Genomic DNA, 61,968 nt, shown 5'->3' with positions numbered 1-61,968 from the left:
GGAGAGTGAGGAGGAGGAGTACGAGGGGGGAGCAGGCAGTGACAGTGGAAAGAGTTATTCCACAAGCCTCTCCAGCGAATCGGAGGACTCACAGAAGGGAGCGCCGGTGGCCAGGGCGAGGGGGGTTCCAGGGGGGAAGCCCCAGGAGGAAGGGGCCAGCAGGGAGTCCCTGAGCAGCAGTTGGAAATCAGGACCAGCTTCCCCACCAGAGCGCAGTGGGGAGGGGGAGTCCCAGGAATCGGGACCAGTGCTCTCACCACCAGCGGGAGGAGAGGAGTCAGGTTTGGTCACGCCCACATCAGGAAGCGGGGAAACGGTCAGGAGGAAGGTTACCGGCTGGGCGCGCGCGCCAAGTTCAAATGTACAGGCGAGCGGCACAGCAGGGAGCCCGGGTAGGGAGCCAGGTCCTAAAGCCCGCCGGAAGGAAGGGGAAGACCAAGGGGGGTCAGCGTCAGAAGAGTCCAGGAAGGAGGAGACCCCAGAGGGCAGAAAGACCCAGCGAAGGAAAGAACAGCGTAGGAGGTGGAGCCGGGCGAGGATCTTAAACTGGTGTGGGAGGAGCAGTGAGTCAGAGGGGACTTAGCCGGTCTAGCGTCGAGACGTGGGTCTGCGCGCCCAGAGCCTTGAAATGGAAACTAAACTTCAATAAAGACTTTGTATATTATATCCACCGGGCGTTGGTCCTCTGTGAGCTGGGATCTAGAGGCAGACCTGACATCATGTCTGAAAAGAGCCACTGTCACGCAGTGCGGATATTACTGAGATGTATGGGCCAATGCTCTGATCTGGTATAAGGGAGCTTCCTACATTTCATGAAGCACAGTACAGTAGTTGACTTGGACCGCTATGTCACAACCTAACCTACCTCACAGGGCAACCGTGAGGGTAAAAAATGGAGGTGAGGCGAGAACTGTGTATATCAGTCAATGTAGACAATATTGAACTAATTGGACTACTGGAGGAAAGGCAGGATACAAACGTCATGAACCACAGGTAAGCGATGGGGTGTCCTCCAGATATTTTGAACTACAACACCTCTCATCACTGGCCATTGACTATGCTGGCTACAGCTGTATTCCACAAACATCTGGCACGCACTACGTTGGCTACAAATGCAATAAACTAATAACCAGTAGTAACTGTGAAACGTGCTTCATTTTACAACTGGAACACAGATCATTCAATTTACATTTCACGGTGATAGATTCAATAAATGGTACAAATTGGAGTACTTTCCCCCAAAGCACATCAAGCCACCACAGTTGCAAATATTTACAATTTACAGGTGTGCACCAGGGAGACCTTTTATCCATCGCTGGTATAGCTGCCTGCGTAGAAAAAAATAACAACGGACAGCAACCCACCCATACAACGACACAGCACGACACACCCAGCAGTGCAGGACCAAAATATATGCTTATTCCGAAGGAAATATACTGCAGGGAAACTAAAACAGCTGACAAATCAGCTGCAACAATGAGGATAGCAGCCAGGTGAAATTTTAAGGGAATGTCTTTACTACTGTTGAGTGATTTAAGCCTTTTTTTTTTTTAAAAAAAAAAAAAGAAGAAGTCTTGTGATAAAGGAGCTACCCTGGTGCTGTCATATGGGTCATTAACCTTGTAGCTTGAGATTTATTATAAATGACACATGCTACAGTGGTCGTGCATCAAGGTCACGTGGCCCAAACTGATGGCACCCTGACAGACCTTTCTCCCTGATCACACCAAAGCCATGCAGGGAAGGACCACAAGAAAGTAATAAGAGAGAGCGTTTTTTTAAAAAAAAAAATGCAGAAGGCTTTACCACTGACATCCCCAATTGAAATGGCTTCTCTGGTATAGAAGGACAGGAAAGATGTCTCTGCTGAAAACAATGGAGAGCCACTGCCGGTCAGAGCAGATGGCACTGAGCAAAATAGACTCAATTGGCTTAATGTAATGGGATAAAGTGAGTTACAGTAACTTGGATATTCTACTAGCTCTTTCTGAAGTCTTCATGGTAACCATTGTGGGGTCTAAATGCTCAGTGAAAGCTGCTGCTGCTGCAGGTAACAACCAAGCGTAACACACTGCAAGTATTAGCTTTATTTTGGCATTCGCTCCCATGTGATTACACTCGTGTGAAGGGGAGAGTGGGGCCATATATGTTGGCCACGTTCTCTCAATCACATCCCTATTGGCCTGGCCCTCCCCTGCAAGGGGAGGTTGGAAGAAGAGGACCTGCTTCCCCCTTCAGACACATACGTCACAGGAAATTCCATTGCACCAAAACAGTCTTTACGGAACACCTAATGATCCAAAATGCTGACCAAGGTTGACCTGAAGTTAACATTAAAGCACAAAACAAACTGGTTGGCCTTGTATAAATATTACGTACAAATGGCAAGAGGAAAGCATCAGGCCTGTGGCATGCTGTTCACACATTCTTGGAACTACTTGAGTAGGTGGCTGCCATTACAAAAGCTGGTATTGTGTGATGCGTTTATTTGGAAGGTTTACTCCTCCTTGCTGATGATGGGTAGCCATTGAGATCTTCTTGTTCTGTGATGTTGTGGTCAGAACTGTCATGGGAATAGTCTTTCATGGTGCTGTAGAAGACAGGAGCGTTGTACTGAGTGGCAATCTCTGTCCTCTTCCCCCCACATTTGCATAGCTTTTTGAAGGCAGCTCTAAACTTTTGAGACATCACATTGTAAATGATGGGGTTGATGGCGCTGTTCAGGTAGATGCAGAGCCTACAGAAGAGGACAAACCAGATGTTCAGGTAAGGAGGGTCCATGAAGGAGTTGACCACCACCAAGGTGCGGTACGGCATCCACAGGAGGGCAAAGAGGATCACCACCACCGCTAGCATCTTCGTCACCTTGGAGGTTGCAAGCAGAAAAACAAAGTGAGTGAGTTTACATCTTTGTCAATAAGATTTGCTTAATAAGCTGTGGTGGAAGGAAGAAGAGAAAATTCACTGCCAAGTCATCTAATAGAAAGTTCAGAATATGGCACAGATTACATTTTAGTTTAGGATGCCTAAACTAACCCTGAACACTCTTAAATGCAGTGGTGCCCCGCAAGACGAACGCCTCGCAAGACAGAAAACCCGCTAGACGAAAGGGTTTTCTGTTTTGGAGGCGCTTTGCTAAACGAATTTCTCTATGGGGTTGCTTCGCAAGACGAAAAAATCTTGCGAGTTCCCGCGGGTTTTTTTTGCTCCCCCCCCTTTCCTAAGCCGCTAAGGCGCTTATCAGCTGTTCCGCTGATAAGCCGCTTAACAGCTGATCGCTAAAAGCCGCTAGACCGCTAATAGCGCTAATCCGCTAAGCTGTCAATGGGCTTGCTTCACAAGACGAAAAAACCGCTAGACAAAGAGAATCACGGAATGGATTCTTTTTGTCTTGTGAGGCACCACTGTGGATGGAAAATTCTAGACTTCTCCAGCCAGTCACCCTAACTGGTGTATTTTCCAAGTGGTGCTAGTTTTTAATGAACTCTTACCAGCTCTGTCTCTTTAGATAGTCCTATAATGAGTCCCAGTTAATTTTTGGTATTGCCTTCTACTTTCTCATTTGCTGTCGCTCTGTTCATTTTCTACTAGTGTTACAAAGTTTATTTCTTTTCTGAAATTTCTTCTTTGACAATTGGAATAAGCAACACATAATCTTTCTTCAGTCACTACAATGGAGGTTCCCAGAGCACTGAGCATTCATCCTGATTTGTCTACGGAGAGATTAGGCAATGATGGCTCCTAAAACCGAACTTTATCCTGATTTGTTTGCTGGGAGGCTGGATGCTGCTGCATCAAGCAACTGTCACCCCACCCTTTCCACTGCACTTCCCTTATCACAAAAAGTTCAATTTGGAGGGAAGTGGGCTTGCTATGCAACAGCTCCAAATCAAATTTATTTCTGCACCCTGAATTTGCTAGTATGTGATTTGATCCTACCTGAAAATAGCAACAATCTGGAAGCTCCCCATAAGATAACTTACTATCAACTGAACAAGGACAGGTAAAATCCATCAGCCCAAACCTATGTAGAGTTAGGGGCATTTAAGCCCACTCATTTTAATGGGCTCAGGTGTGGTTGACTATGTAGCATTGAGCTACATATGCACAATGCCAAGCACTTACCTTGAGACAAGAATCATTAGCATTCAGCACCAGTAAATAGTAAATCAGGATTAAATGAGGAAACAACATGGGGTGGCATTTTGCCCAGGATGATGTTGTGTGAACACTGCTCAAAATTTGCACGCAGGAACAGCACCAAGGCAATGATGAACTGCCACATGGAAGCGTCCACTGTTTCCACAGACGATGGAAGGGAATTTGAACCATCATCCGTCTTGTAAAACACAAGCAGAGCATTTTCCTGAGCACATTTTTCCCTTTAGAGAAGGTTGGGAACTGGGGATGAAGGCCAGCAGAAGTCAACATTCATTTTGGGCAAATGCAATTTTGAAAACTGTTATCTCCCTCCTCTCTGCCCAATAGAACTAGAAAGGGCTCTGGTGGTAGCACTGTAAACAAGGATGCTTGTTTTGCCTTAACTTTGAAGGTGCTGTAATTTCTCTCCTCCAATTTTTCTTTATAGTTTTTGAATGTTTTTCCATTCTATGGAAGCCTTGTAGAATCAAATAGATCTACTGGTGGTTAGTATTAAGCATTCCCAGGCACAAGCATGAATTCCAGATCTGGCCTGACAAAAGAACCTCTCCACCCTTCTTCTTTCTTTAATATACAGTGCGGCTAATGAATACACATATCAAGACTGTAACAGTACCCTGAGAACAATGAAGTGCTGTGAGTTAAGATGTACACTACTGTTCATCTCAGCTGCGCATTCGACTCCCCCTTTCTTCTTAATGCATTCCCCTAGTATTGAAAGCTGATAACCATTGTAATCTTTACAAAGAGCTGTTCAGGGGATGGTTGATTATCCTCCCCCTCAGCATGTAATTCATTGAATTCAAAGGGGCGCACTCCCCCTTTTAGGAAGAAAAAAATGCTATATGCGTGCTGAAAGGACATACACTCTTAAACATAAAAGGGGAGTTAATACATTTGCCAGAAAACCGACTTTTGTGTTGTAACTTGAAACACAATCACTAGGGATTAAGCTCCATTGAACTCAGTGAGATTCACTTCCATGAAAACATGAAAAAGAAGACCAGGCTGCTTGTCTTATTTCAAGCTCATATTCCCTTTCTGTCATGCTTGCTCTGCGGTTTAAGGCTGGAGACAAGGAGCTGCTTAGTGCCCTTCAGGAGACATATGGTAGCTCAAAGATGGTAAGCTTAATAAAGATGTCGCACTTGAGAGCCTGGAGCAAGAAAATGACTTTCTAACAGACCTCTATGGCCAGCTATTATGTAGGCAAGAGAATGAAGGGACAAGGACATTTTCTTTCCACCATGGAGGGCTGCACTGTGAGTCGTAGTTACATTACAGCTAAGAACAAAGCAGACCTGCCATTTGGGAACTGCATGTCAAAACTTCAGTGATGGAGAATTAAGCATGAAAGGATAGAATATAACAGTAGATAGAGAAAAAACATCATTCGGATGCTAGCTCAGTCACAGATCCAACCTGTGGCTGGGTATCATGTCTTAGCTGTGGTGATGTGGCAGCCTCAGATAAGGGGCAGAAAGGCCTCAGGTTTGAATCAACGATTCCTCTGAAAACAAAAATGAGAGGTGTGAGGGAGACTGCTCTTGCCTCACCTGTCAGAAAACAGGGGACAGAAGATTCCTCTCAAGGCATTAGATCCCAACTGACCTAAAATATAACACTTTCTAAGAACAATAACAAATCATGTGCAATATATACAGCCCTCGTTTGCATGTCGCAGTAAGACATAAACAATGGCTTTTCGTAAATGAGCAGATAGCCTCTGCCTTGCTCTTCCCCTAGCATGGTTGGAAGCAACAAGCCATGAAGCTTGGCTTGTTGTGATGTGCAAACACTGGATCATGGTTTGTTTCCCTCATATATGCCATGATCGATAAACCAACAAATGGCTTCATGTTGTTCCAGGGGAGAAACAAACCATGATCTTGCATTCACATGTGACAACAAGCTGGTTGTTCCCACTTGAGCTAGGAGATGAGCAAAGTGGGATATGGGAACACAGGAGATGCCAGGAGTTGAACTTCAGCGTACAACCCATGTGCTCTGCCACTGAGCCACAGTCCTTCTCCTGATCGTGAATAAGCAGAGTGACATGCTAATGTCCATATGCAAATGTGGCTGTAATGCAATTCACCCAAATCCACAGCATTATGTGATTGCATAACATTCAACGAATGCATTTTAAGTTAATGTAGCATGAGCTTACAGGCTAAGATATTGAATGCATGAAATGTCATCTCAGATGTTTGGGATTACCACTGTTGGAGGCTGGGAGACGTAAGATGACTTGCTGGTGAAGATGGTTTCTCAGTTACCAGAAAAGATGCAGGTGACAGTCTGGCTATTGCAAATAACAATGGCAATGATGGTGAAGCTTGGATGCCAAGGATGTTTTGATGGTGAAAGAGAGAGAAAAAGAGAAATAATGAGTGCACACAAACATAATAGAAACAATTAACTGGAGTGAAAAATTGATCACAACTGAGATGAAACCTCATTATAGAACATTAGCAGTCAGCATTTTGAAAAGAGCGCAGTGCTGTTGTGAATATGTAGTCAGGATGAAATCAGGCAAGATAGCATGTGCCATGAGCCAAGAAGTTCTTGGTTCAACTCTGATCTTTGCCAAGAGCTCATTCACTGGAAGATGGAAAGCTACCTTGTACCAAATAAGATCTAGCTCAGTACACCCTACACAGATGAGCTGTGGCTCTCCAGGAAGATTCAGGCAAGTCTTTCTCAGAGATGCTGGAGATGCTGAAAACTGAACTTAGGACTCCCTGAGTGCAAGGCAGATGCTCTGCTGCTGAGTCTTTGTTGCTGTTAAAAGTTGACCCAGGACACCAGCCATATATGGTAGCCCACCAGGGTCTCATTGCGTTGCACAAATGTGAATTCTTGAACTGATAGGATTCTTTAGTTGGGAACTGCCCAGGATGCTGTATGAGACTGGTCATTGGTCGGATCCAGAAGGGCTCTTTTTATGTTCTTAATCCAAACTGAACTCTGATTTTATCATGTGTTTGCTGAGCGGATTTTGTACTATTTTGAAGTAGGGCTAAATCACAAAATTAAGTGCCACCTTCAAATAGCTAAAGGGCTGCCACATGGAAGATGGAGCAGGCTTGATTTCTCCTTCTCTGGAGGGTAGCACATGAACCAATGGCTTCATGTTACAAGAAAGGAGATTCTGACTGAACATCAGAAAGAACTTTCTGTCAGTGAGGGCTGTCAGTAAGACAGTGGAATGGGCTCCCTCAGGAGGTTGTGGACTCTCCTTCCTTGGAGGTTTTTAAACAGAGATTGGATGACCATCTGTCATGTATGATTTTTAAAATCTCTCTCTCTCTCTCTCTCTCTCTCTCTCTCTCTCTCTCTCTCTCTCTTATCCTGGCCACTTCCATGTTGAAATAAAACTAACCCCACAGGTCCCTGGCCTAGAATATGCTTTTGTTATAGTTTGAGGCCCTGCACACACTTCCTGCTAAAAATCACCCCCCCACACACACACCCCTGGCAATTTTGACAGAAAACTAGTTCAGGGTCTACAATGTAGCCTTTAGCTTGGCTCTTCAAAAACACAGGAAGACAGAGAATGAATCAAACCTGCTACCACATGTGAGAATTTGGGGATTCTGTTTCTCAAGCTGCATTCATCAGTGAGAAAGACTCTTTTCTGGCCTTTCAATCCTTTGAAGAAAGTAGGCACACACCCATCAGCCTTCCTTTGAAATAGCTTTGTGGAAAAATAAACACCACACCTCTGAACATCGAGAAAACTTCCTTGTAAATATCTGCAAAGTCTACAACAGTTTCCTCACTGAGCCGGAAACTATTTGCTATTTTGTCATATTGGCAAAACAGAGTTTCATTGGGTTGCTTTCTGCTGACTTGAGAGGTTTTCATTTCTATGTAAATGCCAAGAGGTTGAATTTTGAGCAAAACGACATAGCGATACTGAATGAAATTTGCTGAAAGAGGTAGCAATCATATTGTGCCTTTAGGGCGGACCTTAAAGGCTGTTTGAATAGATTCCTCAACTTTCAATATCCTCATGGAATTCAAAATAGAACAAAATCAGCTCAACCAGCTCGAGTCAGGTAACAGCTTTTAAGAGAGCTGAAAGCAACAAATAATTGTTTTTGCCCCATTACCATCTCTAGTCAAACAGTGTTTCCTTGCCCCCCTATCAAAAACCCTTTTAAAACTTTTAACTTCAGTTTTTGAAAAGAATACAGAAACCTGTTTGCCAGAGGTGACAGAGAAATGAGAACGGACACTAAGAGTGTGCACTTTTGAACCAACTGCCACATGTCTCCACCCTTCATTGGACAACAGCCAGAACTCAGCAGATAGGACAATATTCACTAGGTTCCATTTACAGTGGTGCCCCGCAAGACGAACGCCTCGCAAGACGGAAAACCCACTAGACGAAAGGGTTTTCCGTTTTGGAGGCGCTTCGCAAGACGAATTTCCCTATGGGCTTGCTTCGCAAGACGACAGCCCATAGGGAAATCTCTGGGACAGCGGGGAAGCACAGCTTGTCTTCCCCGCTGTCCTCGGACCTCCTCCGAAGCCTGGCGGTGGGGCGGGGACACCTCCTCCCGCCGCCGGGCTTCGGAAGGATGCCCCGATGCCGGGCGGCGAGGCGGGAATGCCTCCCCCCGCCGCCCGGCATCGGAACGATGTCCCGAAGCCGAGCAGCGGGGCGGGAAAGTCTCCCCCCGCCGCCCGGCATCGGAACGATGTCCCGAAGCCGAGCAGCGGGGCGGGAAAGTCTCCCCCCCGCCGCCCGGCATCGGAACGATGCCCCGATGCCGGGCGGCAAGGCGGGAAAGTCTCCCCCCGCCGCCCGGCATCGGAACGATGTCCCGAAGCCGAGCGGCGGGGCGGGAACACCTCCCCCCGCCGCCCGGCTTCGGGGCGGGAAAGCCTCCCCCCGCCGCCCGGCTTCGGGGCATCGTCCCGATGCCGGGCGGCGGGGCGAGAAAGCCTCCCCGCGCCGCCTGGCATCGGAACGATGTCCCGAAGCCGGGCGGCGGGGCCGCGAAGCCTGGGCGCGCTGGCAACTCTCCGCAAGGAGCGCTCCCGCTGCTTGCGGAGAGGTCCGCGAAGCCTGTCCTGGACCTCTTCTGAAGGCAGGGGGGGGGGCAAAAGTCTTTGTCCCCCCTGCTTGCCTTCCCAGGGGCTTTTAAATCGCCCGGACAGCGGAGAAATCCTCCGCTGTCCCGGGCGATTTTAAAATGCCGCCCGCCAGAAGAGGTCGGGGGAAGGCGGTTTCCATAGGAACGCATTAATTGATTTTCAATGCATTCCTATGGAAAACCGTGCATCGCAAGACGAAAAACTCGCAAGACGAAGAAACTTGCGGAACGAATTAATTTCGTCTTGCGAGGCACCACTGTATAACCCACTAAACGGGGGTAGAAGACTGGTGGGGAACAGTCCAAAAGTGTTTACTGGCTTATCTACCTGAAGTAGCGCCTCCACCCCCATTGTTCAGCCCGGACACTGAGATCCAGCTCCGAGGGCCTTCTAGCAGCTCCCTCATTACGAGGTTACAGGGAACAAGGTAGAGGGCCCTCTTGGCAGTGGCGCCTGCCCTGTGGAACACCCTCCCACCAGATGTCAAGGAAATAAACAACTACAGTCATACCTCATGTTACGTTTGCTTCATGTTACATTCTTTCAGGTTACGTCCCGCAGCGACCCAGAAGTACTGGAAAGGGTTACTTCCGGGTTTTGCCACACGCGCATGAGCAGAAGCACAAAATCATAGAATCATAGAGTTGGAAGAGACCACAAGGGCCATCGAGTCCAACCCCCTGATGTCATGCGCATGCGCAAAAGCAGCAAATCGCAACCCATGCATGCGCAGGCGCGCCGCTGTGGGTTGCACTCTTTTCATGCTGCAAATGGGCCTCTGGAACGGATCCCGTTCGCAACCAGAGGTACCACTGTACCTGACTTTTAGAAGACATCTGAAGGCAGCCCTGTTTAGGGAAGTTTTTAATGTTTGATGTTTTATGTGTTTTTAATATCCTGTTGGAAGCTGCCCAGAGTGACTGGGGAGGGTCGGCTAGATGGGTGGGGTATAAGTAATAAATTATTATTATTATTAAATTATTATTCCCTTCCCCACCAGCTGATGGAGGCTAATGCCAGAATAACTGCCCTGAGACCCCCAGGTATAGGGCGGTATATAAATTCAAACTACAACAAGCAGAGTACCTCCTGCCTGATCTTAACTGGTGGGTAAAGCAATACTGGAGAAGGCACTCCTGCAAAATGGCAGTTTACTCTATTCCTGCGACATAATTAGTACCTGTCTGAGAGAGCACCAAGGGTTGGAACAGATGTGATGGAAGCACTTGCCGTGAAGTGCGCTCCATCCTGTATAAAAGCATTTACCGTATGAGCAAGACCATTCCTGTATAAAGGTAGTACAAGCAATTGAGTATACTCTGTGGGCATGCTTCACCTGTTTGCTAGCTCTGCGTTGTGCATGGGTCAGCTCACAAAGGGGGGATTTTTAATATACAATGAGGCACATCTGAAATCACTATGCATGCAAGCACTTGCCCTGTGGCTGCTGTCATAAGTGCTTAGGGGGAAGTGCTGTGGCTTAGCGGTAGAGCATATGCTTTGGATGCAGAAGGTCCCTTAGGGTCAGACTCTGGCATCTCCAGGGTAGGGCTGGGACAGAGACCTTTCTGAAATCATGGAGACAACGCTGAGCTAGAGGGACCAATGATTTGACTTGGTAAAAGGCATCTCCCTATGTTCTTAGGTTTTGACCATAACGTTGCAAAGAAAGGAAAGCATATAAAACCCAAAAGTCAAACTCTGGATAAGATGAGATGTGGACTGCATAAACATCTACACACACACTGTGAAAATCTGCTGGTATGCACATACCCTAAAATACATTCAGTGCATCTAATCTACATTAGCAAATGCTAATCTACATTAGCAAACACAGCATGGGATTTTTTTCTTCTGTGACCCCCCAGCCCATCAGTGAAATAAATGCCCCTTAAGATCACGACTGAATTCCTTCTAATAAAATGATGTGAAATTTGGAGTACAGCCCGCCGGTGACAGGGGTGCTGTTTTTTTCCCATTTGACTTCAATGTCCTTTAGATTATTCAATTACATCCAGCAGTTCTTCAATTAGAAAAAACAAAGTAGACCAACATTGCCAAAGTACATATATAAGCAGATGCTCCAATCATGGCAAAAGATTAACCTCTAAGGGCAATTTTGCTGATTGCTTGAGGGCAAACTCGGTTTTGCTATCAGATCAGACAGTTTCAGCTCCAACAACTATACCTGTATGGTATATACTAGTGAAAGCCTGTGAAACATGTTATCAGCTGCATCACTTCAAATTTGGATGTTGTGACTATGTGTAGTTCTTGCTAGTTTAGCTGGAGAAGGTGACCTTGCTGTGGATGGCTGCTCCCATACAACCCTAATGGTATAACTCAGGAAAATTTTGTTGAAAAAAATTAAAAGAGGAACGAATATTGCAAATACATGAATACTTACCAGATAGAAGGCAAGATTGGGGATGGGGGGGTGGGGTGGAGAGGGTGTCACAATTATGTTTAGTTGTCTAGTTGTATTTTGTTATACATCTATGAAAACCAATTAAAACTGCTTTTTTAAAGTCAATTTGCATGATGTCTCCCTTTACAGACACAATGGTGACTTTCACACCGTGACTGGGTCCACCTGTCACATTAAACCATAGTTTAAAAACAAACTATGGCTGTGCAAGGGTCCAGGAATCAGATTCCTCTTCATCAAGAGATGCAGCTGAAGATTCCAAACCAAAAGGGGAAAGATACACAAAGCCAGCGCCAGAAGCAAGGCTAACAGAGGAGCCTATGGGCCTCAGATTGTGACGCTGCTCTCCCATACATGGACTCCATTGCAGAAGCTCCAGTGAGCCCAGAGGCTCCTCACTCCATTACAGCAGGAGATTCCCTTTTAATTAAAGCAGCACCTTCCAGTGTGGGCGGGGCTAAACATCAGGATGCAGCTCCTCCTCCTATGATATAGGGCTCAGTTTGAGATTATTTTTGGGTGAAGCAACACCAGAGCTCCATGTTCCCGGAGCCCTGCCCCTGAACCTTCCCTTGCACCTAGAAGGGCCTTGCCTTGTCACACAGCAGGGTAAAGTTTCATGTGGGTGCAAAATGCACTGCTGAATGGATCTCACTATACTCTTCCCCCCTTCCTGTTTGAACCTGGGCATGCGGTGGTTCATCTAGATAGACAAGAATGACAAGCTCAGGTTCAAGTGCCATGACAAGTCAGACTGGCATAACAGTTGTGGGGCAGCCGGGAACAGAGTGGATCAGAGTGGAGCAAAGACTTTTCAGCAGCAAGTTCACATTAAACCATAGCTTCGTTTTAACAACAGCAGCTGAATGTCGTGTGTGAACCAGGCATTCGTGCTCTCAGTGGTATATTATAAGGAAACGCCAGCAAATACAAGGCACGAAGAAGCTTTAATTTTTAGTTAAAGATTGGTGCCATCTGTTCATGACTAGGTCAAGGAAGCAGCTGCTGAATTTGGGGTTAGGGTTCTGTTCATAGCTCTCTGTCTTGCTAGTACAGTAGAAAACCTTGGATGAGTTAGTCTGCAATTGGAGCTTATGCAGTACAGCTTACTGTGGAGTAGACGTCACCTTTGAAGGCTTTGAGTTCTGTTTGATCTCTCCCTAAACTCTCTTGCCTACCAGGCAAGAAAAGATTTGACAGCCACTTTTGGTATTTCAGGGTTGTGGGTAAAACAGAACCTTCAAACATTCTTACAAACTGGTTCTTCTGGCAGATTTCCAATAAATTTCAGTGAGGCAGTCAAACATGGGAATGGAAGAGGGGCAGACTAATGAAATAAAACTGATGCATTGGATCTGAACCATTTCAAATTCACCGGAGTCTATTAAATTAATATTTTGCCTCAAGACTTCAGTGACTGAATGAGCAAACAACTGTGCTTTTATTCACTTCTGCCTTCCCTCTGGGAACCTCTTATGGAATCCAAAACATATACTCAACTCAGTAATAAGGAAGAGAAATTACCAATTTCAAGAGGTCCTTTCTATTACTCTAGGTTTATCAGGATTATAAAACAATGATGCAGAGATGAGGAACCTGTGCCCTGCAGATGTTGTCTGGTTTCAATTCGCGTCATCTCTTCTGACTGGGATTGCAGTAAAAGAAGAAAGTTGGCCACACGGTCAATGAAAGGTAAAGTAAATTTGCTCTGGGGAACAGCTGAGAAAAATTGTGGTTCCTTTTTGTTTTTGTGTGAATACTGGAAAACCACATAAAACATTATTAACGTGTCTCCATTCTTCATCCAGAAGAACAATAAAAACATTCTTCTGGAGAATACAGTGGTGCCCCACAAGACGAATGCCTCGCAAGACGAAAAACCCGCTAGACGAAAGGGTTTTCCGTTTTTGAGGCGCTTCGCAAGACGAATTTCCCTATGGGCTTGCTTCGCAAGACGAAAACGTCTTGCGAGTCTTGCGTTTTTTTTTCGCTTTCCCCCCCTTTTCTAAGCCGCTAAGCCGCTAATAGCCGCTAAACCGCTAATAGCGCTAATCCGCTAAGCCGCTAATAGGGTTGCTTCGCAAGACGAAAAAACCGCTAGACGAAGAGACTCGCAGAACGGATTCTTTTCCTCTTGCGAGGCAACACTGTAGATGGGAATAGGCGAAAATGGGATTACCCTTTTGTGCCCTTGGGGACCATCTGATTCTTTAGGTCAGGGGTCAACAAACTTTTTCAGCAGGGGGCCAGTCCACTGTCCCTCAGACCTTGTGGGGGGCCGGACTATATTTTGAAAAAAATAATAATGAATGAATTCCTATGCCCCACAAAAACCCAGAGATGCATTTTAAATAAAAGCACACATTCTACTCATGTAAAAACACCAGGCAGCCACCACAAATAACCCAGAGATGCATTTTAAATAAAACTGCAAATTCTACTCATATAAAATCACGCTGATTCCCGGACCGTCCACGGGCCAGATTTAGAACGCAGTTGGGCTGGATCCAGCCCCCGGGTCTTAGTTTGCCTACTCATGCCTTAGGTGGTCTGTGCTTGCAGTATAATTGGCAATAAATCAGGATCTGCACTGACAGCTGGGCTCCCTTGTGGGCCTCTCTATACCAGATATTGGAAATCTCAAGTGGGGAAGAGGGCTGTTGCACTCAGCCACCTATAGACATCTGACTGGCCACTGTAAAAACAGGGTGCTGGATAAGATGGGCCTTTGGGTTCTTATGTTCTGCAATAAAGATAGAACTACACAATAGTCAGGACTATGTACAGTTATGGAGCACAAGCAGACATGGCTGATGTGGTGTAGTGGTTAAGAGTGTTGGACCTGAGAGACCTGGGTTCAAATCACCACTCAGACATGACACTCACTGGGTGACTTTGTGCCCATCTCTCAGCCTAACCTACAGGTGAAACTCGGAAAATTAGAATATCGTGGAAAAGTTCATTTATTTCAGTAATTCAATTAAAAGGTGAAACTAATATATGAGATAGACTCATGACATGCAAAGAATATTAAATGAAACCAGCAAAACAAGGACTGCAAATAGAGCAATATTGGACCTCTGAGAAGTAGAAGCATGCATATGTACTCAGTACCTGGTTTGGGCCCCTTTTGCATCAATTTTTTTAAAAAAATGATATTTATTGAAGTTTCTATTAAAACACAAAAATGCACAGACATAGACAAACAAAACACAAGTATAATTTCAATCCTTTTTTTCTCTTAAACCTTATTTCCTCGACCTCCTCACACCTCCCCCTTCTGTATTATAATCTCATTACTATCCACTCAACAAGTTCTTATCTTATTTCTCAACATTAACTTAATAGTTTTGTTAAATCATACTATTTATTTTCCTTTTCTTCTTTCTTTCATTCCTCAATTTATTTTTAAAACCTTATATCTATTTAATTTAAGAAAAAAACCCAATTCTAACTTAATTTTAAACCTTTTTCCTAAAGTCAGCCCAAATTTTCCTTCCACGATTTTTCCACATTCCACAAAAATTACAAAAAAGAAATAAACATATAAACAAAATCTAAACAGATTATATCACCCTTCGGATTCCCAAATCTCACCCTCCCTCCCGGTTTTGATCCCAAACCAGTGTCCATAAATGCATCCATTTCTCAGCCTGGATCCCAAACACCTGAGGCTTTTAACCCTCTCTCAGTTTCTCTCTGCCGGTCTTTTTGACAGTCCTTTATTTTCAACACCGACTCTCGAAGAAGCTCTGTCCCAATAATGTCCATTTTTCTTCCCAGCAGGCCTCTATACTTAAAAATGGAGCTCAAATTTTGTTTCTTAAATCTTTTAAATCTATATGTCCCAAAAGCTCCAATTTCCATCTCAATCAAATTTATGCTACCAGGCCTCTGGTCCAGCTTTGTCTTCTGCAACATTGTAGCTTCATCTTTAATTTCCAGCAAGTCCTCATATGTCTCTTGGGATTTTTCAAACTTCGTTTCCCCAGCTGCAGCAGTTTCTGTTTCAACTTCAAGGGCTATTAGTTCAGAATCGAAAACTTGTATCAAGTCTTTTCCTGTTCCCACAAGATTATTTACTGTATCATTCAGTACTGTTGCCCTTGTTGTTAAGATGTTGCTCTGCTCCTGGAACTTTCCCAGGAGATAAAAAGTCCTGTTCAGCTCAGCGAGTATTTTTCCACTAACAGCCATTTCTTGCAATATTCCAAAACTCCCCTCTAGGGGGATTCTATTTACTTAGTGTCCTTAAAATTTCAATCCAATAGACCAAAGTGTAACTTGTTTTCCTTTGCTCCCGACAATTTAAATCCAAATCTAAGAAAGTCTAGCCAGCAGAATCACCAAAAGCAACGTTTCCTTTTATTTCCCAACTTTGACAGCTAGTTTGACAGCTGTCAAAGTCCGTATCTTTCCAGCAGGCTCTTTCACAGATCGCACCCGGGTCCCGGGGGGTTGCACTTTAATTTAAACCAATTCCTATCCTCCAGCAAGATCAATTATACTGTCCAATCGCGAAGATAGTAATTTTTCTTCCAAAAAGGCAAAGATGTTTCTCCCAACTTTAGTTGGCTGGTCCTTGCTTTAGCTTATCTACAAGGCGGGGGGGGGGGGGGCGGACTTCCTTTTTACGCTTCCCCCGATCGTGCCGAATTTTAAAAAAGAATTTCCCTTTTAAGTCCAGTTTCCGTATTACTCACGGGTTGTTGCTTTTAGTCCGAATATTGAAGGAAAAAGTCAGCGCTCTCCATCCATGGCATGCGGCTTCGCTCAGCAGGGGAAGCAGAAGACTCTCAGCACCGCGCCGCTCCCCGCCCCCGTTCCGCAGCCTTTAAAAAGGCTACTTTGCGGGTCGGAGGGCGCTAATGGTGCCCGTCGAGTCACCACGTCCACAGGCATTCACACCTGTGGTTTTTAAGGGTCCCCGCGTTGCCGGCACGGCAGAACCCGATCCCTACTGAGCCGGTTCCCTCCGGAGATCGGAGGAAATCCGCCATTAGATGTTGGCGCTAACCCGGAAGTCCCCCTTTTGCATCAATTAATGCCTCAATGCACCTCAGCAGTGCCACAGACTGATAGCATCCATGCCACGCCGCATTGAGGCAGTAATTTGCTCTATTTGTAGTCCTTGATTTGCTGATTTTCTTTAACATTCTAATTTTCTAATTTGGGGTTTTCATCAGCTGTACGCCATGATCATCACAATTATAACAAATAAAGGCTTGACATATCTTGCTTTGCATGTTCCGAGTCTATCTCATATATTAGTTTCACCTTTTAAGTTGAATTACTGAAATAAATGAACTTTTCCACGATATTCTTCTTTTCCGAGTTTCACCTGTGCCTCGCGGCGTTGTTGTAAAGATAAAATGGGGAGAAATACAGTAAGTACGATGCTCTGAGCTCCTTAGAAGGATCTCGTATACATTTTAATGAACCATGCACATATGTGTGTGAGCATGAATTTTACATGTAAAATCTTTAAAATGTGGCACATATTTTTTGCAACTTAAGAACAGCTCCTGGAACAGAAAAATGTCTTTGCCAAAGACCCTTCTGGCCATTTCCTTCACTATAAAAAATGTTGAGAAGGTTATGTAGCAAAGGCATTTTTCTGTTCCTTGAAAAGGTATTTGGCTATATATTCTGGTATGGTTCAGAATAAAAAAGTTGTTTTTATATGCAAGGGGCTATAAACATTTTTAATGATTGGTTTACTGCCACTGTTCTTACAGTACTTGCAGATAATATCATTTTTAATCTGGGACTGAGAGCTCATAATGTACTCAGAGCAATACTTATGAATGAGAAAAGTGTGTCTATGTTCCATTGAAAGCTAAGGGTACACTATGGAATTAAAGATTTTTTCAATAATAGCATAATGAACAATCTAAATGGAAATAGGATTTGGGTTCTGAAAACCCAGGGAAAGTATAAAATGGCTTTGGATTAGAAGATCTACATTTTTTGAAGTACAAAATTAAATTACAATATTTAAAAATGCTGTGCAATTGATACTGGAATTTAAAATGCATGGCACAATTATATACTGTTGCAAGTTGTGGAGTTGGGAACTTCTTTCCCCCACTTGCCCCATAGATGTCTTAGAATTGCTTTATTCAAAAATGCCTGGAAGACATTTGGAGAATCATTTCAATAACTGTGGATTGTAAAATACATCTTCTTTTACCAGAAATAAATAAGGGTTTGGTTCCCAGTGAGGAAGCAGAGTTAATATTAAACCTTTTCATAGCTGCAAGGTCAATTATTACTAAACATTTATATCCCAAAAGGCAACTTTCTATCTGGGGAATGTCTGGAATATGTCTGTTCCACATAGTCCTGCCCTGGCTGCTCCAAGCTCAAGTAACTTCCTATCATTCAACTCCTACACATTTTCCCTTTCTTTGCATTATGTTTTTGCTCAGCTGTTCCTTAAGTCTCATTTAATTTCTGTTGTTTTCCTCTTTTTCCCAGGCAGGGGTGTCGCAAGGGGTGGGGGTGGGGTGCAGTCTGCCCCAGGGGTCATGCTTCGGGGGGTGACAAAATCCCCCCGGGTGGATTGGCATGGCAGCGCTTGCACTCCCGGCTGGCGGATTTTTGCGATTGGCGTGATCATCGTTGCCAAGGCGCAGCAAGGTCAAGTGCTAAAATTAAATGTAAAGGGACCCCTGACCATTAGGTCCAGTCGTGGCCGACTCTGGCGCTCATCTCGCTTTATTGGCCGCAGTGGCGTAGCGTGGGGGGTGCAAGGGGGGCCGGCCGCACCGGGCGCAACATCTGGGGGGGCGCACTCGCGCCTCCGGAGTTGCCGAAGAGCCTCGGGCGCAGAGTTTAACTCTGAGCTGCCTGTGATGTGGAGGGCACGACTGTTCCGCGGGGGGCGTGGTGTGGATCTGTACCGTTTGCCGCTTTGATCTGGCGCCTTTTGCGGAGAGCACAAGACGGGCACGTCGCTTTGCGGGAGCCGGGGAGAGGAACCTGGTTCAGTCCCGCGGGGCGCGCTTCTCTTGCGAGCCCCCCCCAGCCGCCTCCCGCTGCCCACGCTGCGCTTCTCTGCCCCTGCCCCTTCTCCTCGCTGTCAGCAGCCGTCTGTGTCTGATTTGAGAGGAGAACGGAGGCGAGGCGAGGCGGCTGCAGCCAGCGACCCCCCCTCCGCCTCCCACCCCGGGGCTACCAGAAGCCCCCCTCGGCTTCAGCTGGGGACAGAGAGCGCGCCTGCTCTTCCCTGCGGGCCGCTGCCCCACTGGAAGGGCGGCGGAGGAGCTGCAAGCCGGGGTGCGCGCCATGAGCCTCAGCCTTGGGGTTCAGGGGCCAGTGGTGGAAGCAGGGCCAGTGGTGGAAGTGCGGCGCTTTCCCCGGGTTGCTGGGCGCGGGGAGCCCTCGGGGCGCGGGAAGAGGCAGCGCTCCTGGCTGCAGGTCCGAGGCCCGGCTGCTGCCCGCCTCTCGCGGCAGGAGGGAGTTGCGCTGCCGCCGCCGCCGCCCGCAAGGAGCCAGCCACTCGCTGCCTGCGAGGCTCCTCTCTGGCCGGCCTGCCAGCTGGGCTCATCCTCCTTGCCAGCGCAGGCAGCGGGCTCTGCTCCCGGGGGACCTCCCGGGGGAGCGCAGCAAAGGGGCGCCCTTCTCAGCCTCCCCAGCAAAGGGGCACAAGCAAAGGGCACGTCCCGGCGCCGTGGTCGTGCCCTTTGCTCCGCTGCAAGCCACGCTGCCACTCGCCTTCGCCTTTCACAACAGCCCCGCAGGGTAACCCAGGCTGCGAGGTCAACCCAGCGAGAACTCTCCGAGGCTTCTCTCGGGCCCCAGACCAGCCCTCCAGCGCCGCCACGGCCGGTCTCTTGAGTCCGTTGCCAGCCACGGAGGGCCAGCAGCCAAGCCTGACAAGCGCAGAATATAGAGGCTTGGTGGGGGGGGCACAGCGTGGGGCGCAAATTACTTGCCTTGCCCTGGGTTAGGGGGCGCAAATTACTTGCCTTGCCCCGGGTGCTGACAACCCACGCTACGCCGCTGATTGGCCGAGGGAGCTGGCGTACAGCTTCCGGGTCATGTGGCCAGCATGACTAAGCCACTTCTGGCGAAGCAGAGCAGCGCACGGAAACACCGTTTGCCCTCCTGCCAGAGCGGTACCTATTTATCTACTTGCACTTTGATGAGCTTTCGAACTGCTAGGTTGGCAGGAGCAGGGACTGAGCAACGGGAGCTCACCCCGTCACGGGGATTCGAACCGCCAACCTTCTGATCAGCAAGTCCTAGGCTCTGTGGTTTAACCCACAGCGCCACCCGTGTCCTAGGTCATGTGGTACCCGACAGCAAAACAGCTAAAACCGTGCCCACCAGGTGGATTTGTGTGAAAATCCATCCACCAGGGCTGTCAGCCCACCGATTACACAAATATGACCGTTGTCACCCTGTGGCGGCCAGCGCTCATATCCCCAGTGGGCGGATTTCCACAATTGGCGCAATCGTTGTCATGAAAATCCGCCTGCTGATCGCGCAAATCCGCCTGGTTTGGCATTCCTGGCATCGCGGATCTTGCTTACACTGAGAAGTCGCCTAGCATTATTTCTGCCATCATGGCAGAACATGGCATCAGCTTTGGAGCTGCGCAGTTCCCCTCTTCTGTAATTGCTTTGTTTTTGCAGGTCTTTTGGTTGACGTATCGGTAAACAAGCTCTGTCTGGTATTTTGGGAGGGAGGGATGGCTTTCCACTACCTCATCATTCATGACCACAATTACTGGTTTGCCCTTCCACAGCAAAAGACTCTCACACAGGGAAACATCAAATAACAAGAACGATAGGCCAGCTTCTGGAAAGCGAAGGGTTTCCTATGACATTTTCACTCGATTTCGGCAGACCTTTGGCTGGTCTTAAGAAAGAAAGGAGCAACAGAAAGCAGGCTGCCCTTAGCTGCCTTAATGAGCCCCGCGAAATCCTCTACTGGAGAAGGGCAGACAGGGTGCACATCTTAAATATTTAATCGCACTGGAGGAGGGAGGAGTTATCAGCCTCAAAGGAAGTCAATAAATGCATTAAACTTTTTCTTGAGCCACAGAATGGAGGAGAAAGGAATGTTCTGCTCCTCAGGAGTGATTTCCCAATACCTGTCCAGCTTGGAAAGGCGACATTCCGTTCAATATAGGCGACCCCAACTTACAAGCGGGTTACGTTCCAGGCACAGCACACAAAGCCAAAATTGCATACAGTCATACCTCGGGTTACAGACGCTTCGGCTTGCGAGATTTCAGGTTGTGCACAGCGCCGAACCCGAATGTTACTTCCGGGTTTTGGCGCTTGCGCATGCACAGAAGCACTAAATCGTGCTTTGCACATGTGCAGAAGCACTGAATCACGACCCGTGCGTGCGCAGACGCGGTGCTGCGGGTTGCGAATGCTGTGGGTTGCGAACGTGCTTCCCGCACGGATCACGTTCGCAACCCGAGCGTACACTGTATAGTCAAGACACACTGGGTGCAATGGCAGGTGGGATTGCCAAAGTTTTGATTTTGATTTTTTCTAAAAGCATCTTGATGATTGCTGATAAAACAGGGACTGTCAAAAGTACACGGTTAATAAGAAAAGATGAGTCATAATTATATCATCAGCTTTTACCGCTCAACCACTCTTAAAAACCTTTGCATCAGAGTTCTTCATTATAGCTAATGATCACACAATTATCATTGTTATTATCTTAATATCATGCCGTATCTTAAGATCGCAGTGTAAAAAGATGAAATACATAAGATAATATCACCAACATAATAAATAACACCGCTTTTTTCTATATGTTAAGTGATATGTACCTAGAATTCTCTGATCACTGTGTTTCTTGAAGATAGTATTTTATTAGCATAGTTAACTGTTCCTTCAGGGCAGTATTTTCTTCTTCTAATGTAATCTGATGTGGTTACTAGCGCTGTCGCTGTCAATTCAAATGGACACAAATTTCCCTTTCCCTCAGTCCTGGATACTTGAGAAGCTCTTAAAACTGCAGTGCTTAATTTCAGAATTTTTGGAAGGGTTATTGATCCCACTTATGTTCTTCGTACAAGTTGTTCTCATTTCCACAAGAACCAAATGCAAATTTGACCATTACAGTTTTGTCGGGGAAGAATAATACGAAGGCTATGGGGATTCCTACAGCTCAGGAAAGGTCTGAACGAGAGTGTTTTAATGGCAGTTTCCTCTAGAAAATGAGTATGTCCTCAAATCTCATGACAACTCTTCTTTATGCAAGAATGTCAGTCATTAAAATAGGCACGAGGGTTTCCAGGTCTCCTACTTTACATGCAACAATATTTCAAGGACCGTGGAAGACAATCCTTTATTTAAAGGGGTGTCTAGTCCTAGTCTGATTCAAGGATCAAGGATCCTAAGAAGGGAGAAAGCAGGGGGCCTTGAAGTTGCTACTAGCAGTTAGTACACAGACAAGAGACAAATCAGGCACAGGGGCTACAAGTTCCCAGTGTGCTGTAGTGGTTAGAGTGCTGGACCAGGGTTCAAATCCCCATTCAGCCATGAAGCTTGCTGGGCAACCATTGGCCGGTCACTGCCTCACAATCTAGCTCACAGGGTTGTTGTGGGAATAGAATGGGAAGAAGTTACATACATCACATTGACCTCCTTGGAGGAAAGGCAGGACAAATGTAATTAATAAATAATAAATAAGTAAATAACATGGCAAAATGTGCTGTATTTATATCTTATTCACAATAATTATTTCTTGATTTGCAATGACATAAATTAACAGATTAATAATGCCATGTAAATATGTGCATAAGTGGCTGATCTAGCAGAATGAGTGTTTCACAGGCACACATAATGGCGATCTGTTCTCTTTTCTTAATAATAATAATAATAATAATAATAATAATAATTGCAAGTTGCTTTACAGTGTTTTTAACAGTGTGCTTTAATTGCTGCAACTCTCACTGGGACCTTAGGTTGAAGGGCAGATAACTAACAATAATAATAATAATACTGAGAATTTACATTTTCATTGCCTTGGACTCAAAAGTAACATAAAGGAAAAAGTTACAGATGGGTAGCCGTGTTGGTCTGCCATAGTCAAAACAAAATAAAAAAATTCCTTCCAGTAGCACCTTAAAGACCAACTAAGTTAGTTCTAGGTATGACCTTTCATGTGCATGCACACTTCTTCAGATACACTGAAACAGAAGTCACCAGACCCTTCTATATAGTGAGAAGGTGGGGAGGGGTATTACTCAGAAGGGTGGTGGGAATGGGTGATTGGCAGATAGCTGTGATGAGCCTGTTGATGACTCTTAACGACTGCAATAGGTCTTACAGGAAAAAGCAAGGGGTGAGAAGGTGAAAAATGGCTTTGTCATGTATAATGAGATAAGAATCCAATGTCTTTGTTTAGACCAGGTCTCTCCATGGTTTTAAGTTTGGTAATAAGTTGCAATTCAGCAGCTTCTCTTTCCAGTCTATTTCTGAAATTCCTTTGTAATATAAAGGAAAAAGACAGTCTTATCATAAACACAAACAAAATTGAGGGGCGCTTACATTTGCATCTCTCCTTTTTGAGTTCATCAGTAAAGAAAGGCTTATTGAAACATCCTTTATTTATTCAGCAATGTTTTGCACCCTATTATTTCAGTCTTATAGTTTGTGCTGTTGTTTCCATCCCCCCCACAATGTTTTCTCTTGCAATTTAATCTGACCTGAAAATAGTAACATGATTTTCAAATGGCAAATAATATTACTATTCTCATGTTTTAACAGTTATCTAAAACATTGTACGTGCTGTCTATGATTTTCAAAATTAAGCTAGAGGAAAACAAGTAAATCAGGCACGGCTAATAAAAGAGTAATACCCAAGGCTGTATGTGTGGCAATTCAGGTTACTCATGCACCCCTGAGTGGTTTGATCAAAAGTCTCGGGTTTTTTTTTAATGGAAATAAAGGCATAAAGCAATATTAAGTTCCCTAATTCTGAATCTGATCAATGCATCTGTCTCTGTTTTCCTGCATGAGTTACTCTCCAATAAATGTAATGTGATATAACCAATTTGTCTTCAGAGCCAAACAACGTCTGATTTAGGTAAAACAACAACAAACAACAACCCACAAGTGTCCAGGGAATTGCCTAATGAACAAAGTATTGGAAATGCAGACTGGATATGCTTAGGGTTGTACTGTGCAAGTCTAAGAAACAGAACCCTTCTGTCTCCTTGAATTATATTAACTACCAGTATATGAGGTGTAGCCAATGTAGTCCCCTCCAGATGCTCGTGGACTACAAATCCCATCATCCCTGGCTATGAAGGTAAAGGCTGTTGGGAGTTGGAGTCTAACAACAGCTAGACTATATTATATCATGTTGAGGACCTTACTCTGTTCTCAGTGGACTTTCAGTTATCTAAATATATTGTTTTTAGGCTCTAAACTAAAGAAACTGAAATATCTTCAGGTGTCTCTGTGATGTAACTCCTTGAAAAATGTACTTTATGGAACAATACCATTTACCTTAATATCTGGGCTGCTAAACCTCATTCTTCAGCCTTCGACAGGTTTGCCTCTCCGGGGAAGGAGCAATGATGGAGGGTTTCCTTCAAGTGGTCTTTGTTCAGTGCAGCCTACTTGAACAGATGGTTCTGCCTGTCTAGACCAGGGCACTGAAGCTTAACCTGAATTGAAAGGTGTTTTCCTGCTCATTGCTTCCAGGTTGAAAGTTCTCATTTCACTTTTTCAATAAGGAGAGATTGATTTTGCCCTTGAGTTTGTGTTTTCCTTATGAACTGGATTCCCTTGGTACTAGCAATCAAAGACATTCGCTTGCATCTCACTTACCGCAAGCCAACAATCAGGCTTGGACCTGAGGCACAAACGACATCTAACATCTTTTATTTTGCTAGCTAGCCAACTGAACGAAGTCTAGCTGGGGAGTTTTTCTTGTCATTAAATTCGGCTCAAGCAAAATGTGCCACTGGAGTGCTTCGTAACAAATGCCTCACGCATCATGGCGATCAAACCACATGTCAGCGAGGAAATTCCCCAAATTGACATGTTGAGAGAGATGTCCAAGCTCTGTGGTATTAAGCAGCAATCCTTTTGACAGGCTGTTGATTTCGTCTGTGAGGCAGAAAACTCAAAACAATGACTACTGGCGCTAAGTTTGCCAATCCCACAAGGGCAGCGAAGGATTTTATAACGGCAACTGGCTAGGCTCCACCGACTGCCAGGAGTACAGCTCACTTTTGCTTCTTGCCTTCTATCTTGTTGGCTCCAAGAAAAAACAAAAAGCTCACAGAATATGAACTCCAGGAGGCAGGCTGTCTGACATCAAACTCAACAGCCCCCAAGCAGCCATCTTAACACAGTGCCTGCTCAGATTCCAAAGCAAGAGGCCTTACTCAGACTACATACCAGCCATTTGAGAAGATCTAGGACAGCTCTTCCCAACATGGAGCCCTCCAGATATTTTGGACTCCAACAGCCATGCTGTTTGAGGAGGTGTAGCCCTAATCATCTGCAGACCACCAGTTTGGGGAATCGAGCACATTTCATCTATCAAGTGAGTACACCGAAGATTTATAACAAGGAAGAGGGAACTTGTCAACACCAGATGTTGCTGGACTGCAATGGCCATCGGCCACAGCCAGCATGGCCAGTGGCCTGGGATGATGGGAATTGTAGTCCAACAACATCTGGAGGGCCACAGCTCTCCCCAGCCTCTTTGGTTGGCATCTGTCTGTCTTGGGAGACAATGCAAGAGTATGCCTTCAGGGGGGAAGTCAAACCATTGGAGAGTTACAGCACCTGCCATGGCTGTAGGGGACAGACATGTTGAAACAGATGAAGACATCTGCTAGGGCTGGTGCAGGTGTACCATGGCATTTCTTCATTCTGCGCTCCTCCCAGCAGTCATTTCTCCTCTGGTCCTACTGGACTGTGCTGTGCATGTTCTCATGGAAGGACATGACCATCTTCTGCACATCCTATCTTGTTGGGCAGTGTGAAGAGTCATTTTCAGCTGGCAAGGTCCAAGGCCTTCAACAGGTCTATGAAGGTGATGAACAAGGGGCATCTCTGCTCTCAGCATCTCTCCTGCAACTGATGTACTGGGAAAACCATGTTGACTGTTGACCTCTAATCTCTAATGCTGCATTGTAACTTGGAATATACCCTGCTGGTGAGTGACCATAATCTGTTGATAACTATGTGAAAAACGGCCTTCCCCACAGTACTCAGCAGGGAATTCCAGTCAAGACTGTCACCTTTTTTCTTGTAAAAGGTAACCCCTGACCATTAGGTCCAGTCATGACCGACTCTGGGGTTGCGGCGCTCATCTCGCTTTATTGGCCAAGGAAGCTGGGGTTTGTCCACAGACAGCTTCTGGGTCATGTGGCCAGCATGACTAAGCCGCTTCTGGCAAACCAGAGCAGCGCACGGAAACGCCGTTTACCTTCATGCCAGAGTGGTGCCTATTTATCTACTTGCACTTTGATATGCTTTCGAACTGCTAGGTTGGCAGGAGCAGGGACCGAGCAACGAGAGCTCACCCTGTCGCGGGGATTCGAACCGCCAACCTTCTGATCGGCAAGTCCTAGGCTCTGTGGTTTAACCCACAGCGCCACCCGCGTTTTTTCTTGTAGAGGGTCACAAAGCTGGAGTCACCCATGTCTTGTGGCACGGATCCTGTTTCTCAACACTGCAAGAGAAGGCCATGGATGTGCATCATGAGGGAGGAGTGGAGGCTGGCTTTCAGTACTTCTGTTGGGGTCCTGTCCTGTCCTGGGGCTTCAACACATGCCTGGGATTTGATGGCATTGTTCTGCTCATCAAGGGAGGCAGGGACATCCAGCTCTTCTAAGACAGGCAGAGTCTGAACACTGAGCACAGGGACCACATATCCCCGCAATTACAGTTCTTGATAGTGTTCTGCCCATCGCTTCATCTGCTTGCTGCGGTCTGTGATGATCTCTCCAGGCAAGGTTTTCAGGTGTGCAGTTTTTCTGAATGCTGGTCCAAAGGCTGTCTTTATGCCTTTGTGCATTTTGCATGTGTTGCTGCTGTCAGCAGCGAGCGGAATGCTCTCCCCGGCTCTAATGTATCATAATACTATCACCAATAGTGCCATTTCATGCAGCACAGCTGCAGTTAAAGCAAATATAAAATCCCATCATTTTAAATCTGCAACAAATGTTCTATTTGCAGCTTCCATTCAAAAAAAGGTAATTTACAGACCCCTTAAAGAAGAACCCTGCGTGGGGCAATTTAAATCCATCAGGTACTGTATTTCCAACTCAATTGTAGTAAAATGAACATTGCCTTAATCGTGGGTCTTACGGACTGTAGGCCAATGGGCAGAAAACTCAGACGTAGCTTGAGTTTATGGCATAAAAAAATTGCTTTTTGCCATACAAAACACATTTTTGTTTTGCTAAGCTGCCCTTTACAACTGGTAATTTGGGGTGGGAGATAAGGAGGACTATAGAACCAGGACAAAGATGCTAAGAGAAAGCGGAAGGCTTCCCCCTACTGGCTAAAAACTGCCATTACTGTATTACCATTTAGAGATTCAGTTGGGCACCTGCAAGTGAAAAGTATAGACTAGTATGACTTGTATGTCACTTTCGTTTTTAGGGGCTTTCTTCACAAATGTATCCGAACTATATTTCAGCCTTTGCAAGACTCTCCTGCAAGCTTCTTTGATATGGGAACAATGCTAAAACACTGTTTAGGTAGTAGGCCTGAAGTGGCCATTCCCAGCAAAACCACCTGCTCCATCCCAGCTTTCCAGCTTTTAAAATCACTAAGAATCGGCAACCTGATTAGAAACCCACAATAATAAGGCTCACAGATCAGGCTGCCTTTGAAAACAATTTCCAGAATCACGGACGAATAAAATGTTAATGTCATGTCCACATCATACATATAAAGTACACAACTTCCCCTGAAGTTTGTTTGTTAAGGATTCTGGAATTTGCAGCTCTGTGAGGGGTAAACAAGCATTTGCCAGGTTTCTTTCAGGGAAGCCATGACTGTTGAAGCGCTATAAATGTGCTTTAAATGTATAGTATGGGTGTGGCAAGTTCCTGCTTTAGAGGCAGTGAAGAAAATAGCCTTGCCTCCCCCCCCTTTGAAAACAGACAATGTGATAACAGCACTATATTCTTGAGAAAGAGAGTAAACCAGCAGATAACCAGCGGATCATCTGGAAAGGCCCTCTGAAAATCAAGCTCTTCTTCTGTTCCTCTGGGTTATTTATTTATTTTTTCCTGCCTTAGCAATGATCCCAAATTAGAGGAGTTAATTAAACATGATCTCAGTTTGGAGAGAGCCACTCTGGTAAGCAATGTGTAATCTAACACTCTCCTAATCAGGCGCATAATTAGCAATTACACGGCAACAATAATTGCCGTTGCTCACACACACTTTTCCCCCTTTTCTTTCTTCTTCTTTTTCTTTTAAGGAAAGCACCATTTCTCCTCTTTGATCATGAGCTGTAGAAAATCCATGTCCCTTTTGACTGAAGTGCCTGCGACGCGTTCAGCCTTACCAGGATTCTGACTGGGGTGGGTATAGTGACTGCAATCTTGCACAGACTGCAACATTTTGTTGCAAGGCAACACGTTTTATCCATGCAGCTCAGGATGGTGTACATAATCTCTCCCCCGCACCCCTCATCACAATAATCCTGTAAGGTAGGGTAGGTTAACCAAAAATGACTGGCCCAAGGCTACCGAGCGAGTAATTTTAACCCAGCAGAGGCTTAGTAGTTTAGAAGAGCAGGTAACAGCAGCTGCAAACTAGGAATTCCAGAGTTTAAAACCCCACTTCTGCTCATTAGGAGGCTAGAGAAGACTCAATTTCTTCCTCAGACTCCACAATCTGCGACATGGGATGATGATAATAATAGCAATAACCTATTTAGAGGGTATCGCAACCACGATGACTAAGATAAAACTTTACAGAGATGTCGCAAGGATAACAGCATTTCACATAAATTATATCCCTATTACTTCCTAACTGTTTAAGAATCCTGTCATTTTAACAGGAAGTGCTATATAAATACAATCTTTTGCTATTTTATTACTATTAAGGAGACCCCACCACCAATCAGAAAACCTTACCCCTACAATGTTTGCACATGTTCAGATCTTTTAGCCAGGTGGGCAGTGCCAGGCCTGCCATTTTATATATATTATGGATGCGTTTTTAGGCTTTCATTTTGTTCTATTTTTATATACTAGGTCATTTATGTTTTTGTCCTTTGTGAGTCGTTTTGGAAAACTTTTCATGGGGGGGGGACTAATAAACGCAATAAACAAAGAAAGAATACAGTTTTAAAACTCTAGCTTTCTAAATGCACTTTCAGAGTTGAACCCTGCCATTTCAATGGAGTCCAGGGCTCAGATCAAGTCCTTAATTATATTTAAATGACTGACAATGGAAGTGAGCAGAAGAGTGCATCTTCATAGGGTCTTCCTATAGCTGCTTACTTGGAAGGAAATCCCATTGTGCTCAATGGGGCTTTTTTCCTAGTGAAGGGGAAGAGGTGTAGTTCAGTGGTAGAGAATCTGCTTTCTGCACAAGAACTGCCAAGTTCGAGTCCTCGTGCACAAGAGGTCCAGAGCGTGGCAACACGAGAACGGGCCTTTTCTGCATTATATAAATTAGGCACCAGACGAAAACATTCCCCTATAACCAAGCCTTGGGTTGATTAACATCACGTAGCCCATTTACATGTGTTTGTGGAAGGGATGAGGAGGGAAGTTCATTGGTGTATGTTTGTTGTGACCCATGACTTTTCCTTAAAGGTAAAGATAAAGGGACCCCTGATCATTAGGTCTAGTCGTGGCCAACTCTGGGGTTGCGGTGCTCATCTCACTTTATTGGCCGAGGGAGCCGGTGTACAGCTTCCAGGTCATGTGGCCAGCATGACTAAGCCACTTCTGGTGAACCAGAATAGTGCACAGAAACACCTTTTACCGGTACCTTCCCGCTGGAGTGGTACCTATTTATCTACTTGCACTGGTGTGCTTTCGAACTGCTAGGTGGGCAGGAGCAGGGACCGAGGAACAGGAGCTCACCCCGTCGCGGGGATTCGAACCGCCAATCTTCTGATCGGCAAGTCCTAGGCTTTTCCTTAGGATGTTGCTATTTTCACTGGAGAAGTGTTGCAGGACATGGAGTTATATGTTTAATATTTTATTATGTTTTTATATATGTTGGGAGCTGTCCAGAGCGGCTGGGGCAACCCAGTCAGGTGGGTGAGGCATAAATATTATTATTATTATTATTGAATAGGACGTCCCTATTTCCTATTTCCATTGGAGAAGTGTTGGAATGCTAGCGCTGCACCAAATACCAACCAATGATTCTGAGGTCCTGGGATACAATGATTCTGAGGTCCTGGGATACAGCTGCCTCCACCCCACTATCCCTGCCACACACTTCTTCCATTTGCAAACACCCCTGAAGAACATTAAGAAGAAAGACCTGTTTCCTGGAGCTGAGAGCACCCTTGTTCCCCCGGCAGGAGAGTTTCATGGAGCTGGAGGTGCTGATAGAGCCGCCATGTTTGCTCGGCCGGCCAGCATGCTGAGGGGTGGCAGGCAGCGGGTTCATGAAGAGGATACGGGCAATGAGGCCATAGAGGACGGTGGCCAAGCCCAGCGGGATGATGTAGAAGACGGTGAAGTCCAAGAAGTAGATGGGCATGTAGAGGTTCCTGGAGACCCGGTAGCCGCACTTGACTTGCGTGCCATCAGCAAACAGGACTTGCGACGTGTCCACCAGGAAGAACCACATGAGGCAGTAGAGGGAGGTGAACAGCCACACGCAGGCGATGATGCGCTTGGCCCGGGCCACGGTGCAGAGCAGCTGCGCCTTGATGGAGTGGCAAATGGCGATGTAGCGCTCCACCGTGAAGGCCGTGATGGAGCAGGCCGAGATGTTGATGCCGAGATACTGCAGGTAGGTGATGCACAGGCAGCCGGCGTAGCCGTACACCCAGGAGGCCACCACTTCCGAGATGTTGGGCAGCCCCGCGGCCAGCAGCACAATCAGGTCGGCCACAGCCAAGCTCACCAGGTAGCAGTTGGTGGGGGTCACCATGTGCTTGGTACGGAGGACCACCAGCACCACCATGACGTTGCCAGCGATGCCCACCCCGCAAATCAGCAGCACCAGCAAGATGGTCACCACTTGCACTTCCAGGGGCAGCTGGGGCATCTTGTCCAGAAGAGTCTGGTTGGCGCTGGCATTGCCCACCGGAGCCCCAAAGAAGTCCCAAGACTGGTTCTCCATGGGTGGGTCCCGGTCGGGTTGTTTTCCTTGACGCTGATGGTGACTGAGCCTGATTAGGGCTCCCAAGCCAAGAGGAACTTCAGCAGGTATCCTGAGGGTGGGAGAAAAGGAAGGTTAGTTGGTTAGACAAGAGTCTAATAGTTAGAAGAGGGATATTTAACTAGGAGTTTGGGTTCAGGTTACAGCTCAGCTTGGAGCTCATTGGGCAGTCTTTGGCAAGCTTATTACATCTCAGCCTCTCTCCCAGGCTTCTTATATGGAAACAACAGTGGCCTACCATACAGGACTGTTGTAAAGATTATTGACTCAACAATTTCTTGCAAATCATCTTAAGACTTGGACAGGTGGCAGAGAAATACTCAGATTAGGCCCACTGACTTCAATTGAATAATGAGAGATCCTTTCCAGCTTAATTTCAGTGGATCTAGAATCACAGAATTGTAGAGTTGGAAGGGAACATGAGGATCATCTAGTCCAACCCCCTGCAATGCAGGAATCTTTTGCCCAACGTGGGGCTCAAACTCATAACCCTCAGGTTAAGAGTCTCCTGCTCTACCAACTGAGCTGGCAGACAATAGTAATACACTGTATAGGACTAAATCACACTGCAATCAACAGACACAATTTCAGTGATTTCATTCTGCAGTGGTTCTACTCTGGGTGTGATTTAGTCAGATACAACAACCATTATAATTATAATTAATATTAATTTATATTGGCAAGTTCTAAAACCCAACAAGAAGACAGAACACTGATCTCTAGGGATTAATCTGACCCTGGGAAGTGTGCCTCTGAGCATGCACAGACTGCATTTACCTCAGCACAAAGTAATTACAGCTTACCACACCCACATCTGGAATAAGGGCACAGGGTTCCAATATCAGAATGTGTGATCCCCATGAACATTTCACACACACACACTGTTTTTGACAGTGGCGACAGCATCTTCTTACTGCCACAGACTAACACAGCTTCTCTTGAAGATAGACAGCAAAGCTTCCGTCACTCCATTGTAAACTAAAATAAGAAATGATCCTGTCTTCACCAGCAGCACTGTCCAGCTCTAAAATCAGTGCTAGAAAGTGTGCTTATTATCACTTGCACATTCTCTGTGAATGATTTCTGTTAACAACTGTAATTGTCACTGTCTGTACCTTCTGCACTTCCTTGCCTTCTGCTCTTACTTTCACAACACTTTCACAACACTCCACCGAGCTTTGTATTTATGCACCTGAAATTCAGGGAAGCATTTAATTCATCTGATGGAAGTGGACTAGAGTTCTCAAAAGCTTATGCTGTAATAAATTTGTTGGTCTTTATGGTAACACAAGACAAGGTTGATTTTGCTGCAGTACTAACTTCACTTACTCGAGAACCCTAACCCCCTCTTAGCCCCATTGTATTGAACAGGGTTTACTCTGAGTAGACATGGTTAGGGCTGCAGCTTCATACAGCAGCTGTCTCTGAAAATTGCTCCATCCTAGTTGAAGACAGTCTTTCTGAATCCTTCCCTGTCCTGCACCCTTGAAGAATTTCTTTAGCTCTATCTGTAGCCAACAGAATCTCCCCGACCCTTTAAAAAGTGCGTCCAGAGTGCTGTAGCACCAGCAAATTTCTGGTGATGTTACGTTTCGTAAGGAAGACCCCGCATCCATCAGAGGCTGACACATGTTGGCAAGGATCTTTCCTGCCTGTAGGGCACGGGAAAGAGCCATTGCGCAGTGACAGAGCACAGGAGGTCCGAAGTTCAGTCCTCAGCATCTCCTCTGCAATGGTCAGGGAAGTCAGTGACAGAAAAGATCCTCTCCCTGAGACCCCTGGAGAGCGACTCTGCTAGTCAGTACAGATCGGTGATCTTCAACGAATGAGCCGGGACCCATTGCCAAACCTATAGTCTGATCTATGGTGGGTCATGGTGGGTCATTAAATTTATATACCGCCTGTTGTTCATAGATCTCAGGGCAGTTCACGTATAAAATCACAATATTACAAAAACACAAAAGATGTAATTAAACAACAACAACAAACCAACAATTCCTCCTTATAACAACAGCGCTACTCCCACTTTGCAAATATACGGTTTATGCGTATATATCTGTGTATAGGCTGGGAGAGAGAATGAAAGGAATCGTTATGTCCAGTCCTCCCCCCCCCCCTTTTCCTAAAAAAACGTTTAGGGGTACTCTCATTTTCCTACTCATATCGAAATACTGCCCCTCAATGAGGCCAAACTTAGATTCGCAAAATGTTGAGGGGTATGCGTACCACTGCGTCCCCCCAGAAAAAAAGCACTAGGTCTGAAAAGGCTGGGGGCAGCTGGAACAGACAACGGACCAATGGCTCAAATCAACAGAAAGCAAAAGCTCATGATATGCCCCATAGCTCTCACGTCACTCGACTTGTGTCAACCTCGAGGGTGCCACAGATCTCTTCTTGGGCTGCAGGAGATCCCGTCGGGGGTCTGACGGAGCGCGAGCTGGTTTGGGGACTGGCGCGCACATGGGCGCACGACGGAGGGGAGGACGCGCGTACCTGGGAGAGACCTCGCCGCAGCCGGGAACCAAACTTGAGAGTCCCAGATGCGCACAGAGGAATGCGAGCAAATAAATCCAAGCGAGAAGAGGGAGAGAATTGGGGATCGGGGAGAGAGAGAAAGGAATGAGATGTGGGAGGGGATGGAGAGAAAGAAAAGGGACCAGACAGGAGAAGGAATCCAGGAAAAGTGAAACTTTACCATTGGAAGGCAGCGGCTCCGGCGCGGGCATCCGAGGGCGCGGCTGCGTCTTGGAGCGACTTCTTACCTCTCCAAGTCTCTCCTTCTGCCTGTCCTCCCGCCTTTCCCTGGCTTCGGGTATTTACAGCGACCCGGAGCTGCCGCAGTCTGCTCAGCATCTGCCTGCCAGCCATGGGTGGGCACCCAGGCACCTTTGCCAGCAGCGGGGTCCTAGCGCCCCCTCGATGCGTTTGGGGGCGGCGGCGAAGGATGATGATCCGGGGCGAGGGGAAGATCCTCCAGTGGAGATCTTGTTGGTCTTCCCTCCGTGGCTGAACCCACCTACCCACCCGCGTCTCCTCCTCCTACCCCAGGGCGCAAGACCAGCCCGTCTGGCCATTCGACGCCGCCGTAGCTGGCAGGGGGTCGTGCGCCTTTAACAGCCGCAGTGCAGGCAGATGTGCAACAGGGAAGGCTTCCCTCTGTCCCTCCAAACGAGGAAGAAACTTCACCTGTTGATTTTCGGCCTATTTTTCAGCTGATAAAGGCACAAGTGGGTGGGGGAAGAGAGGTAACCTCCCACTTGTGGCAATGTGGCATTTTGGCTAGGCTAAGTAGGTCTGGAGGTGTTGCGTGTGTCCTGATGGGAGACTACCTGCTAGATAGAAACTAAACTGCCTTGTACCGAGTCAGGCCGTTCCTCGATCTAGCTCAGGGCGTCAGGTGGGGGAACATTTCCAGCCCAGGTTAGGGATTGAACCTGGGAACTGCAGCATGAAAAGCATATGCTGTACCCACGCCCTTTGTCTTGCTTCCTCATTGAAAACATGGACATACTCCCTTGAGCTCCTCAGAAGAAAGGTAGGAGCCAAACGTAAGAAAAGTGGGGATCTCCCAAGAGCAGTTAGCTGACTTATCATAGACCCTTAATCCATCTAGCTCAGGGCTGACTACTCAGACAGGCAGTGGGTTTCAAGCAGGAGTTTTTCCGGCCCCAAGTGGAGGCACTAGCAGTTGAACCTGGAACCTCTAGTCGGCAAGGCTTTGCCACTGAGCCGCAGTCCTTTTTCTTTATTAAGTGAAATGATGGTTAAATCCAGGGTGGTTTGTATCAGTGGGCGCTTATGGTTTTAACAGGGGTTGGCAACCTGTTCCCTTGAGGCTACACGCAGCCTGGGACCTGGTTATTTGGCGAGAACTCCAACATATTGAGGAGGCAGAACTTGTTTTGTAGAAGCCATGCTCATTCGTTCTCCGCAAAGCTTGTTCTTCTTATATGCTTAGCAGCTCAAGCTTCAATACAATAATGTTTTTCATCAAAGGACTGAGTGCAGAATTTATTAGGCTCATGGGTCTGAGGTGAACATGAGAAATGGCTTTTCCAGAAAGGTTTGCTTTATGATGACATCTCAAAATCCAAGCTCCTGGGCACAGCTAAATTTGACAAAGCATATGAGCAGCTGTCCTTCTGCTCACCCAACATGCAGGAAGGAAGGAGTGGGAGAACTTCTGATGACCTTGCTGGCATCAGCAGACCTGCTGGTTGCCTTCCCCACCACCATGTAAAGGTGCCAGACACATAGAAGCATGCATGGTCTCCAAGCTGTCAGAAACGCTGCAAAACTGGGACTCCTGGTGGCATGAAGGAGCCTCCCTGTGTTGAATAGTTTCATGTTCGCACTGAGCACATAAAGGTTGGGGTGGAACCCAGTAGGTGCACCAGTGCTAATGGTTGTGCCACTGCAATGAAGGTGGGTGTTGCAGGGTGGGGGGGGGGCAATTGTCCAGAACTGAGATTTAGTTTTTTGGATTTTGTTTGTTTTTTTAAGTTTTTATTTCTACTTTTCATGTTTATACATTTCATTAATTTTACAACCATTTTCACATTTCAAAGTTTGACTTCCTTCCCCACCCCCTCTTTCTGCAGAGGCAGACCAGGCAGAGGGCCTTCTCAGTAGTGGCGCCCGGCTTGTGGAATGCCCTCCCATCAGATGTCGAGGAGATAAACAACCATCTAACTTTAGAAGACATCTGAAGGCAGCCCTGTTTAGGGAAGTTTTTAATGACTGATGTTTTAATGGACTTTTAATCTTTTGTTGGAAGCCTCCCAGAGTGGCTGGGGGAACCCAGCCAGATGGGCGGGGAAGAAATTTATTATTGTTGTTGTTGTTGTTGTTATTATTCCTTTAAAATATTTTTAATATCTTCTGCATATCCAAATTCATTTAATTTGCTCATTTAATTATCTACTTTAAATATATACTTACAAAACTGCAGATTATTACAATAATCCTGCCAATGTTTTTATCTGTCTGCAATTTATCTGTAAATATTCAATAAACCATTTCCATTCTTTTATGAAAAGTTTGTTATCTTCATTTCTTATTCTTCCGGTAAGTTTCGCCATGTCTGCATATTCCATAATTTTTTGTACCCATTCTTTCTTTGCTGGGACTTCTGCTTCTTTCCATTTTGGGGAGAGTAGCATTTTTGCTGCTGTAGTAGCACACATAAATAAATTTCTATACAACTTAGGTAGTTCTGTCCCTATAATTCCCAAAAGAAAAGCTTCTGGGTTTGTTTGTTTTTTAAAATGGTTATTTTGAATATCCTTTTCAATTCATTATATATCACTTCCCAGTAAGCTTTAACCTTACTACAAGACCATCACATATGATAAAAAGAACCTTCTTTCTCTTCACATTTCCAACACTTGTTCGATTTAGATTTATACATTTGGCAAAAATGGCAGAACTGAGATTTTGATCACCTAAAGCAGGAGTGTGGAGCCCTTCTTATCTTGATGGCCACATGCCAATGGTAGATAGAAATGGAAGAGTTGATTCAAGCAGAACTGTTCCCCAGGCTGAGTTTTGTCCATTCTGCACACCTCATTTTGTAAAAAAAAAAATCTGCATAGTGATTCTTTATCCTTTAGGAAGCTGTCAGCTAGCAGTTCTGGTCCTATCCAAAAGGAATGAGTTTTTCATTAAACAATAACTATGTTTGCCTTTCTTCCCCCTCCAAGCACCGCTTTAGATAACAAACAGGATTTGTCTAAAATTAGTTTAAGCGAGGTTTTTGGTTTTTTGTCTATACAAAAGGTATACATGACAATTTAATTTGGAGTGTAGTTTCCCTCCCACCACACACATAGAAAATTACACAGTTGCATTAAGAACCGCCTACTAAATCATCAGAGGTAATTGAAACTGCAAATGCCACAGACTCAGTCTTTGTGGCATCCTTCTCAAGTATAAAACATGAAGCACTCTTTGAAGAGTCTTGTCCTTTATTTGACTTAAACAATTTATGAAATATAATTAGGTTGGTTTTCATTACTGAAATTGGAAGTGTTTGCTTCTTTTAACTGTAACTCGTACCCATAGAATCTGGTGATGAAACCCTTTTTTTATATATCTGTTGTTAAGTTGTGGGTGAACATATCAGACGACACAGTGATTCTTCAAACAGCTCTTGTTTATTCACAGGCCAGAACAGAACTGAACTGAAGGGTTCAGTCAGCCTGCTTATATAGAGCTCCAGTACAACGTAACTGTACACGGGTGGCGCTGTGGGTAAAACCTCAGCGCCTAGGACTTGCCGATCGCATGGTTGGCGGTTCGAATCCCCGCGGCGGGGTGCGCTCCCGTCGTTCGGTCCCAGCGCCTGCCAACCTAGCAGTTCAAAAGCACCCGCAGGTGCAAGTAGATAAATAGGGACCGCTTACCAGCGGGAAGGTAAACGGCGTTCCGTGTGCTGCGCTGGCTCGCCAGATGCAGCTTGTCACGCTGGCCACGTGACCCGGAAGTGTTTGCGGACAGCGCTGGCTCCCGGCCTATAGAGTGAGATGAGCGCACAACCCTAGAGTCTGGCAAGACTGGCCCGAACGGGCAGGGGTACCTTTACCTTTTTACAACGTAACTGTAACAATTTTCTAATACTATCCAATCACTGAACGTCACTTTCAATCCCTTATTTGCATAACTATCTACAGTATCCCCCTGCTGGCCCAGGATGAGAACTTCAGTACATAACACCTGTGATGAGTTCATCCTTCCTAGTCTTCTTGGTTTTCATTCCTGCTGCCCAAAGAGAAATCTGCTGTACTTAGCAGGTGAGGAGATCATCATGATACTCCTGGCATGTTCAAAACAATGGACAAGTAAAAGCAAAACTAAGGCATCATCTGTATATGAAATGCCACCCATTTCAATAAGATGCAATCTGAAAGCATGTCGCTGATCCATGAAGTAATCTCCCATCATTTTATTCTTTCTTAAAAGGTGGTACACAAAGTCACAAAACTCTTTTGTGATAAAAAAAATACCCCTGCCTATCTCACGTTGATAAAATTGCTAGACTTATTATGAAGTATTCATTCTAACAGGCACAAAAATACTGAAAGTACACTGGTTTTGAGGGGAGGTCAATATAATTTGAATATAGATTAAAACATGGGCCTTTAAGACTCTGCCACATTCCATATGGGTCTTTCATTTCCATAACCTTGAGTACCTTTTGGTCCTGGAAACATGCCATTATTCTTCCCCTCACATAAGTTTATTGCCTTTCAGACAATAGTAGAATCCCAAAGCAAAGAAGGCAATTATCTCTTGCTTTTTTCTGTTGTTTCACACCCTCCAGTACTATCCATTTACCCAAGTCAATAGCAGTTTTGGAGATGTGGTGCTGCGCAAATGGATACATATTTGAAATAAGGCTGGGCACCATATAGTGCAGAGACTGGGAACCCGATGCAAAATATGGAATAGGTATCAAAATATGAACACGTATCTCATTTCTGCCAAGTATCCTGGAGGAAAAAGGGATGTCCCATTTTTTCGCGTGAGAGTGCTGTAGCATGGGTGCTGCACTCTCGTGCTGTAACCTCGCCCTGAAAAAAGCACATGGGTCACGTGACTCACCCGTGGAGCACGTCCTGGAAGACGTCCCGATATTTGATCTGAAAAAGTTGGACGCTATAATATCTACATCTTGTGGCAACCAGGAAGAGAGCCTTTTCTGTTGTGGCTCCAACAGAATACCCCATGCACCTGCCCCCCAAAAAGAGATATCATAGAATCATTGAATTGTAGAGTTAGACAGCTCCACAACGGTTGTCTAATCCAATGCAGGGATCTTTGGCCCAACGTGGGGCTCAAACCCACAGCCCTGAGATTAAGAGACTCATGCTCTACCAGCTGAACTAGAACAGCAGCACGTATGACAAATGCCATCGTACAATGTCTTTCGCCATCTTATTCCTTTGGTCAAGGCTGATTTGAATACCTAGCTCTTGTGGGTATGTCCTATTATTATGTACTGCGGTTTGTTGTATTCAGTGGCATAGCGTGGGGGGTGCAGGGGGGGCCGGCCGCACCGGGCGCAACATCTGGGGGTTAGGGTTAGGGGGCGCAAATTACTTGCCTTGCCCCGGGTGCTGACAACCCACGCTACGCCACTGGTTGTATTGACGATTCTGAGTTGTCCTTTGGTATCTAGGCAGGCCAATTCAATGTACTGGCTTTGATGCAGATGAAAAACCATTTCATTTAGTCAAACTTATCCAGATGTGCACTTTTATTATCTGCAGAGTTTTGTTTTGTTTTTTAATCCATTGATTTTGGGTTGCATATCCAGGACTGTGCTTGTACTTACGCAACAAACTTCTATTTCTGCAACACAACTTCCTCCTCCTCCTCTGCTTTCCCCAGCTGCCCACCACACACCATCAAAATCTGTTCCAGAGCATTGAGATGAGGATCTGGGAGTGCACAGGGAGAGGAAGTCCTGTTGTGCAAGCAGAAAACCACTCATGCAACATTGGATCCACCCCATTATCTAGATTTTTTAATTTTTTTTATGTCCACTGCTTAAAAATCAGTTTTTATTGCTTTTTTTTAATTTCTCACCACTTTCTGTAAACCAGTTGGAATTCTTTGTTTAAGCGGTATATATCTCTTACTGACATAGGAGCCAACTCGAGGGCTGTGGCTGCCTGGGCACCCACAATAATATAATTGTGGAGATCTGGCACATGTGTGGGTGTGACTTCAGCCAAAGCATGGCTCAAATCTAGGGGAGAAGAAAGAATTGACTCACAGAATGAGAAAAGCCAGCAGGCAGCAGCAGCCCTGGCTCCGAGACAGAAGCAGTTCAGCTCCTCCCTTCGCAGCCTGCTAGCAAGGCACCATTTCTAGGGGGCTGCCTCGGACATGGTGGCAGAGTCTTTCTGCCTCCTAGTCCAAGCTCCTCCCCACAGAAAAGGGTGCCTCACTGGTTGTAGAAAGGAGGAGGAAGAGGAGCTGTTGTTGGCTGCCACAACACAGACGTGCGACTTCACATGCAGACGTCTGCATTCTGGTGGCAGGCACCCACAATCCTGAGGGCGAGGTGGCACCCCTGCTTATGGATTCATTAATTTGAATGTGTTTTGTAAACTGTCCTGGATTTTGATAGCGGAGTGGCCGGAGTGGCCGCCGGGACCACATCTGCATTGGCTCCCAGTACGTTTCTGAGCACAATTCAAAGTGTTGGTGCTGACCTTTAAAGCCCTAAATGGCCTCGGTCCAGTATACCTGAAGGAGCGTCTCCACCCCCATTATTCAGCCCGGACACTGAGATCCAGCACTGAGGACCTTCTGGCGGTTCCCTCATTGCAAGAAGTGAGGTTACAGGGAACCAGGCAGAGGGCCTTCTCGGTAGTGGCGCCTACCCTGTGGAACACCCTCCCTTCAGATGTGAAGGAAATAAGCAGCTATCCTATCTTTAAAAGACATCTGAAGGCAGCCCTGTTTAGGGAAGTTTTTAATGTTTAATGCTGTATTGTTTTAACACTTGATTTGGAGCCGCCCAGAGTGGCTGGGGAAACTCAGCCAGATGGGAGGGGTATAAATAATAAATTATTATTAACACTGGGAACTTTCTAACACTCGGGAAACAGAAAAGCCAGAGTCAATTCTTTCTTCTCCCCTAGATTTGTGTGTCTCTGACCAAACTTGAGCCATGCTTTGGCTGAAGTCACACCCACACCATGCATTTAAAACCCATGGCTCCCCACAAAGAATCTTGGGATCTGTAGTTTGTTAAGAGGGCTGGGAATTGTAGTTCTGCAAGCAGCAAACTACAGTTCCCAGGACTTTGTGGGAGGGGGAAGCCATGTGCTTTAAATATGTGTTAGCTGTGTGTACCTGGTACGAGACTAGCATGCAGCTGTTCCCTTTAGTTCAATCATAATTTGAAGGCATATCTTACCGCTTGCTGTTCAGGCTCTTGGTCCTGGTTCTATGTATCTGGGAGTAAAGAGGCCAGGCACATTCAAAGAAGCTTTCTCCCGTTTTGCAGAGCAATTTCCCTGGGCACATAAATGTGTTTACAAATAGGAATTGCTATCAGTGAATTGCTAACATTGAGTGGGAGTGAAAAGGGCAAAGGGGGAAAACAGATTTGTTTCACTGAGACATTTCAACATACTTTTTAAAAATGCTTTGTTAAATGGGAAGGCTATCTAGCAACTCAAATACAACATGCATCCATAGATCAGTATGTTTTGAAGCATGTGCCTTATAAGCACTGCAAAATTTTTCAACAAAGACATTAAGGGAAGAAGAAGTTATTGTGTTACTGTGCTATTGTGTACTCCTAATTTAGGAGTTATTGTGTTACTGTGCTATTGTGTACTTATAATTCTACGCATACAGATACTTGGGACTTATTTTTCTGTAAAGATTTTGAAGACTGGCTGACTGTATGTATGCTTTCTCTCAGAAAGGCCTTTTCTGTACAGTAATTGGTTTGTTTTTTTAAATTAAGCTCCACCTGTGTGAATGACGCAGTTAACAACGTCCAAGATCACAGGGCCCTGCCCCAATGAGCTTACAACCCACAATCTGAAACAGGGAAGATGGCAGTGGAAGGACAGGGAAAAGGGGACAGGTATAAATGGCAAGATCATGCATTTGGAATTGAAAACTGTATAGTGACGGCTCCTGACTAATGTCAATAGGCAGGGAGTTCCGAAGCTTAAGCGACCCCACACTGAAAGAGCAATTCCTAGGAAATGCAGAACAAATATTATGTGGCTCTTGTAAAAGTGCCATTTCTGCAGACCAAAGTGGTCAAATAGGTCCTTGTGGGGCAAGCCGATCCTTCAAGTACGCTGCTCTCAAGCTGTTAAGGTCTTTATATGCTGATAGTAAAATCTTCAGCATCTTAAAAAGCAGAGACATCACCTTGCCAACAAAGGTCCGTATAGTTAAAGCTATGGTTTTCCCAGTAGTGATGTATGGAAGTGAGAGCTAGACCATAAAGAAGGCTAATCGCCGAAGAATTGATGCTTTTGAATTATGGTGCTGGAGGAGACTCTTGAGAGTCCCATGGACTGCAAGAAGATCAAACTTCTCCATTCTTAAGGAAATCAGCCCTGAGTGCTCACTGGAAGGAGAGATCCTGAAGCTGAGGCTCCCATACTTTGGCCACCTCATGAGAAGAGAAGACTCCCTGGAAAAGACCCTGATGTTGGGAAAGATGGAGGGCACAAGGAGAAGGGGAAGACAGAGGACGAGATGGCTGGATAGTGTTCTCGAAGCTACCAGCATGAGTTTGACCAAACTGCAGGAGGCAGTGGAAGACAGGAGTGCCTGGCGTGCTCTGGTCCATGGGGTCACGAAGAGTCGGACACGACTAAACGACTAAACAAGTAAAATCTTGAACTTGTCATCAGTGGCTTTCTCTAATAAGGGTCTCTGACTCAAACTTCCTTTTTCTCCCCACCTTCCCATGCTCCTCATATGTCAAGGAGTCAAAAGATGCATGGAGTTTTCTGCACTTCGGATGCCCGGGATCTTGTCTTAGGAGAAGATGCTAGTTTAGAACAATCCAGAGTGTCAAAAATACTGAAGGAGGTGGAGCCAGGGGTAAGCGGGTGGAAATGAATGTCAAGTCTTGTCACACCAGAGCCTGTTACAGCTCCTGAAATGGTGAATAATTAACTTTGAGAAATATCTACCAAGTTAGTCATATACCCTCTTGCTTGTTTTGAACTTATTCCTCCTTCTGACACATTGCAAAGGAAGTATACACAGAAACTGAGAAATTCCATGGTGAAGTGTGACTGACTGAGGAAGGCAGGAAAACAAGGCGGGGGGGGGGGGAGGAAGAAATTACATAGGAAATACAGAGACAGCAGTTAAATTGCAGTATTCAGCAAGAAAATAAAATTTAGAATAACATGCATGGAAGACTGGGACGTGAAGCAGCTGGTGGAACCATATTTACCAAGCTGCCCATAACGAACGTGAGAAGGAGAGACACTAGAAAGAGTGGACTAATGCTTGTCTTCCTTTCACTTATTTGAACTTCATAAAATGTCCCTGCCATCTGAGACAAATGGCTGGGACCATTAAGAAGTGCTTAAAGGTAAAGGTAAAGGTAAAGGTAAAGGGACCCCTGACCATTAGGTCCAGTCGTGGCCGACTCTGGGGTTGCGGCGCTCATCTCGCTTAATTGGCTGAGGGAGCCGATGTACAGCTTCTGGGTCATGTGGCCAGCATGACTAAGCTGCTTCTGGTGAACCAGAGCAACGCACGGAAACACCATTTACCTTCCCGCCGGAGCAGTACCTATTTATCTACTTACGCTTTGACGTGCTTTCGAACTGCTAGGTTGGCAGGAGCAGGGACCGAGCAACGGGAGCTCACCCCATCGTGGGGATTCGAACCACCGACCTTCTGATCGGCAAGTCCTAGGCTCTGTGGTTTAACCCACAGCGCCACCTGCCTCCCTTAGGCCCTATTTAAACATTACACATAAGCAAACCTGGGCTGGCCTTCAAGTGCACCATCAACAGACATGCTTAGAAACACCATGACATGGGAGAGAGATTTTATTTAGTTTGCATTTGAAGCTGAATATATCAAATTTGCACTTTCCCAAACCTTATGAGAACCAGGTAGGTAGCTGTGTTGGTCTGATGCAATCAAAATATAATAAATAAATAAATAAATAGTCCAGTCACACCTTAAAGACCAACTAAATTTGTTCTTGGTATAAGCTTTCGTGTGCATGCACACTTCTTCAGATACCATGAGATACTAATGAGAACCGAAATGCAGCCTTCCTTTGAAATTCACGCTTATCGAAATTTTACAATACACTTCTCCAACCAACCAACATGCACAACAAATGTGTATATTACGGGGAAATGTGCATAAAAATGAATTTATTTGTGAAGATACCATGCAATAATAAAGAAATAAAAATTCCAAGGGAAATGGCTTGCGGTAAAATGCATAAATTCGTCAAACGTGCATATAAAAATGTGTTTTATTTGGAGAAATTTGCACTACAATGCTGAATAATGTGGAGGGCTGGATTTAAACTGGGGGGAAATAGGAAAGTCTCCCTTTCAGATCTACCAAGGCTGAATTCATCTTGCAGTCAGGAAGTCTGGTGACTGTGAAATCCCCAACAACAGTTTTGCTAATTTCTTTGAACTGCTTGAACACTGACTGTTTAATTTTCTGTATCAGAGCAATGAAAGTACTCGAGCAAGCATGATTCTTTCATTCCCTCTTAATTACTGCAATACAGCAGGACGAGCAATGTGAATAAAAATTAATTTTAGATTGTGTTTTTGCTGTCAAACTGTTTCTGCCTCATTACTCATAATAGCCTCTCATTGGCCCTGCCTCCTGGAAACTAGTGAGTGTCACATCAACAAAGAACAGATTGCACACATGACTATTTTGCCAGCCTGGTCTTAGTGACCGCAAGCATGAATCCAGCTAGCAGAATATAAATTTTCTTGTATCAGGAGGTGCAGCATTCCACTGCCTGCAAGAGATACAGCTGAGGCAGCCTACAAAAACAGGAGACACAGGAAAGAAGGCAAGATACATTTCAGTCAACAAGGGTCACAACCTAACCAGTGTAGCATAGCAGTTAGAGTTTCAGACTAGCACCTGGGAGACAAAGGTTCCAATCCCCACTAGTGAAGGGAGAGAAATTCAGGTCACTTTTCATTTAAAGGTAATTTGATTCAAAAGTGGGAATTTCGCTGCCGTTTCGTAGCTGCAGTGAAAGGTCTGGTGAACTTTGGGCAGAAGGAACAGGGAACTGGGGGTTGCTTGGTGTGCAAAACTCCTTTTGCAACCACTCAGCGGCACATACACAAGAGCCACGGGTATGGAGAAAGGCTGGATTCGATCCATATCTTGCACACCACCATGTTTAACTGGGGGAAACTGGAAGCAAAACTCTTTCAGCCTCCTAAGGGTTTGCATCACCTATATATCCTGGGTTTTGTGTATGTGTGTGACAGTGCTTTATAATACGACATTTAATAGTAGGTTTTCATGGTTGTACTTAAAAAAAATTGCAACCTGCCCTGGGGCCTCAGGGTGAAGGGCAGGTAATAAAATAAACCACCACCTCAACAACCACATGGATGCTTTAGTTGAGATTCCAGCGTTGCAGGGGGTTGGCCTGAATAACCCTTAGGGTCCCTCCCAACTCCACAATATTATGATTCTAACCAAAAGCTTCTAATGAGAATTAGCTTTCTGTGGGGTTCTGCCCAAGCTGCTCTTTGAAGAAGAAGAGTTTGGATTTGAGACCCTGCTTTATCACTACTCTAAGGAGTCTCAAAGCAGCTAACATTCTCCTTTCCCTTCCTCCCCCACAACAAACACTCTGTGAGGTGAGTGAGGCTGAGAGACTTCAGAGAAGTGTGACTAGCCCAAGGTCACCCAGCAGCTGCATGTGGAGGAGCGGAGATGCGAACCCGGTTCACCAGATTACAAGACTACCGCTCTTAACCACTACACCACACTGGCTGAGGACTCTTGGTCTTATAAGAATGCCAGCTGGGCTCTGTTCACCCTCCGCCAATATATTTAGAAACAAAACAAATAGGACAAAGTCACCATAAGTCTTCAGGGCTCTCTCACCCAAAGGAAAGGACACCCGTCAAGGCTGCACCTGGAATATCTCGCAGAAGCATGCAATGATCAAGTTGCCAGCCATTGCGCTACACAAGCTAGTTTGAGTGACTCGAACGATAGAGCACCTCAAGCACAGAGCAGATGTGGGCACTGAGATGCATCATGCCACAGATTCTTGCAGGACAGAGAACACATTGCGCAAACCCCACATCCATTCAAGTAAGTGATGCCATGTACAGCTGCAAGAGAGACAGACAGCGAGGGGGAAGTTGATAGCCAGTCGAGTTGGAATGAAATAGCACCCCGATCCCATGACTTTTTCATTCTGAGCGTGAATATTCTCAAGCTTGGAGGGGTCTACCCTACAGATTCATACCTCACAGCTCTTTTTTATTGTAATTTTATTTTGACAAAGTAATAATCACAAATAAATAAGAATAAAAATGTGTGCCCCACCACCAAGACCATTCCAGTGTAACTATCCGACCTCCTAAAATTTCAACACCTCTTGCGATGGTTTGGCCCCTTTCCATTTTAACAGTACACATTCTACAAACACCGTCCATATCTCCTCCTTTCCCGCATATTCCCCGTCTTACCTTAATGGCACATGTTAATTTATCACTAATAGCTATATCCCACACCTCTTTATACCATTCTTCCATTTTATATTCTGTTTGTCCCTTCAATTTCCTAGCTATCATGATTTGTGCAGCTGTCAATAAATCTGTGAGCAAGTCCTTCATAGCCTGCAAACCTTCCACCCCATCGTAAATTGATAATAATGCTACCTCTGGGCTTTCGGTCAGCTTTAAAGCAGTGGTTTCTGTTATCTCGCCTCACAGCTCTTCTTGCCTCATAGCTATTGCTGCCTGAGGCAGCTGCCTCACTCTGCCACATGGTAGAACTGACCCAGGACAAGAGAACAGCATGGTCCTTTTTGGCTTCCTTTGTTGTATTCTCCTAAAATGGATTAATATTTGTGTATTTGTAAAGTCCTAAGGGGTGGTGGTGGGGAACCTAGCATTTGGTAAGGTAAAGGGACCCCTGATCATTAGGTCCAGTTGTGGCCGACTCTGGGGTTGCGGCAGTCATCTTGCTTTATTGGCCGGGGGAGCTGGCGTACAGCTTCCAGGTCATGTGGCCAGAATGACTGGCAAACCAGAGCAGCGCACGGAAATGCCATTTACCTTCCTGCCGGAGCGGTACCTATTTATCTACTTGCACTCTGACATGCTTTAGAACTGCTAGGTTGGCAGGAGCAGGGACCGAGCAACAGGAGCTCACCCCGTCGCAGGGATTCGAACCACCGACCTTCTGATCAGCAAGTCCTAGGCTCTGTGGTTTAACCCACAGCACAAAACTGCCTATAGCACATGTGGTTCCATTGCAGAAGGTAATCCCCATCCACACCCTTGCAATCACAATTCCTGGGCCCTTGTAGGTCTCTGATTGGACTAAGTATCTTTGTTGTCTCTCCTACAATGCTACTGCTATCGCTACTGGAATTTTAGCTTTTATGCATGTAGGACTGATTGCATACCCTCCAACATTTCTCTGATGAAAATAGGGACGTCCTATTCCAAAGTGGGACATTCCAGGACAAAATCAGAAACTGGGATGGCTTCTGTAAATCCAGGACTGTCCCTGGAAAATAGGGACACTTGGAAGGTCTGTGATAGTGTTCTACGCACCTAGGAAAGATGCAAAAATTCATATTCAGAGCAAATATGCAGTGCCCTTTTGTGTGGATAGATGGCATTTCACGCTGTTTCTTTATTACTTTGCTTTTATCATCATGTTCTTTTGTGTTTTTCTTTCTGGCTGTTTTACTTGGATGATTATTTCAGATCAATCCTTAGCTGCTCCCTCAAGTCTCTTCACTTTCCCAACAAACCTTCCCTCAAGCTCATGCTCTTTGGCCTGCCTCCTTCCCACTTTGTGCTTTTTCTTAATTCTGAAAACAGCAAGCAACTGCCCCCAATTTCTTCAGTGGGTAATAAGCTGTAAACATTGCTGCAAATTGAAGTCAGGAGGTCGACAGGTGGGTTGCCCCTCCCACCTGTCAAAGTTGGCCCTCAGGAATGGTAGGGATGTACTGTCCAGGCAGGATTGAACTCTGCACACATCATTTGAAATCCTACTTTCTGCAGGGCTTGGATGCAGTTCACCTGGGAACTGGCTGGTTTGCCCAAACCAAGCAAGGCTGAACATCACATGCTTCAGCTGATGGGCATGGGGTTCAACCTCACAGGGTTGTGAGGATAAAATGGGGAGAGGGAGAATCATGTTTGTGTTAGAATATTCCATTCCACCTTAAGAGGAACAGACATGACTGTTATGTGTCACATGCCTGTTTACACTCCAGCACAGCTTGCTGGGAACTTCCATTTTGTGTATAGCTATTGCCTAAGCTGCTTGCTCTTGGACACGAAGGAGAGAAGACATGTTTTTCCTTTGTCATGATGTATGCTGAAATATACTCAGAGTCGAGAGTGGATTTCATGCTCTTTATTCAGCTCATAGTGGTGACGAGGAATGAAAGTCCCCTCAAATTATCTGCTTTATATACCGTATTTTTCGCCCTATAGGACACACCTTTTCCCCTCCAAAAATGAAGGGGAAATGTGTGTGTGTCCTATGGGGCGAATGCAGGCTTTCAGTGAAGCCTGGAGAGCGAGAGGGGTTGGTGCACACCGACCCCTCTCGCTCTCCAGGCTTCGCGGACCTCTCCGCAAGCAGCGGGAGCGCTCCCACTGCTTGCAGAGAGTTGCCTGTGTGCTGAAGCCTGCGCGCGCTGAGCTCAGCGCGTCCAGGCTTTGCGGACCTCTCAGCAAGCAGCGGGAGCCAGCGCTGGGCTCCCACAGCTTGCAGAGAGCTGCCTGTTTGGGGGCTGGGGTCGGGGGAAACTCGGGCGGGCCTCCCCTGCCTCAGCCCTGCACCTGGGGGAAAAATAATTCCCCCCCCCCAAAAAAAACTAGGTGCGCCTTATGGGACGGTGCATCCTGTAGGGCGAAAAATACGGTACATTATTTACACAATGGGCTGCATGTGATTGGCTAATTCTGGAATTCTCCGGTAGGCCAATCAGGTTGTGGATTCACTTCCATCTGGAGCCTGATTGGGTAGCTCCTGCAGACCAATCATACTGCTGCATTGTTCTAGGACCAATCAGACTGCTGCATTCTGAATCCTATTGTTCTAGGGCCAATCAGACTGCTGCATTTTGGATCCTATTCAACTCAGTACATAACATATGCTGAATAAACTTCCTGTAAATATGCTCTCACAACCGTCTCATGCCACTTCTCTTGTGCAGCGTTATTTACTCTGCTGAGTGTTGCGTGCTCCAGCTTCTGAAGGCTTCTGAATCTGTGGGTCGCTGTTTCATGCTGAGCCAAGGACTGGAGATTGCCCGGCTTACTGGCTGGTGGGCTGGGGCCAGCTGGGGCTTGCAAATTGCCCCCGTTCCCTTGGCTGCATCCCAACAGTTTGCCACTTTACGCTCCTTGGAGAAAAAGTGAGATGGAAATGCAGCGAATATATTTAATTCCCCCACATTCATAGCAGTGTCAGCACAAAGGGCAGAAGTGCGGAGGGTGGAAGACTGCTGAAGACTGCATGGCATTCAAGTTGCTGAGAGGAGACCCTGCTCTGGAAAGAGGCCTCTGCTAGGGCTGTACCAGATTGTGTAATGTAGCTGACAGGCCTAGAGAATAGCTGGCAGAGCCTGGCAGAGATGCAGAACAATCCCAATGGAACAATTGTCCCTTTAGTGGTTGTTCTGAGGGCAGCCCACTCAACCAAGAAGCCATGAGACAACACTGCCCACGCAAAAATATGAACCAGGTACAAAGAGAGTTCAGCCATTAAAAAATAAATAAAAACCCCAGCCAGCTATAATAAATAAAATTGTGTTTTTAAAAAAACAAACAAAAAAGCAACAAAACAAAAAAAACAAAACCAGAGAAATTGCGACTGCACTCACAGCTCAAGTACTGAAATATGCATTAGGAATGTGGCAGTGATTAGAATTCATCACAGTCTAATTGAAAATCCATCTCTCTTCAGATTTATCCAGGTGATCAATCGCAGCAGGTACCAAGCACATTTTAGAAGCTACACTCACACAAATGCACCAGGGAAAGGTAGGAGAACTCATCACAACATGTTACCCTGAAATTACTGTGCTTTTGAAGACTTCTACAAAATGCATGGTGGGTCCAAGGTTAAGTATCTAGAATAAAAGACTACTTCCTTTTTCTCCACAAGCTGTCTCATAAGGAAAATGTTTCAAGCTATTGATGAACTGTTATTTGTTTCATTAGCTTTACAGTGGTACCTCGGGTTACAGATACTTCAGGTTACAGACTCCGCTAACCCAGAAATAGTACCTTGGGTTAAGAACTTTGCTTCAGGATGAGAACAGAAATCGTGCGGCAGCGCAGCAGCAGTGGAAGTCTCCATTAGCTAAAGTGGTACCTCAGGTTAAAAACGGTTTCAGGTTAAGAACGGACCTCTGGAACGAATTAAGTTCTTAACCCGAGGTACCACTGTACTATGTTTAATTGATCTAAGAAATATACTCATTATACTGCTACAAGCTGTAAAAATCTGTGTTTTGCACATACTGTATACTCTAACTCTTCCCAACCCGATTCCTCCAGATATTTATTATTACTAGTACTTGTACTATTTCCATCCCTTCATCCTAAGTTCCCAGGATGAGTTACAACAATTTAAAATTCAGTTTAAAATGGTTTTGAAACTTGCAATTAAAAAAACACAACTCTGAATATTGTGAACTACAGCTTCCGTTGGCCCCATACAATACAGCTACTAGTCAGGGATGATGGGAGTTGTAGTCCAAAACATCTGCAGGGCACCAGGTTGGGTAAGGCCACTCTAGGTCTTTCTTTCTTTCTCTCTCCCTACACATGATTTGCAAGCACAACCAGGTGTTGAGCATTTTATGGCAGAGAGCCTAGAGCTATGGATGTATGCTTCACTTGAGGTGTTGAATCATGGATAAGGTGGTTGACTGCATATGTTTTATTGTTTGAATGGAGCATTATGTGGCAAATATAAAAAGAAACATCTTGCAGCAAGTTTATTGCTCGAATCGAGCATTCTCACCTGAATTGAGCATTGTGCTGAAGTATTCAAAGGGAACCATAGATTGTAATGAGTGTGGCGAGGAGAGGAGGACTTCTTAAGTGCTGCCATTTCTTTGCTGACAAAAGTTAGGTAATTTAAAAAACAACACATGAAACCACAATATTAAAAGGAAAATGTGTATGCGTGGACACCTTAATATCACGTCCACAAAAATCCATTTTGTATCTAACGTCATATACAATGGAAGGTGGACTGTACACTTGCCTAGAAATGAGTTCTACTGAAATCTATGGAAATTACTTCCAAGGAACTCTCTTTGGGATTGAGCCGCGTATTTACACAAGTCATTGCCTTTTCCACAGTAAAATGTTCTGGGTGCTAGAAGCTAGGGTTGCAAAAGACCTTGTCTGTTTTCCTAGTCTTCATGGGTCTTTGAGCATGATAACCCTTGGTGTGATAAGGCAACTTTGTCCTCCTTTTCTGGTGATGTGTAAGTACCGTATCTTGTTCCACCAGGTAAAGGATTTATTTGCCCACATCTGCTCCAGAGGGTTCAGGGAAAACCCAGGGTAGATTTTGCTGAGTGGCAGAAAAGGTGAGAGTTCCATTGCACAAGTGTAAAGCCTTGTGGTGACCAAAAGTTAGTTGGATATTGCCCTTTATGTTTGGCCCTGAACAGTGGCGTGCAGTCAGTGGGCTAGGGGGACTAGGCTGGTCCTCTGAATGTTCCCAGTAAATTAGAATGTTAACGTATTAAAGCCTGTTGCCTCCTTCCCAAATCCTGGGAATCTTCTGCCTGGCTTAGGAAGGGAGGTGTGATGCTCCAACGGGGTCCAAGAGCCCTTCTGCCACCTCCCCAATAATAATAATAATTTATTACTTATACCTCGCCCATCTGGCTGGGTTTCCCCCAGCTACTCTGGGCGACTCCCAACAGAATATTAAAGACACAATAAAACATAAAACATCAAAAACTTCTCTAAACAGAGCTGCCTTCAGATGTCTTGTAAAAGTCATATCGTTGTTTATTTCCTTGACATGTGGTGGGAGGGTGTTCCACAGGGCGGGTGCCACTACTGAGAATGCCCTCTTCCTGGTTCCCTGTAACCTCACTTTCCGCAGTGAGGGAACTGCCAGAAGGTCCTCGGAGCTGGACCACAGTGTCTGGGCTGAACGATGGGGGTGGAGATGCTCCTTCAGGTATACTGGGTCGAGGCCGTTTAGGGCTTTAAAGGTCAGCATCAAAATGACTTGAATTGTACTAGAAAACATACAAACATACAGGGCTCCAGCAACCTGTCAGAAACTTGGCGTTTCCTTCCCAAAGCCCAGGAAGCTTCTGCCCGGCTTAAGAAGGCATGATGCTCAGGCACACGATGTCAGGATGTCACAATGAAAGTTCCCCTCCATCTCCTCACCCTGTGCACTCCCACCCCCCAGGTTTATCCCCAAGCCTCCAGAGTGGATTAGGACTTACTGATCAGAAAGTCGGCGGTTCAAATCCCCACGACGGGGTGAGCTCCCATTGCTCGGTCCCTGCTCCTGCCAACCTAGCAGTTTGAAAGCACTTCAAAGTACTAGTAGATAAATAGGTACCACTCCGGCGGGAAGGTAAACGGCGTTTCCGAGTGCTGCTCTGGTTCGCCAGAAGCGGCTTAGTCATGCTGGCCACATGACCCGGAAGCTGTACGCTGGTTCCCTTGGCCAATAAAGTGAGATGAGCGCCTCAACCCCAGAGTCGGCCACGACTGGACCTAATGGTCAGGGGTCCCTTTACCTTTTAAGCGGAGAAGAAAGAGAAGTTTTGTCACATGAGTGGAAGTCATTCCACTCACACTCAGCCCTTTTGTCTCACTACCTTAGTCCTTAGCTTTCCCTTCAGTAGATCTCTTTCAGGCAAACTTCCTTTTTAGGGATTTAGTTAAAAGTACAATCACGGAGTGTACTTTGATTACCTTTCCCCCTCCTTTTTCTCAGGCTGAAAAGTTCCCCCAAGTGAAAAACGTGTCACCCAGGCTAAAATGTGAAAAAGGAGGTGCTAAACGGTAGTCACCCTTTCTTGAGCCTCTTGACAGATGCAGAGGACCTGACACTGTTGATGGCAGGGCAGTTAAGACCTGGAATCATTTCCTTCTCTTGCTTCAGTATTGATTTAACCATCATAGAGGGAAAGTTCATATTCTGAGCATAAATGTGCTTTGCTTCTAAGTTATAGCACTGGAAAAAGGAAAAAGGGGTCCTTTAAAGTTTGGATAATAAACATGTTTTTCATGTGGCATGGCTTAATTTCTAAATAAGTGGTATGGAATCAATCCTGTCTTAACATCATACTTGGACCCTCTTTTATAGAAGCTTTCCCTAGATATGCAGAGAATAATGGCTTTTTTCCCCTGCACACATGCAATGACACACTTTCCTTTAAAAGGTGCTATACAAGTCCTATAGTGATGAAAACAGCATGGTTAAAAATTGCAGCCCCACCAAGTCAGAATGTTACCAGCAGCTACTAACAATATGCGTACAGTACATTGGTCAAATATCCTTAAGAAAGATGAGGTGGGATCCTGTGGCCAGGAATGTACACCACACATTTACTCCCCATCTCCAAACCAGCAATTAGGCTTGGAAAAATATGGTTAATCCTCCCACTCCAGGTTCGGTAAGGTGGAATAATTCATTTCACTTCACATTTAAAAGTAAATTCACCTAATTCACACTTTCCTTTGAAATTTGTATTTCTCCAAATTTTGCAATGTAATTTTCCAGCCAAGGGATATGTAAAAAAGAAAAACAAATGTTTCTTGCTTAACTTTGCCAAACGTAACATGGTTTTTATTGTTTGTTTCACAAAACACAAGCAACACTGTGACAAACAGGCTAAGAAATTTGCATTCTCTCCCATGGGCGAGATTTTTGCTGATAGACTGGCATGCTAGATCAGACATCAGAAATGGGTCTCTGTTCACTCCAGTAGCAGAGCAGTAAAAATTATTAGATGGAGGGCTGGCACTCGTTATGTTAGAAAATAAAGCAAGCTGAACTGAACTGGGTTACTATGGGACTTAGGACAGCAGATTCCACATTGAGGCCTCCACTTCAGATTTGTGTAGGGTTTACTCTTTAGCATTTTCTTCTCCTGAAGATAACCCCCAAGGAGGTTTAGGACCAGCTATTTCTTTCTCCTAGGTGGGTGAACTTCCTAGGTTGATGAGTCCCATCTGCTCCTCACCTCCCTCTACAGAATGTGCAGAAACCACTTTCTTGACTGGTGGACCTACCACTGGCCTCGTCTGCTCAATCCACCAGAGCCTATCCTCACATGCATGGAAAGACTTCTGAAGCACCTAACTCACTGAGAGTTTGAGACCCATCAGCTGCCCTCACTTGGTTTAGCCGGCCAGTCAAAGCCCTTTTCCAGGGGGTGGCCACTGTCACATACTGACAGCTTCTAGGAGCCTAGAAGCTTAGTGCAGGGTGGGGACCAAAGGTGAACGAACTACCCCAGAAGGAACACGACCAGAGGTACTACCCCTCTTCTAACATCCCATACACTCTGGTCATGAACAGGGCCGGCTTTAGGTTTGATGAGGCCCTAAGCTACTGAAGGTAATGGGGCCCTTTATATGTCCAGCTGTCCTTTGTCAGCAACAAATTGTCGCTGTTTTTTGTGTTGAATATATGCTATATGGTAATCTATGGACCCTAATAGGTATCTAAAGCCATTTGCACATAACAAAATATGTATTCTATCAAAGTAATTATTGAACTGAAATACAATTGAAAAGAAATATATTCATAGTGAATTTTTTTTGGGGGGGGCCAAGAGAGTGGGGCCCTAAGCTATAGCTTGTTTAGCTTATACGTAAATCCGGCACTGGTCATGAATGGAGTTCAATCAAATGAATACAATCAATCCTCATTCACATAATTATTGTTGTTTGTCAGCCTGAAAATTATATGTTAATTAATGACCTTTTTTACATTGTTTTGTTGTTTCCTTTACAGTGGTACCTCGGGTTAAGAACTTATATCATTCTGGAGGTCTGTTCTTCACCTGAAACTGTTCATAACCTGAGGTACCACTTTAGCTAATGGGGCCTCCCACTGCCACCACGCCGCCGCCACGGAATTTCTGTTCTCATCCTGAAGCAAAGTTCTTAACCCGAGGTACTATTTCTGGGTTAGCGGAGTCTGTAATCTGAAGTGTCTGTAACCTGAAGCGTCTGTACCCCGAGGTACCACTGTACATTGAAATGAACATTACTTACATAACCGACGCTAAATAGTGAGCAGCAAGTACTGTTCTTGTGTAGTACTTGGAGGAAACTAAACTGCAGCGGAACGGAAACAGTGCCAGTGGTAACGAATACAGAGCAGAATTGAAATTGCTGCCGTCTTACATCCCTAAGCACTAGGAATGCCAGCTTGGCCCTACGACTGTGGGTGTCTGGGGCCAAGGGCGCCATGCAGCATTCATGGCCCTGGCGCCAAAATTTGTGGGTGCCTGGCCCCTTCATGGGGAATTTTGTGGGTGCTCAGGCACCCAGGGTCCCAGAGAGCCGGCACCTATGCTAAGCCCTTTGAATTAGGCCCAGAAATGTATAGGAAATAAAATGTGAAGGTGGAGATGTGGGTTAAACCACAGAGCCTAGGGCTTGCCGATCAGAAGGTTGGCGGTTCGAATCCCCGTGACAGGGTGAGCTCCAGTTGCTCAGTCCCAGCTCCTGTCAACCTAGCAGTTCGAAAGCATGTCAAAGTGCAAGTAGATAGATAGGTACTGCTCCGGCCAATAAAGCGAGATGAGCACCGCAACCCCAGAGTCGGTCACGACTGGACCTAATGCTCAGGGGTCCCTTTACCTTTCTAAGAGACACATTGTAAAGCTCTTTTCATGTACAGATGCTTACACAAATGATGGGGTAGAACAAAGCCAAGGCACAGACATCACATTTGAGCTTGGAGTAGTCCATTTCATAACACTGATACTCCCAAAGTCGGCACACGGACATGATTTGGAGCACATCAGAATACTGTGGATAGGAAGAAGTTGACTACTTAAAATAGTTCTCCGTGTAGCTGAGCGAGTATACCAAATGTTCCTGAGGAGATAATTATAGGGCTAATGGGGAGAGGAGACACGAGGATCAAATACATTATTAGGAGGGCAGAGATCCATGGCAGAAATACAGGAATGTAATTACCCCTGATTTCAATGCCTGTAATATCTAAGTGTCAACTTTTTGACACTACAATAATAAACGCTTTAGCTACAAAGCCACCACATGGTGCTGATTTATTGCAGCCCTTTGGAAAGATAAAGCTACAGACATTATTCCTTCGCTTTTGCTTATATTAGAATGGACAAAAAAAAAGTTAAGAACCTCTTTTGTGGTTTCTGCCTAATGGATGCTAGCAATTGCATCCAAATTGAAATGTCAAACATAGCTGATTCTTCACAGACCTAAGGACGGAGGGAGGGAGGGCATGGTTTTTTGCTGAGGTGCTTTTGTTGGCAACTGTTTTGCCGCAAAATTATAGGCATTTACCTCTCAGGTGGCCCATTTAGGAGGAACAAGAAGAAGGTTCATCTGATTCCTCCTGCTCTCCATGTTGTGATCTGAAAGGGTCTGTAAATGATGAGCAGGTAGACATTTTATAAAGCTAACCTGAGGCAGTTATTCAGCTTTCGCACTTTTCCAATTGTGGCAGTACAACTCTCGGCTCAAAAATATGCCAAAATGCTCTCTGTAAAGCCCAGACAGCCACTTGTCTCTTTGAGCTTTCCTTCTCAATGTGCTTCACCATGGCTATATTTTGTTTCATTAACGGCTGTAAACTTTTCAACTGATGCAAGACAGCCTATTTGCTTTTGAATAGGTCATTTCAAACCATAAAGGTGAAGACAGATGTACTTGGAAACAGGAGCGTCTCCAGGGGGGGATGGCTTTGTGTGGAGTGAGCTTTCAAGCTTATAATAATGCACATATATCCAATGGGCTGCATCCTGTTCACCTGCTCCTGTTTGCCCAGCACCCCTTGCTTCAGTTAGTCTATCTGCTGCCCCTCACTCCTATCCCCCCCCCTTCAAGTCAATGGCATATTTACGGTAACCCATTAAATATTTGTTCAACAATTTTGCAAAATTTGTTTAGCTTTTTTAATACTCATTTTGGAGAGGGGAGATGTTTGATGCTGTGATTGACACAAAGGTTAGCAAATCAGCACAGCCTTTCCCTGAAAAGGAGGGAAAGTGACGCCATCTGTGACTCAGGCGCTAGCCAATCAGTGCTGTACCCAGCAGACTTCTGCAAAAAGCCAAAAGCATATGGTTCCCTCAGAACCAGATATGGGTGAGTAGACTGCACACATCTCCATCTAAATGACAGGGAGAATACACCCAAAGCAGGTTCACTGCCTAAGCTAAGGACTTGTGTCTTCACCCCCACTTTCCCCCAGGAAAAGGCACTCTCAGTTGAGATACAGAAGGCGTATCTACACCATAAACGTAAACTGATGTCTTTTTCCCCTTTTTTTCACATGTTTATCCCACTCTTTTGCTAAGGAACACAGGGTAGTGTGCAAGTTTAGTCTCTCTCCATGTTATCCTCACAACAACCCTGTCAGGTAGGTTATTTATGTCATTATATTTCTATCCCACCTTTTCACCTACGAGCTGAAGCTGCCATACAAGTTTCTCCCCCCCTCCCCCATTTTATCGACACAACAAACCTGGGAAGTAGGTTAGGCTGAGAGACATTGATTGCCCCAAGGTTATCCAGTGAGCTTTATGGCCAAGTGGGGATTTTGAACCTGGGTCTCCCAGATCCTACACCACACAGGCAGAGAATGACTGGCCCTAGGTGATTGCATCAGGGGCAAAATCACAATAATACATGCCTTTTTGAATTATTGAAGGAAGTATTTTTAAAAAGCTATGACTAATTATAAGAAGAAAAGGCTCTCTCTCTGTCATATTTTCTTTTTTGTACCTTATTGTAGTAAAACGACAACACCAAAATAGGGGTTATCCACACTTCCTCTTGTCAGCTGCTTTGCTCTGGGAAAAACTGCTATTTAGCATGCTAATGGAGCAAACAGCACTTTGGGCTTTGCACGGATTGTTGTTTGTTCTGGTTTAGAGCTAAAGAGTGAGTTTTCCTTGGGAAAGGAGCAGGGCAAGGGGAAAACAGCCCATCTAGGATGGGACAAGCAGAAGTGTGGAAAAGCCCATACTCTCATAAAGGCCATATTCAAGCCACACCAATTAACTAGGACTGCAATCCTATGCATACCTATTTGGGATTGAACCCTATTGAACTCAGGAGGGCTTGCTTTCAAGTACAGTGGTACCTCAGGTTAAGTACTTAATTCGTTCCAGAGGTCCATTCTTAACCTGAAACTGTTCTTAGCTAATGGGGCCTCCCGCTGCTGCCGCACCGCCGGAGCATGATTTCTGTTCTCATCCTGAAGCAAAGTTCTTAACCCGAGGTACTATTTCTGGGTTAGCGGAGTCTGTAACCTGAAGCGTATGTAACATGAAGCGTATGTAACCTGAGGTACCACTGTATGTGCACAAGACTGAGCTTTCAGGGCTGTTGTCCTAAGCCTAAACATGTGGAAGCAAGACCCATTGAACTCTATGAGACGTACTTTGGCAGGGTGAGCAGGGAATGCTCCAGAGAGCTTATTGATTAAAGATCATAGACTCCAGTATGCCATACAGGATTTAAAAGCACCTGGCTTCAGAAACATGCACACAATTTAAGTTTTCTCACATCTTAGCCCAGCTCTGCAGTATTCACAAATGTAAAAAGGTAAAGGGACCCCTGACCATTAAGTCCAGTTGTGGCCGACTCTGGGGTTGCGGTGCTCATCTCGCTTTATTGGCCAAGGGAGCCGGCGTACAGCTTCTGGGTCATGTGGCCAGCATGACTAAGCCACTTCTGGCGAACCAGAGCAGCACACAGAAACACCGTTTACCTTCCTGCTGGAGCGGTGCCTATTTATCTACTTGCACTTTGACATGCTTTTGAACTGCTAGGTTGGCAGGAGCAGGGACTGAGCAACGGGAGCTCACCCCATCACGGGGATTCGAACCGCCGACCTTCTGACTGGCATGTCCTAGGCTCTGTGGTTTAACCCACAGCGCCACCTGCGTCCCTGTTCACAAATGTAGATAACCGTTAATTATTTACCTCGCACTTACATGCAACGCCAGAAAAGTAGGTGCTTCTTAGAAATCTCCAGCAACTGCTGCTTTGTTTTCTAACTATTAAAACATAACCATGCCAGATGTTCATGCTGGTGAGCACATTTGCAACATATATGGCTGATGGGAACTGGAGTTGAGCAACAACTGGAAGGCCACAACTTCCTTGTCCCTGCCCTAGAGAGCCCTAGCTTAGGGCTCTTGCATGTGCTCTTTTCAAGAGATCCTTGGGAGTGGAATATTGGAAGAAGCTTGTTCACGCGATCTTCGCTGAAGCTCTACAACAGAAGAGACAACACTGTATGAGCCCAGATCTGCAGAGCAACCCTAAGTGTTTTATGTCAGCTGAAACAATCCAGTCCCGACTAACTTGGTGTGCTTAGAATTGCATACCTTAAGATCTGCTAATGAAGTTCTGCTGAAAATGCCATTTTAGCAGGAGTGGAAGTTAATACCCAGGAAACACAGCGCAGGACCTTTTCTGCTCTAGCCCAGAAATTTGGGGTGACTTCCTGCAGAATTTCCAACACAGGACTTATGCCAAATCACATCACCAGTCTATATACCTCAATGTTGGCAGCCATTTTTGGCAGCGATTTCCCAGGGTTTCAGACAGGAAATTTTCCCAGCCCTACCTGGAGATTCACTGAATTGAACCTGAAACCTTTTGGGCACAAAGTATGCAAGTCTGTCACCGAGCCACAATTTCTGCCCTTCTTTTTGGCTCCCAGAAGCAGACAAAGCCTTCCTTTCTTCCTGCCTTTGAAAACTGAAATGAGGAGCATTTCATAACCTTTGGAGCAGCTCTTGAAGCAAAATGGTCCAAAGAGTCTCATTTACTTGGAGAGAACGACCCTAAAAGCTAGATTAAAAAGAACAAACTTGCTAAAGCACCAAATTCATTTTACAGATTTTTTAAAAGCAATTTGTCCACATTATTAATCCACTAAAACTGCAGTTTAATTACTCCATCATAGTATTTCATAAATCTTTGCATATAGAGTTATGTATGCAATTGATCATGAAAGCAACTAAACAGCACTGGAAATAAATAGACTTATCCAATGGGAGGTAGCATCTCTGTTGCCCTGGCAACAGGAGCGCTAATCTCTGCCCTGTTCCTATCTGACTCGGCAGCTTCTTGCGATGATGCTATCACTGTTGCCTGGACAACTGCAGGGCTGCCTGTCCTTTAGGGTGGCCATGTGTCCTACTTCCAGAGGGTGGTCCTCTATTTGAAAGGCTAACAGAGGACAGGTGTCTATTTGAAGAGGTGTTCAGTCCAAGTCTGATTTAAAGATGAATAACTGTCAGAAGGGAGAACAGAGGCCTTGGAGTTGCCCATTAGCCCCTGGCAGCAGACTAAGGCAGCAAACTGAGCAGGTACATGGGTCATCCACTATGGTGAGATGCACCGTATTTCTCTTAAAATTATGCTCATTATTTCCACATTAGCATATATACACCAAAATTACCTTGTGCACATTTCATGGGAAACTTGTGCACAGCGGCGTAGCATGGGTTGTCAGCACCCAGGGTAAGGCAAGTAATTTGGCCCCCTAACCCGGGGCAAGGCAAGTAATTTGCGCCCCTAACCCCTAACCTGCCGTCTCTGCCAGCTTCTTCTTGCTGCTGCCTGGGCTGGGGTATTTACGGTAAGGTAGCCACGGCGGCGGCGGCGGGTCCGTGTCAGGTGATCTGAGGCGACTTGCCGCTGGTGCTGCCACCCAAACGACGCTGCTTGCCCGGAGGAGGGCAGAGAGGCGAGGAAAATGCAACATGGCCCAGCAGCTGCTGCAGCAGCGGCGGCGGCAGGGCTGTGAGGAGGGGCTGCCTGGCGCGCCCTCTGCGGCCCTGACGCGCGGGGACCGCGGCGAGCGCTGAGAGCCGCTGCCTGCCGGACGCCTTCAGCCCGGACGCGCGCACAGCTCGTCGGTTCCGCGAGACATGGGGCTCTGCTACAGCCTGCGCCCGAGGCTCTTCGGCGACTCCGGAGGCGGCAAGCGCCCCCCCCAGATGTTGCGCCTGGTGCAGCCGGCCCCCCCTGCACCCCCAACGCTACGCCACTGCTTGTGCAAAACCACTAATAACTCTTTTGTCTTCTTTTGGAAGACAGTGCTTTCCCTCTTTTTCTTTTCTTTCTGAAATCATATGTATTTGATTTTGCCAGTACAAAATTATAAAAATCCAAATATATATCCATATACAGAGATTTCTCTGAATCTCAGGACTTCCCCCAAGCCCCTCCATGGAGTCCCATTTTAAGCATTTAAAACTGCATATTCTTCCAATCTCTTTTATATCAATCCTTATTGTCCATGGTAATTGTTACGCCACAAGTGAAATCGAAATCCTGCCAATGTTTCCATCCACTTACAGTGGTCTTTTAGATAGCTTAATACATTTTCCCAATTTTTTTCCAAAGTTTTTATCCTCTTGGTTCTTGAGTTTTCCAGTCAGCTTTGCCTTTTTTATTATTTGCTTTAATGCCTCATTCTCGAGTTTTTTAACCAACTCTTTTTCTTTTTTCATCAAGCTTTCCCTCTTTTTCACTTGTGAAGTTGAAGTTGCTCAGCGGTAGCCAACTCAGGGCTTTCCTTGATCTTGATTGATGGACCTCTGGCAAGATGAGAATGGTAGACTCCCCTGCAAAAGTCGGGGCATATCTCCTTTTAATACACTTACAACAACCCTGTGAAGTTAGGCAAGTTAGAATTAGAGGCAGCTGTTTACCCATTCACCCAGTACAGTGGTACCTCGGGTTACATACGCTTCAGGTTACATATGCTTCAGGTTACAGACTCCGCTAACCCAGAAATAGTACCTCAGGTTAAGAACTTTGCTTCAGGATGAGAACAGAAATCGTGCTCCAGTGGCGCGGCAGCAGCAGGAGGCCCCATTAGCTAAAGTGGTGCTTCAGGTTAAGAATGGACCTCCAGAACGAATTAAGTACTTAACCCAAGGTACCACTGTACTTTACACAATTGAGTTAAGGGTTGAGCCTT

General features: G+C 45.6%; 1 protein-coding gene across 1 annotated transcript; it reads right to left on the bottom strand.

Annotated features, from left to right (window-relative positions):
- Positions 1–2,242: 2,242 nt before the first annotated feature.
- LOC309344932 (thyrotropin-releasing hormone receptor-like) lies at positions 2,243–33,932 on the bottom strand. The gene is made up of 3 exons (XM_081867861.1): positions 33,713–33,932; positions 30,169–31,069; positions 2,243–2,865 (listed from the first exon to the last, which is right to left on the bottom strand). Exons 1-3 carry the CDS (start codon positions 33,883–33,885, stop codon positions 2,485–2,487), a joined length of 1,455 nt encoding a protein of 484 aa, XP_081723987.1. The 5' UTR covers positions 33,886–33,932; the 3' UTR covers positions 2,243–2,484.
- Positions 33,933–61,968: the final 28,036 nt, after the last annotated feature.

The sequence above is a fragment of the Podarcis erhardii genome (assembly GCF_964252035.2).
Source record: "Podarcis erhardii genome assembly, chromosome: 6".
NCBI classification, from domain to species: domain Eukaryota; kingdom Metazoa; phylum Chordata; class Lepidosauria; order Squamata; family Lacertidae; genus Podarcis; species Podarcis erhardii.
This window is presented reverse-complemented; position numbering and strand designations above follow the sequence as displayed.

Coding starts and splice junctions, on each gene's coding strand:
- LOC309344932 (XM_081867861.1), bottom strand. CDS start 33,885: ATGGCTGGCAGGCAGATGCTGAGCAGACTGCGGCAGCTCCGGGTCGCT. Junction 31,070..33,712: donor GGAGCCGCTGCCTTCCAATG/GTAAAGTTTCAC, acceptor TCCCACCCTCAG/GATACCTGCTGAAGTTCCTC. Junction 2,866..30,168: donor CTCTCAGCTCCAGGAAACAG/GTCTTTCTTCTT, acceptor GCAACCTCCAAG/GTGACGAAGATGCTAGCGGT.